The sequence below is a fragment of the Ammospiza caudacuta genome, chromosome 5 (assembly GCF_027887145.1).
Source record: "Ammospiza caudacuta isolate bAmmCau1 chromosome 5, bAmmCau1.pri, whole genome shotgun sequence".
Lineage (NCBI taxonomy): Eukaryota > Metazoa > Chordata > Aves > Passeriformes > Passerellidae > Ammospiza > Ammospiza caudacuta.
The window spans coordinates 36,998,129-37,070,217 of NC_080597.1; the positions used below are offsets into that span (position 1 = coordinate 36,998,129).

At 37.4% G+C, this 72,089-nt stretch overlaps 1 protein-coding gene across 2 annotated transcripts; it reads left to right on the forward strand.

Moving 5' to 3' along the window:
- Positions 1 to 3,802: 3,802 nt before the first annotated feature.
- On the forward strand, positions 3,803 to 30,359 carry RASSF9 (Ras association domain family member 9). Of its 2 annotated transcripts, none has more exons than XM_058805219.1 (2): positions 3,803 to 4,034; positions 26,658 to 30,359. In XM_058805219.1, the coding sequence occupies exons 1-2, from the start codon at positions 3,988 to 3,990 to the stop codon at positions 27,931 to 27,933; spliced, it is 1,323 nt and encodes a 440-aa protein (XP_058661202.1). In that variant the 5' UTR covers positions 3,803 to 3,987; the 3' UTR covers positions 27,934 to 30,359. The 2 variants fall into 2 exon arrangements, with proteins under 2 accessions (XP_058661202.1, XP_058661203.1); XM_058805220.1 differs by lacking the exon at positions 3,803 to 4,034 and adding an exon at positions 8,539 to 8,775.
- The last annotated feature ends 41,730 nt before the right edge of the window (positions 30,360 to 72,089 follow it).

A 72,089-nucleotide genomic window follows, 5' to 3' on the forward strand; every position in this document is an offset into this window, starting at 1 on the left:
GGTACCCAAATCACCCTATGCATGGAGCAAGGAATGGGCAATTGTCCTGTTCCTATGGTACCTTTTGCTGTCTCCACTGCTGCAGCCAGAATGAAGTTACACCATGTGGCTGAGCCAATCCAGCCGCTCGGGGCTGCTCAGACAAGACATCTTCCTCCCACATCTCTCTTCCCACATTCTTGGCCTCATCGTCCTGTTTCTCTCCTCACATACCAGATCTGCCAACTGTCTGATACCTCAAAAAGCCAATTTAACTACCTAGCCCACAAAAAGCTGTTTATTCACTTCCTGTGTCAAGTCCATTTTCCATCCATCTAAAAAGCTGAGCGGTGTGAGCACAAAGCCTGTTGAAAACCCAATTTGGCACAAGGAAAGGGTCAGAAGTCTGTAGCTGGAAAAAGTAGTAACACCTCCTCACTTTTAAAGACAGTGAGCCATTAGATGAGATGAAGTCCTTTCTTGTGAACCCACTCTTAGAACAGGCTAAGCTGCCAAGCTACATTACCACTCGGCCAAAGGAAGTCTTCCTTCTTCCCCCTATTTCCAAGTTCTCCTTCGATTCCTCTCTTTTTTGTCTTAGTATTCCTTCCTTGCATCAGCTCTGGAAATCACACTGCCTGACTGAACTTTTCAGATCCTGAGGTAAGTCAACTCATCTCAGCAATCAGCCAAAGCAAAATAAACAAAATTTATTTGCTGGGTTCCAATTTGCATAGATTGCATCAGCTTACAAGGAGATCAAATGAGATCCTGGAGACTGTTTAAGATAAACACTGGAGCTGAGTGGTGGGTAAGAGAGGTGAGACAGGGCAAGAGGGAGCACTAGGATTCCCATTCCTTGTTGCCTTTAAGAAGTTAATTTGAAACTACACCCATAGACTGGTATGGTTAAAGCTGGGTTCTAAATCTGAATTAAAGGTGGGGTTTAAAGCACTTGTGTACAGCAGTATTTTTGTAGAGAAGAATAAAATACTCAGAGTGACTTGCTTCAGAAGATGGCGGGTAATACACTAGTGCTTACAATTCCCTTTCCTTCTGCTTTAAATACAAGAATGAATTGTTGGCATGTCTTTCTGAAGATCTCAAGATTCATATATATGCATTTTTTTCAAAAAAATGATCCTGCGTAACAGACTGCCTGAAATTCATTAATTACTTCTCCTAGAGGGATGATACTGTGACAGAGAACAATTTGGTGAGCTTGCAGGTAAAAAATGTGTTATTACCAGCTAGTCACCTTTTAGCTCTTTGCATGCAGAAAGTATGATTAGAAGGTGATCATACCCAGAACTTGAGTGGTTGTTGCTTTTTATTCAACATGGCATGCTGGGAAGTGCCAGGGCCCTGGTCTGGAATGTTAGTACAATATTCCTGGAAGATCAGAGCTGCAGTTTAAAGAAACCTAAGGACGTGTACATACAGATACAGATAATTTGAGGCACTTTGGAAAGTTAAGGACAAGCTAACTGAACTGTTGTGTCAACACTGCCTACAAAATTAACCTGTCTTTCTGCAAAGTTTTGCTACTATTTCTACTCTATCCAGAAACTACCTTAGGTGCTGGGGAATGGAAATTCAAGTCCCTTCTTTTAATGAGAGCAATATCCATGCATTTTCATGTGGTTTTGTGTGTTTTTCTATAAACTAAGTAGGTCTTTTTGCCCCCTATGTTACTTCTCTTTGCGTTCTACAGATTAATTGAATATTGGAAGAAAGTGCATGTAGTTACTCTTTCATGGTGTACTAAACATCCTTTGCTCTTGTTTTTCAGGAAAGGGCTATGTTCCTCATTCTTAAGATTCTCTCCTTTATTACTCTGTAATACACTTATCATACACTCATATACTTTTTTCCTGGTTTTGGCTAGCCTAATTTTGAAAGTGCATAGACTGAAAGGCCCCTTTTTCCCTCAGTTGTGGGGAAAATGTCTACTTATTATGCTGGAGTCCTTTCTACAATTCTTTGCATAACTACATGAATGTAACAAACATTTTGATTTACTTGTGTAGAGGGACCCACATTGCATATATTTGGTTGAAATTGATTTTGCATTTGCTAGAGGAAGAGGAACAATTTGCATGGTATTTTAATTTTTGGAATAAATTAAAATTGTGAGATGACTCTTCATAAGTAATAAAACCAGCTACAAATATCTTTGAGTTCCCATTTATTTTCATAATTAAAAGTGAATATTATTTTGTAGATAAAGCTATTTCATTTTAACTTCCCAATAGAAATAATTACTTGAACACTAATTATTCTCTAGAAGTTCTACACTGATTTGTTTTTTATGCCAAATAGGCCTTAAACATCTCTTAGGTACTGAAAAATTTTCCCAGTCCTTTGGATATAGGAAAATTCCCTCTTTGTGCCATATATAACCTGATTCGAAGCAAAAAGAAAGACTTCTATGGACTTAATGTGTGCTTATGTTCATAATACTAAAATCAGACTATTTCAAGCCTACTCTGGCAGCAGTATAAGAAAGCTGAAAGTTATTTTATTTCAGGTTCCCTATTTTTTGTCTTATTTGAATGAATACACAAACAAGGCTTTTAAGAGGCTCGGTCCCTCCCTTTGTAGTTACAGTTCAGAGAATTCAGAGGCGTGGGACTGAACTGAAAATATGTGGGGTATTCCTAGAGCTGCCAGTAATAGGTAAACCATGAAACGGGCCTTTGCTTTGTTTTCTTCAGCAAAATTGAATTCTTGAACAAGGGAGGAAGGGGGAAATTTAGAAAAATACTTTTTTCAGATAAGCCCTTACTCTGGTAGGCTCGTATTTAATCATTGCCTCTGGTTGATAAAACAATTCCCTATTGTGCTGTACCTTTGGGCAGCCACACAAAGAATCTGCCCTGTGAGGGGGAAAAAAAGAAAGGAAAAAGGAATTACTTACATCTAATATGTACCTGTTAAATTACTACAGAAAGGAGAGGGCTGCAGTGTGCTAGGACTGTGCACAGGACTTCCCACCTGCCCTGGGATCTCCAGCCGCTGGCATCAGCCTGTTGGGCACAATGGCTCCTCTTTGCCCTGCTCTGCTCCAAAGCGGTGGGCGGGTGGGAGGGGGAATAAAAGATTTTTCCTTCTGAAGCTCTGCTCCAAATCTCTCATTCCCAGAGGGTTGCTGTGAACAGGAACCATGGTGTGTGCTCACTTCCCTTCTGGCAAAGCCAGTTTAAAATAATAACAAAAAAGGTCGTGGAACGGCTTAGTACGAATCCAGTCTTTCGTGTTGCTGCCTCACTTGTTCTCTGCTAGGCCACATTTTCGAAGGTGCATTTAATCTGTAAAGCCTTCCATGCAAATAGCTCGTTTACTTAAAGGTCCAGGGAGAGCAGAGGGGCCGCAGCGGTCTTTTTCCCTTCATCTTCGCCGTACTCGTTCAACACCTTGTGAAGAAGTACTGAGGTACCGAGAAGGCAGGTTATTATTATGCACTGGGAACTGGTGCGGCAACTGCAGCTTGCCCTTCATTAGCGTGCGTTTGAGCTGAGAGACTTGACCTGAAGTGGCTGGAGCCTCCCGGGGAAAGTTTTCAGTGCATTTGTGTGCGTGTGTGTGTGTGTGTGTGTGTGTGTGTGTGTGTGTGTGTGTGCGCGCCTTTACGGAGTTCCACACGGGAGCAAAGCCCCCTCTTTCCCATTCGCTGCCTGCTGCCCTGAGGGTGACAAGGCTGAAAGTTTAGCAAGTTCTGTGCATAACTCCACATCACAGGAGCAAGTGCGTATTCCTCCCCCCCCCCCTCCCCTTTCTTCTTCCTGCTTCTAAACACCTCCTTCAAGTTCGCAGTTGGGCAGGACTCCAAAGGTGCAGCAGCAGCAACAAGCTGGAGTTCAAAGTTAGCAGTAAATTGCACAACTTCCAGCTCATCGCTACGCTCGGTGACTATTAACAAGCTGGAAGGCGCTCAGGCAAAAAAATAGGGGAGAAGGGAACACCCTCGAATTCTTTGGGGATCGCTGATGTTATGCCGCTGGGATCATGGCTCCTTTTGGAAGGAATTTATTAAAAACCCGGCATAAAAACAGGTAAAGTGCGTGGGTATGTGGAGGACAAGGTAGGGCGCTATGGGATGAATTATTTTGTACACTTTTTTTTGGTTCTGGGGGCAGGATGTGTTATCCGGACCGTGCCGCTGAACTCCGGGGCTCACCTGCGAGCGGCCGGGGGAGCGGAGGGGAGCGGGCCGGCGTGTGCCGAGGGAAGGGGCTTTTCCCCGGCCCCCTTCCCCCGGACCTGCCGTGCCCCTCCTCGGTCTGGCTCTCTTCACTCGTGGGCAGTATTTTCCGTGAGCGGGAGGTCGCTCTTCCGGACGTGGAGCTTGCCCGGCTGCTCCGGGGCGAGCAGCGGCGGTGCCCCGCGCTGGGAAGGTGCGGCCGGCCCGGGCCGGGAGAACCGGCTGCAGCCCCACGGCCGCGGCCCGCGGCAGCCCGGAGCTCTTCCCCCGCCCCGGGACAGAACCCAGAGTTTCTCACGGCAGGGCCGCGCTCCGGGCCGTGGCCCCGCTGCCCTGGCAGGTTGACCGGCAGCCTGCAATCCCTTCGGATCAAGCCCGTGCCTTATCTTGTCCGCTGGCTGTCAGCCTGGGAGGTAGGAGAGCATCGAGCTCTCAGCGTGGGGAGGCGGGGGAGATGACTTTTTGTTTGTTTGTTTGTTTGTTTTTGTTTTTGTTTTGTTTAGCCTTTAGTCCAGGACAGACTTGTACTGTATATATATATATTATATATATATATTTTTTTTTTTTTTTTTTTAATTTTATCTGAGAAAATTCTTCAGAGAGACTGCCGTGGTCCTTTGGTCTGCCACTGCGAAGTTTCTTTATGGGGACTTTGCCCCTTGCGCCGTACATGCTTCCACATGCCCCACACGCGGGCTGCAAAAAGGGGAAGGAAGGTTATGTAATCATGTTAGGTGCTAGGGTGGTACTAGATTTTTAAGGAGTGAATTTGCTTACACCCTTATGGAATATACAGTGGCTGAGCCCATCTAGCTAAAGCTGAACAGAAACAGGTCACTGGAATTTTGCCTTGTAGCAGATTGGAATACAAGCTGCTACATCGCCTCAATGAGAAACTCTAAAATCACTTGTAATCTCATCCCCATTTTGCCTAGTGCTCTTCACCAAGATTTAGTTTGTATTTAAAGGAATGCAAAGGATGAACTTTTCTATGGGGAATATAATTGAACTCTAAATAGTCTTGCAAAAACATCCCATTTCCATGTTTGGCTTTTGGTTTTCACATTTGATATACTGAAAATTATTTGGGGGGGGGCTTGTATTTGCTGGGATTGTGTAAAACTATTAAGTTAGTGTATTGAATATAAATTAGAAAGACTGTAATAGTAAATGTTTAAAAATTGAATGCTATTTTAGAATTATTAATATTGTAGTTTACTGATTAAACGGCATATTTTGGTAATGTGCCTGAAAACAGTAAAACTTTGATATAATTCTCATGTGGCCATTTTTTGTGTAGAAGATCTAGAAAGGTGGACATGAACTTTTCTATGAAATTGCTTTCCCATAGAGCTGGAAATTTATTAGTCTTAAAGTGGAAGTTTTGTTTCTGTAATCACTTACATGAATAAGGATTAAATCACAAGGCACAGTTCCACTGTGTTCAACGGTGGAATTGTTTCTCTTTTGGGTATTTACAATATCTTCACACTAATTGCATCAATCTCATTATGTTTGCTGATGTGACATTTTATTCCTCAAGAAAAGAAAGTCATAATCCAAAGCTTCAAATAGGCAATAAAAATTAAAATACCAAAAGAACCTTTACTGGTTCGTCTAGGACTTTTTATTCATTTTATCCTCACATCCCCAGAAATAAATAAATACCTCTAATGGCTGAGAGGCTTTCTGGCAATAAGAAGGGGCCTGTGTGACCAGAGGAGTGTAGGGGGAGGGGACCAAGAACAAAGCAAACTACATACTTCTTAAGATGTGTCGTTATCTATTCAGATATTTAAATTTCTGCATGTTTAATGTTAGCTTTGATACTTTTGAGAATCAAACTTTGTTTATGCAGTTAGTAAAGTGATTTTGCAGTATGACTGAAGAGCTATGTAATAATTGTTTCTTATTTTAATTGTATCTTGGTGAACTCATTTGAAACCTTGAGAAGGGAGCTTAATATCTTTGACTGTGTTTAGACCAGTAGTTGGAGAGTCAGAACTTCTGGCTCACTACTTTGTCTAACTATCTATAAAGAGGGACCAAAAAGGGACATACACAAATGTATATCTTTATGATGCTGCTGCAGTTTTGTTAAATAGGCCTAGTGCTCATTCACATTTCTGGGAAACTCGGCTTTTTTCTTTTTCTGTGGAAGTTCTTAATGACCATTTGCTGCATGCAAATATAACTCCTGAAAGTTGTAAGATAAGCAAATGAGGAATAAAATCTCTGTTTACATGAGGACATAAAGCTAAGTTGAGGTAACAAAGGTGGGTGGAAGGAGAGCCAGAAGGAAAATGAAGGCGTTACAGTCATTTGCTCAGATAACAAGATGACACCACTGTAATTAGTGCTTGTCTTGCAGCGTTGCCCAGAGGTTCCAGATCAGGTCCCTGTTTAATAGTAGGCTCTTCACATCCAGATTGTAAATTGTCAGTCTCTGCCCCTAAGACCTTAGAGTTTAAACAAAGAGGTTACACTAACTGAGTCTTTGTCTGAGCAAGAGGCGAGGGACGTTGTCCATTATGCCACCAGTCTTTAGAGAAAGAAACTGAGATTAAACCTCAGAAAGACAAGGCCTGTGCTGAACTACTGTTAGCATTTGAAAGATCTTCAGTCAGTATTACTCTCTTGGGCTTCTGAAATGTCACTAATAGAGGGACAGCACAAAGCCCATGTAACCAGTAGATCACTTAAGCCCTTGTTTGATTTCAGGGGAGTGACCTCTAGGATTGCGACTCCAGCGTATGTTTCTTGGCAGGAAAGGCAATAGTGATATTTTGATATCTTTTTCAAGAACTATAAGTAGTTTTTACAGTATTCTTTGTCCTTCTGTGACGACCAGAAGTAATCACAGTCCCCAGAATGTGTATGTGCTTGTCACTATGTCTCCAGGAAAACAAATACTTCCAAGACACCCCACCCACTTACAAACCCAAATGTGCGCAGCAGGGACAGGTTGTACCCTCTAAGGCAACAAAGGAAAAATGAAAGTTTCCTGCAGGACTAAGGCTCTGCAGCATGAATAAACTCAAGGAGATTTATTTTTATGCAGATCTCTTAAAGATGCTTACTTTGAGAGTGAGAGAAATGCTCGGCTCACATCACACTTCAGAAGTGCAGTGAGGGCAGGAACGCGTAGCTGAAGGTGGAGGAAGAGAAAAGGCACTGAGTTCTTTGCTCATAAGGTCTAGAATTGATCTAGCACATTTCTCTGCACAGAGACAAAACAGCTCCCTATCCAATTATGAGAAATACAGAACACAGATACTTGCAGTGTTTAGATACCAAGGTTTCACATTGTATTCGATTTCCTGGTTCCTAAGCAGAACAGGAATTTATACTGCACTGATTTTCAGTAGGATTAAGACTTCTCTGCTCTTGGTGCTAGATTTGATCACTTTTGAAAATGGGTCTTTAGGTTTATTTAAATACTTCAAGGATCTATGCCATAGTGCAAAAACTGACCTCATTGCCATTTCTTTCATCACAACCACTTCCTTGGGTTTTGCACATAAGCCTCAGACAAAATTGTTGAATGTCAGTTGTTTCCTTTGTGTTGTAGCTGGGATCCTGAAAGGGAAAGGGTAAACATGATCCATCTTGATGCTGTAGGGCTGTCCTGTCATGTTCAACACCTTGAGAAATACATTTTGCCAGTGTACTTCATGTTGGTCCTACGTTTACTACAAAAGTTTGTACGCTCTGTTGGCATGCAACAATTCTGAACCTGGAGTAGTGTTTCATGATTAAACAATTGTGTTACAAATCTGTTAATATTTAAATGTGTTTACTGGTTTTGCTTTTCCTTCCTGTATTTTTTTCTACCTTTTATTGTTTACTATTTTCACCGTTTTCCACTTTTACTCGCTGCCACAGAAGTTAGTATTTCTCTGTAGGAGGGAAAGACTTACCTTGCCTACTCTTTAATTCTGCTTTTCTTTAATCAGCTCATCTCTGGTTCAGAGGCAGAAAGAAAGACCATGTATTTCCATCCAATGTTATGGATAGAAGAGGGAGTTCTTCCTGTCCTGACAGTCAGAGGCCCCTCCCCAGTGAGAGACACATTCAATTATTCTCTCAGTTTATATATTACAGTGCAGGGTAGTGAATTAGATTAGAGACTTCATCTATCTGATACTGACTTAGAATTTCCATGATCCCTCCCTTTCTCCCTCCCTCCCTCCCTCCCTCCCTCCCTCCCTCCCTCCCTCCCTCCCTCCCTCCCTCCCTCCCTCCCTCCCTCCCTCCCTCCCTCCCTCCCTCCAGTAGTTTCTCATTGCATCTAGTTAGCCCGGTGATTTGTGTATTGCTCTGAACATCTCTTCTGCTCTACCTACGGTTGAGTACGCCGCTGTACATTTTAAACCTTGATGAAGTAAAACTGAAAATGCTCAGCACTGAGGTTTGGACTGATTAAGCTCTTGGAGATCAGCTGCTTGTCTGAATGAACTGTGTATGACCCACACTGTCAGTCTCATGGGATCATGTGAGATGTCTAATACTTCTCTTGGATGAGCACACCTGGATAAAAGTCCATATGAAGCTATAAAGGTGCTTTTTGATACAAGACTACAAGGCTTTTGGTATGTATGTTGGAGAGGGTAGATAAAAGTTTTGGAATCAGTGGTGCTACCTGTGTTAAATTTTTAGATTGAAAAGATGGTGCTTGTTTTGTAATGGTAGAATGCATTCTCTTTTACCTATTTTTTTAACTTTTCCCTGAGTATGAGATGTATTAGGGAGCTATCAAATAGTTCTAAAAGTTGTTCTTTTTTGAGCCAGATTTCATACATTATAATTTATTTTCTGGTCTTCCTTGGAAGCTTTGTCTCAGGGGTCAAAATGGTTGCACACATTTTCTAATAATCTTTGTACATATTTGTTCACTTCACTTTCAGGAAGAGCTTTTCGTCTAGCAAAACACTAACCTTATTTCTAAAGAGTTAATTATCTACTATTCCAGGAGGGCAGGCAGCAATTTCATCCTGAAGGAGTAAATAAAATGAGTAATAGAAGTGTAATACTACACCATCTAAGAGCATGACTTCAGTTAAGTTGAAGCTAATCTGAAACACTAATATAGTGTAGAATAGGCTGAGAGATACATTTCAGACAAAAATCCCATTTTTTTTAAGTGAAAGATTAAAAATAGGAAAAATCTTGCTGGTCAATGGTCATTTCCTGTTTTACTGTTGAAAAACTATGTGCATGAAGAAAGACACATTGCTAAATATGTAATTAATTCAGTAGACAGAAGCAAATTCTCAGAGTTGGGCATTTTTTAAAATTATATTAATTTTAATGAAAGTCAGTGATAATCACAGAGTAGTACCTCCTGATTTACCTATGCTCAGAAAAAAAGTTTTTTGTTTGTTTTATATGAGTAATAACAACAATTTAAAACTCTGGTCTGAAACACTATTATTTGGAAACATTAACATCTCATATGCTGTACAAGCCTTAATTAGACCATCCAGCTTCTATATTTAGTTAGATGGTAAATCCTTATTAATAGTGGCAGAAAGGATGATGCAATATAAAAATGTTAAGCCCACGCATTAGGTAAAGCCTGGGACTGAATGTTGGACATGCTGGGACCCAGTTGTGTGCATAGGTAACTGGGCTATTACTGTCACTTCTGTTGTTTCCCTTACATGTTATGGTACTCTTGAGATGATGACTTTCAGTCTTCTGTACAGTGTTTCCATGCTAGCAATTCCTCAGGTATCACACAGGACAAAACAGATAAGAGAGTTTCAGGAAGCCTTGTCCAGAAGAATACTTTTTTGAGAGCGTTTTTGGAACTTGATTCCGGGATTAACCACATTGCCTTTTCCCGGTTTGGCCTAGCCAGAAATACACTTACGGTGCAGGTGTTGCAATAGTGATAACGATACCAATTATTTGTGACCTCAAACACCCGATAAGCTTACATAGTTTTCCTTAGCAGTAATTTGGGTGTTAATATTTACATGCCTCAGGAAAATAAGTAGGACATGACTAGACACTGTAAAATGTGTAGAAGTGCAGATGTGAAAGACAGTTAGTGTGAGAAGTAAAAATTAGATCTGTGAGTTCTTTTATTCTAGTCCTTCCGCAGTCCACTAAACATATATGCCATGCAGGAAAGTGAGAATACACTGTGAATTGTTTAGGTTTGATTTTATGTGATTTTTCTGAGGAATTTTTCAATGGTTTAAAATTTTCCATAATGTTAAAAATGTCTTGTAAGGAGGGTTTTAATGTCCCAGAAAGAGAAAGAAAGAAATGAAGAAATGCCATGAGCATCTTAATGTATTTTGAGGTGGTTTTGTGAAGTGAACAAAAGAAAAGAAAATTACCTGCAGAAACAAAAAAAAAAAAAAAAAAAAACAAACAGAAAGGAAGGTTCTTGATGGTAATGATAATAATTTGTCGTGTAATTGTATGTAATAATATGATAATAATATGTCATATAATGTGTTAATGAGCAAAAGACATCAAACTTGAAAGAAAAAATTTTAGTGCATGTTTGGTACATCTCTCATGCACTTTGTTTATACCCTTTATTTGAAGATGTGTTTCTCTTTCACCAGCTTTCTTGTTTCATTCCCACTCCTGTATGCCAGAGTGCATTTTTTCCTATGTCAGTTTGAGACATTTAAATTGTAGTTTAGATGGTTCCTAGACATGCATTTTTGAGCACCAGCATTAGAAGAAGCCAAGCCATGTTGTAATCTTGGAGGTGATGTAAACATCTGTTTTTCTGGGTTGTGGTTGCTTTTTTATGACTTTTTTTCCACATTAATTAGTAAGTTGCAGAATAATCATGGGAGAAAAACGTGTTTATAGAGACAGTGTTTGCTGTGGATATAATACATAATTTCTTTATATCGAGGGTCAAAATCATGAATCTGATTGAGTTGCTTTCTTTATTCTTCACCCCTATTTGCTCTCTTTCATTGATGGAAAGAGTTCTGAGTTACAAATTTTCCATCATAATGATAAATAGAATCATCTCTATTAAAAAGCAGAAGATTTTATTTTTTCCTCCTTTTAATAACACAAAAATATTGAAGCTTAAAATAAATATGCAAAAGCATAATATTCTCATGTTCAAGGACAAAATCAGGTTCATGAAAATTTAATATTCTAATAGAAATTTTTTTTGGTCAGGTACAAATGTGCTTACCTTTCTTTAGCTTGTAAGGGTGTATGACCTCACTGGAATAATGCAGTTGAGTGAAGACTACTAATTTTTAAGAGAGTCTGCCCTTGGGTCTTGAACATGCAATTTGCGTTGTGTTAATAGATTCCATCATCCATGTAGAACATCTTACTTTGCTTTCCCCAACCTCCTTCAATTCAAAGGAATTCTTTCTACAGAGGGTATTTTCCACTGTGAAAGCACTTTAAAGCTACTCTGTTTTTCAGAGCAACAGTTGGGACGCTGTTTTGATGACCTAAAGTATACTTCATCTGCCACAGGAAGTTACCAGATTTTGCTCACTGATCAAAGAGGGGTTTAGTGATATTTATAAATGTGGGATCTTGTGCTGATCTTGTTCAGCTGCTGGTGTTTTGGTTGGTAAACTGATGTTCTGAACTGCAGTTTTGCTTGGACATTAGCTGTTGACAGACTTCCTCTGGACTGATTGCTAAGGCACTGGGTATATTTTTTTAACTTGATTATTGCCTGTATCTCTTGAGGCCACTTTGTTGCTAACATCCTGCTTTACTGAAAAGCTCTGCACAAATTCAGTTTTCTAAGGACCGTCTAGGATTGATATTGACTTTACTGCACTTTCCCAGACTCCTGGTACTTTAAGGATTAGGTAGATAACTAATAGTGTTTGTTTACCCATGGAGGTCCCTACAGGTGTCTGACAAAGGTCTAAGTTATTTTTGGAACTGCAGTTGTGGATGGTCACAGTACTTTTGCTGACACTCACACTGCTCCTGAGATTCAAGTACACAGTGAAACACAAATGTCAAGCTCCATCTCACTCTACTTAAGCCTACTGAAAATTTAGGTATCTTGTCATCTAGGTACTCTTTGTAGTTAATGGATACATCTAAACACTTCTGGAGGGCAATTCATTTAGTCTTAGACAGGCTGTCAGTATGGGATTAGTCACCCTTTTGGAGGTGCCTATTTTATGCCACTGATTACAGAGGAAGGTCAGAAAATTATCTTTGCACATCTACATTTTTAAATAGCTTAAGGTAGATGATATGAGCACCACCCAATTACTTTTCATGGAGCATGCTCAGATTTGTAGAGAGGGTTATTAACCATCTTTTGCACCACTCATTTTAGAAATTAAAAAGGGAAACACGAGCAGAGAGGTGAATTATAGGTAGATATGTATGATTAAGGGAGAACCATCCTAATAGCATGGATGTCTTCCCTGACCCTGCCACAAAATTCCTACCTAGTTTTGGGCAAGACATATAAACCACAGTTTACAAAACTGGTTATTCACTGTGTGCTCATCGTTCGCTAATTCAGTGTCCTGTAAACTCTTTCTCCATAAGGGCTGAGCAAAGGAAGTTTATGGATGTCTTGCTTTGCACGTCTGTGGATATCAATTCAGTTAGAGTGAGAACTTAAATGAGTGGATAGCTTTGGTTTGTAAAAGGGAGTTCTTTCCCTACCAGAGTATGTGGAGATAAATTCTGTAATGTCAGCCTGAAGAGCAATTAAAAACAAGATGATAAAGGACATATATCAAAAGTTTGAATTTCGAAAAGTGTCCTCTAAAAGGGTTGTACCATACCTAGGAGAAAAGATACAAATAAAAAATGTGCACATATTGAAAAAATGCAAGTAATAAGGACTAGTTTTATGAAGGTGCCTAAATGAAATTCCAGTCACCTAAGACAATTTTTAAGAACTTTGGATTTGTTAATTCTGACTGGTAACATTCCTCAGCCCCCTGTTCTTCTATCATGTCTTACACTGGTCTTGAACACCATGGAGATTGTGCTTCCCTCATTATGCCTTATTCAGGAAAGTCCTGTGAAGTTATTCTAAATGGAAATTCTCTCAGTATTTCATCTTGAAACTGCTTCATTTTTCTGCTGGCTTAAGTAAGCCAGCAGAAAGGCACACAAGGACAAGGATTAGTGTTGAAAGCTTCAGGAAGAGAAGGGAATCAGGTTTTGGGTTGCTGTACTAATTAATATTTCTAGTTTTTATGCAGCAAACATTTGGACATGATCTAACAGCATCTAAGTCCTGCCCTTTTGTTCATGTTTCTGACTGCTTTAGGTCAGTTCCTGACGAACTTGCTGGTGTCAGCAAACCCCATTGTTAGGAGTTCAACTCTTTTGTAGTACTTTCTGTGGAAGTCGAGATGTCCAAGTGAGCATTATGAATTTCAGCAGCAAAGGAGATACTTGAAAGTCATAATATTTGGTGTCTGCAATGTCTCAATATCTTCTGTGTCTTGACAAAACTGAGTACTGTCTCTTATATGGATTTAAGTGAGGCAAGTGACCAGTGTAGCAGACAATGAGTCTTTCTGTGGATACACTGAATCAAATTAATTTTTGTTGAACTTAAGTAGCAGTATCTGAAATTTTTCAGTCCTTGGATGCATGCTAAACATATTTCTTTGTGCTAAAGCATTTGTGCCTGGTAGGCATATATTCAGCATAAAAATGAATTTATGACAGCTTGCGTTAGATGTGATCACAGAATGCATATGTATAGCTCATGTACTGTCACATACATACAATAAAATATATTATAAACCCCAAATTATTGTATATATAATCAATACATGTAAAAATAGTCACTTCTGTAGATCTTATATTTATGCATCTACATATTGCAAACCTGAGCACACACCAGCCTGTCAGAAGTGACAAACAGAATGTGCACGTGTCACAAAAGAAAGCTAAAAATATGTATTTCTCCCAACATGACAGAGCTGTTCACATGGCAGAGGGAAGCATGCCTTCATCCACCTGTCACTGTGGTAACCACTCAGCTTATGAAGTACCTTGTTAAAAGGCCTTTTTATCCTCCCTGAGCTGTGAAGCCATCTGAGTTGCTCATATGTTGACAGGATCCCCACCTGCAAAGACATTTGGATATGTGAACTAAAGAAACATAGGATTAATTTGAGTGTTGACTCAGTGTGACTTTCTGTGAACTAAAGACAACAAGTAGTTTGCAGTGTCTTTCAGATGTCACAGCCTGCTTGGATAATCACTATGCTGCCACAGATGTGTCTCACAAGACTGGCACCATTATTTCTCGGGCCTGCCTTGGTCTTTGGTCAGTCATGGAGCTGTGCTTAGCTTCACTGTGCCCACTGCAGATTTTGGGCCTGCATCTGCTCTCTCTGGTCATCACAGTTCTCTCGACAGAAGCTAGCACCTTTTCAGCTGCCTTAAATTTTTGAAGTTTCTTCCTAAAATGTTCACTCACATTTGGATGGCTATCTTAGATGGTTTAACAAAGCTTTTATCTTTATGGCTTAATTCATCATGACTCATTGGAGATCAGACAAGAAGCTCAGCTCCAGTGGGAGGGTTGTGATGGACAACTGACATGGCTATGAGCCTCTTCATATGGACCCAGGTGGAAACACATTATCTGAACCCATTATGTCTGTCATAGAACAGGTTTTAGGCTTAAGTCACAATTGTTCAAATATTTTAGGATTCACATAGCTTTTTATCTGAATCACATGGAATGTCTTTCCTCTGCAGTCATCTTCCTTCATCTTCTTACAGCTAAAAATTGGGACGGGGTGGAGGGGCTACTAGACACCATTCTCTGTAAGTCTCTCTTGTCTACACCTTTCTTCTTTGCATTAATTTAATATTTTTTTCATTACTCTTGGTAATCATTATGATCCAGCTTTAAACTTGCTTCCAGATAGCAATTCATCCCTTTTTGCCTTTCCTACCTGTATTGCTCAGCTGGCTAGAGCTAGTTTTGCAATCGCCTATGCCCTCTTTTTGCATATCCATTGCTTGGGAAGAGCACAGTTGGTGAGGTTAACAATTTATTTCATTTGTTCAGTAGCTTCTTTAGAAACGATGTGGTTATATTTCAGAGACCCTATCAGCCTGTGCCTGACTAACTACATATTGAAGCATTCATTGATAGGCAATTTTAGAAAATTACTTGAAAGCATGAGCTTCACAAATCTCTCAGTCTGACAATGGACAGCAAAAATGCTTCAGGTTTCTTTTATAAAAAATTATGTCCACTCTTCTTGTTAGCATAATTATTTATCTAGTACTCAATTTAGCTCTTTAGAATGAACATTTATATAAGAGTCCACTTCATTATCTCATCTTTTCTTCCTTTCAGCTCTTCAAATACTGTAAGAAATGGAACACATTTGTCACTGAATTGTTTTTCAGAAAGTTTGAGGCAGAAATTTAAAAGAAGAAAGAAAAGAAAGAATTTATTGTAAATTAAGTCTTGATAGAACATCCTTTGAAGTGATGTTTTTCAAAATTTTTTATTGAAAGCAAATGAAATGAGAAAGATCATGCAATGTAGTTTCAGAGTGGGGTGGTTCACTCTGTAAAACTGATTGTGGTACATATAGGAGAATATTAAAGTCCATCCCGTCTTTCTTCCTCCTAGCAAACTGTAGAGAGATACTTTACTGGTTCTTGTGATATACAAAAAAGCTGTGTTGACAAATCATTAGATTTTAAGAAGTTAGGAAAGGGTAATGATTGATGAAGTTGTTGAAGAGCTCTAAAGGCTTGCTGTAGCACAAAGAGCAATCCTAAGCCCCCTTTCCAGGCTCCTGGCTGTTCTCTGCCATTCCCTTTGCATTGCTGCTATTCTTGCTTGACACCATAGGGCCCAAATGAGTATTTTTCTTACTTTGTTGCCCAAACCTGAGTTTAACCTTAGGATTGGCAAAAATAAACCAAGGACATTGCATTCATTATGAATGAGAAGAGCACTTGTCTCACCATGTGAGACAAGTGCTCTTCTCAATAATAATGAATGCCACCAGAAGCAGAGAAGAGGTGCAAAACATACACATAAGGATTCGTAAGAAGGTAACCATCCCAGCCTGCTTCAGATCAGGGAGTATTGAAAAAATAGCATGAAGTCTTATTATTTCCTTGTCTCTATCTCATTCCATTATTCAACTTGCCTTTTTATCATCTGTCTACATTAGTATGCTTTGTTCATGTTTTGGCAGCTCAGCCCCAACCTCTGAATATTTTGTGTTTGTTTCTTCACTGAGAAAAATGTCAACAAAGGCAGGGGAGGGAAGCAGTACAGTTTTGCCTTTCAACAAAACCTGAACTGAATTTCATGGAACCACAAAAAAAAAAAAAAAAAAATCAAACCCAACCAAAAACCAAACCAAACAAAAAACCCCTTCATACTCTCAATGCTTGGAATTCCCCTCACTTCTTTGATCTCAAAAGCTCATAAACAACCAGGGTGCTTCTAAAAGGCTGTTATACAAAATCTAATGGGAGAAGTTAGATAACACAAATTTCTATTAACTTAACAGCAACTCTATCGTTTAGAAACCTGTGTTCCAAATGAGCTGTAAATTATTCTGTTTCCTCTATACTACTGAAATTGATGGAGTTTTAAACACATTCTGTACATTATTAATAGGAGCTCCATTAAGTTTATATAGTGTAGCCAGTGCTTAAATATGCATAGGCGCTTAAATTAAATACAGGAGCAATTTAAAAGAATGTGTTTTAGCAAAGTTCTTGTGGTAGATGAAAAGTACCAGTGGCATTTTCATGTGTTCACTAGTGAGAACTACTCACTGCTCAAAATTAAAATGTAGTATTTACAGTATTGATATTTCTAAACTTCTCATGTTGCTCATTAACACTGAGGAATTTGAAAATGTCCGTCTTCCCATCCCCCTCATCATGATCTAAAGAATTACTATCACTAAATATGTCAGTGTTTTTTTTGGCTCTGGAGTTTTTCCTGGATCTTCCATTCCTGTATAACAGCTGTTTCCTCAGTAGCAGTTGAACCAGACACATCAAAGCATGTTTTCCCAGTAAAGTAAATTGTTGATGTTACTGTTACTCATCTTGGAAAATATTTTGGTGGACGGCTAGTTCTCTTCTTCTTTTCTCAAGCCACCCCCTCCACTATGTTATGCTACTCCAAATACAGGCCTGGTATGATAAACGTGTTACCTGTCATGACATTTTGTGCACACACCACGCTTGTTGGAATTCCAAACATTTTTTTAACTAATATCCACTCACCAGCCTTATGACTTTGACTATACAATGGAGAAATGATGATTAGTCTGACAGGAAGGCAGATTTAAAGCAGGTGTGATTTATAGAGAATGTGCACCCTTAGGGGCAGAGGAAAATTTCAGAGGTAAGACAGGAGGAAAGGGCAAGGGCAAATGCAGTCTCCACTGCAGCATTTGCACTTGCCTGTGATTGGAAGTGTAGACATGGTATGGGGCAGAGCTAATAAGTGAAGGGGAGGACCTAGTAAAATTTTGGTCAGCTTTGCTGAACACCTGCACTCAGTCCTTGCAAATGAGGTTTTGCAAACTAATATTGGCCATTGTAGCAAAGACACAGAGTCCTGTCATTATTCAAAAGAGCTGCAGGGGAGTGTTCAGGTTAATCCATCATAACTACTGCTCTTATCTAGTGACGAGGTGTATAATTCTTCTTACAGTGTCTCTTACTTCTGTCTTCTGTTAGTGCAGTATCCTGAGTTAGTACAATTTCTTGGCTTATTTTCTATGTAGTACAAACTCTGCTATCCATCCACTTAGCAGATGATAGAATTACTGCTGTCAGCCCTTGCTGGTCCTTCTTCTTGGCTGCTTATTTTCCTTTTTATCTGTTTAAAGTACTGTCAGGGCTTTTTTCCTTTTTTTATTTTTGTTAACAGGTGGTCCTTGTTCAGACAGACACCTATTTCCAAGCAGTACAGTTATTAGAATGAAGCACATGATTTCCCATGGGATTTTTACCAAAGTCTGACATCTCAAGTCAGCAGCAGTCTGGTGTGAATGAGTTATTTGCAGTAAAATAATTATCAGAATTATTTTCTTTAAACTGTCATACCTTTCATGTTTTCATTCTATTAAAGTAAGCAATGCTATCCCATTGCAATTCAAAGTTATTACACTGAAATTTGACATAGACCATCAACGTAGTATAAAGTGTTTAGGTGAACAGGAGTTTCAACCACAGATCATTGCTGAATTGTAATGTTATGCAATTTTGTACAGTAGCTAAGGTGGTGGCATTTCTCTGCAGAAGAGATGAAGGATCTACTTGTAGTTTTAAGTACATTTGACGTAAGTTTATATGAATAAATTTTAATTCATATTGGACATAATTTGCAACAGCTGTTGCTAATTAAAATGCTTCATAGAACCTTCCAGACAGTATGTGTATTTTGCTGAATTAAAAATTTATGCTTTTAAAAAAGAACAGAAAAATGAACATTAAATTTATACGAGGAAAAAAAGTGTTATAACAAGCTAGTTATAAAAATAGTCTTTCTTTAATTTTTTTTCTTTTTTCAAATATCTGAAATATTTCAATTAGAGCATCCAAACTACCATGTATATGTGTATGTTTGAAAAATATCACTGGCTCAGAAGATGCCTAATTTTCTGTTATTTTTAGTAAATGCCTATGTACATTTCTGTAAAGGAGGAAGATTTATCATAGAGCAAGATTAAATGGATACAGAAGCAGATGGCAGAGAGAAGTTTATTTCTCTCTATAAATAATAATTACTTTGTTTTCAGAAGTTCTGTGGTGATCTTTCCAAGTCTTCCTGCAGCGTTGGGACTACACTGATTATCTGTATTGAGAGCTTTATTCTCACAGTTAAAGTACCAGTTCTGTCTTGCCATGATACCCTTCAGGTGACCTTTTCCCTGACTTTCATATGATGCAAAAGGGAAGAAGCAGCAAGTTTCTGACACGTCATGTATGGAATTTCTGTGTCCTAAATGACATGGATATTAACACTGCCTCCATTAATATTGTTTTTAGGGACCTTTGAAGGGGAATGGTGATGCAGTTGGTTAATAGGCTCATATGAATCCCTAAGGCTTTGGAGTAATTCCAGCTTCAGTGGGTAGTGAGAGAGTAGCTACTTCCTCATTGCTGCCCTTAGGAAACTCAGAAGTGTGTAATGTACTTAGGCAGGAGGCATACCCAGCATAAGATTTGGCCTTTATTGCCTTTTGAATAACTTTACAGAAGGGGACAGAAAGTTAAGAGAAAAGGTGGTTTAAATGTAGATAGTCTGAATAAACATAATATGGACTTCCAACATGAGCCATTTATTCCTGAAAGGTTGACGTACTTCTGACCCTAGCTTTCATATGGACTGTGTATTCTCTATACCTTTAATGTTTAAACTCACCTCTAAAAATCTCTTTGGATCAAATTAAGTTAGTTTCTTCCACACAAGAGCTGCAACACAGCGCCAACAGCTTTACACTTTTGCAAATTTCACAGATAAAAATCACAAAAAGCCAAAATATGTTTTGATATTTTCTCTCATAATGCTCATCTATTATCTCATATTCTCATATATATACACACGCATCTATGTGGTAACATGCTGAGATTTTAAAAAAGAAACAATAGAAGGAATGTGATAAAAGCAATAAAAACAATAAAAGCAGTGTTATCTAAATGGTATGTGATAATGTATGTAATTTCTATGCTTTGACTTCATATTTGGTATTAACTTCATATTAGGTCAGAGGTTTGGTAGAAAGAGCATTACCACACCATTTCCACAAAATCATCAGACATTAGGAAAAGTTTCTTCACTGAGGGTGGGGTTGGGTACGAAAACAATCTCTCCAAGGATTTGTTCATGGCACCAAGCCTGTCAGAGCTCAAGGAGCTTCTGGATGATGCTCTTAGTTACATGGTTTAATCTGAGGTAGTTCTGTGAGGAGCACGGTGTTGGAGTCGATGATCCCTTTGATCTCTTTCAATCTGAGATATTCTGTGATTCTGTGGCTGAAGTTTGCCCTTATATACCCTGACATGTAGGAGTCACTGGTATCAGAAGCTCTCAAATTACATGTAGCATGTGCCCTGTGCTACAAATATAGGCCGTTTGTGTCAAGTAGGTAATATTGGAATATTGGCTTATTATTTCCAGCAAGTAGAAATATAATTAAGAACCATCACATTTTTGATTGATGCCTTATCTTTGATGATAGTTATAGCTCAGATCTAAGAGATAACAGAGATTAATAATCTTGGCACGGAGATAACAAGGTTTTTAGAAATTTCAGGAAAACAAGGCAAGTTTTCTCTGAGCCCTTCCCATGGAAGAAGCGTCTGTGGGTGATGAGGAGAGACCATACATAGCACAGACACATACTTCCCAATAGGCGTATGTATGTGCCCCAGCAGCATGCTCCTTGAAAACACTAGGTTATTAAATACCTAGTGTGTATTGTTCTCCCAGGATGAGACGTGCCATTGTGTCACAACATTCTCAAAGGAGAGCAGGTGGCTCTGGCCCTGAGCAGGCCTGGCTGGGACGTTGTTCCCCCTGTGCAGCATGGCAGGTGGGAGATGCAGCACTGAACCTCTTGCTGGGGAGCTGGGAGCGTGCGGCTCAGCGAAGAACAGAGGGGCTGCTGAACAACACGGGGAGCCCTGCAGAGCCCTGCTTGGGTCTCCCTGAAAGTGCTGCATTTCTTAGTGGACTCCAGGAAAGCACCTAGATGGCAGATCCTGAATATATTGGCAAGGGCTCCACTGCAAGGACGCAGTAGGAAGCAGCAAGATTGTCTCTTAGAGCCTTTTTGTCTTCTCCATTGAAGAAAGTGAATTGTTCTTGGTGGAATCTTGGCATAATGTAGGGTTTGCTTAAGGTTTAGAAGCATTTTGATCTTACTCTGGGAAGGTCAGGGCAGCAGCATACCTACATACTCTGAGGACCCCACCACAGCAGTCTGTCAGTTATAAAACACAATTATCATCTGATTTGTTGCAGATTAGACTGTATGTGCTGTTTGAGAGGGCTTAGGCTGTCATACAATAAAACACTATTTTCCCAAAACATCAGCGAAAAAATGACTAAGATATTTTACACAAATTACTTTCTAGCATGAGCTCTTTGATGGAAAATTTATAAATTATTAGGAATTCTATGCATTTTCAAGGAAAAGGTTAATATATTGCTTGGTGAGTGATGTATTTTCACCAACTGACATTTATTCCATTTAAATTATTTCAATGACTGGGAAGAGACAACTAGTAAAATTTTTAGTCATCAGCATAATCTCATGTTTGAATTAATTTCCAAAGTATTTTTACATCAGTTAATCAGTTTGATCTATTTTCACAGAAGGTGTGTCAAGAAATAAGGTAATATTGAAAAAGGAATTTTTTTTTTTTTGAGCAGGAAAGTCTAAAAATAATTTATTGCAGTGAAGGGAGTCAAGGTTATCTATGCTTTTTTTTCAGCAAAGGGAAAGTATTCTTTTAGTGTCCATTATATTTCAGAAACACTGCATTAAGTTGCTAACCATATGATATGGAAGTGATCTAGTTCCAATAGAATGTTTGCAGAAATTTGACTAGAGAAAGAAGCATCTTGTACACATGAAGGTAAAATTATAAAAAGTAGGGGGATCCCTTTATTTGATTGGTATGATGAGTTGTAAAACTGATACATTACATATTTAGGGAGACTGTTTCAGGAAGGCGAACAATTATGTTTGATATGTATATTTTTGGGCCAGATATACCTTAAAGTAGTGAATATCAAAAGTGCCCCTTCCAGCATTGAAGCTATCTCATATTTTGACTTTGTGTGACATAAGTAAATGTTTTTGTTTTTTCTATACGTTGCTGGAATGTATTACCTTCCCCTAGGCCTGAAGAATAAATTAACAAATTATATATCTGACACACAACACTCAGGTTGTGCTGGTGTAATTAAGACTGTGTGAGGTCTAGAGCATGATTTGGGATGGGGTTTTGGGTCATCTTGAAGAGAAACAGTGAGCAGAAGGCATGACAATAGTAATCAAATCAAGCAAACAAAAACATGGGAAATGTAGTTTTTTCCATTATTAAGTTTAAATTCCCATCTGGTCCTCAGTAATTAGTGGCTTTGTAAAAAAAAAGTATAGACTTGCATCTTGTTGTTATCATCAAGACTTTATAATCTTAGATGTATAAGCAGAACGCTTCAGTGATCAATTCAAAGAAACAGACTTCAAAACAGAGCTGAAAGCTACAAAGCCTGTTTACTGCAGCATTATATTTTTGAAAAAATATAAGTTGCCTAGCTAGTTTTGAAGAAATTGTTATTGTGGTCGTCAGGAAACCCAAACATTTAAATTGGAAAAACACTTTGGCTGTTACATTCCTATTAACCGCTAGGTTATTAAAAATGTTAGTTCTTTTGTGTCCTTTACAAACTGCAGGACAGGAAATTCAAGGAACCTGTAAATATGAGAAGGTCGCCTCTCTGTTTAAATGACTGTTTAAAAGCAGATCTTGTTTCTGAAACTTTTAGTTTCAGAATCTCAGTATTAAAACGTTTAGTATTGAATCTCAGAAAAAAAAAAAAGAATTCCTGTCAATGACCAAAATTTATTCAAGATCTCTTTCTTATTATTGAAGTGAATTAATGGATTTCCTGATATATTACTGGCTAAATTGAACAGTGAAGGTCTAAACTAAGTTGTGAAATTATGATGTGTAGGTTCCACATTTAGTAGTCTGTACTAAATCAACTGCTGCTGTAACCATTTTTGTTACATTTCTCTCAGATAAACCAGAATCTTAATTAATCTCACCTGAATGAATCTGACTGGGTTAATCTCACCTGATTTCAGCTACCTGAAAGTGAGCTATTTGATTGAAGGTGGCCACATAAGTCTCTTGTAGTTGATGAAAGAGAGAAATAACTTCCTCTGACGATCATCCCCAGTGATCAAAGATGGGCTAGGCAGTAGGGATTCTTCTTGGAAGTCTTCTCTTAATGAAGAGGAATTTTGATGTTGAATTTATACTGAAATATTAACTTTCAGATGAATTCCACTTCATAAATGCAGAATCTGCTCTTCACTTTCTATGAGGAATGTGCAGTTTAACAAAAGATATTTCCTAGTACTGGCATCTTCTTGCATCCTGAAAGCAAGTTTTTAGTGATTGGTATTCTGTGACTGACACATTTCATTTTTGTTTGGAACTACCTGAATTAACTATGAAGAAAAAAATTATACAATACTTTTGACTTGAAAGGTCCATGGTAATGTTCCAGTTTACCATTTTTAGTGGAAGATAATAAAGAACCACTTTTGATTTTTTAGAATATATTAGAATTCCATGGCAATGTAAGATTATAAATGTCTGGCTAATTATTTTTGCTTAGAAGTAAAGATCAAAAATTGAGTGACTGAATAAAAATTAAGATAATATCTATTGAGACAAACACATAGAAGAATTAAGGAAATAATTTTTACTTTACCATGTTGCTTTGATCCAAGAATTACAGAAATGTTCAGAAATTCTTTTAATTTCTTCTCTCATTTTCTGTAAAATATGACCATATAATTAAAAGATGTAGGTATGTATATTATATACTTATATATTTGTAAGTACTTATTTTCATGTATAAGCTGCTGGGTTTCTTTGTGTACCTGCATGTGCATACATTATCCAATTGTGCAACTAAGTTACATTTTATGGGCAGAATAAAGAACAATCCTTCTCCAAGAAAGCTGAATGCAAACTCTGGGCATGCAAACTGAAAAAATTACAGGGGGTGATAAACAGCTAGAAAAGTGTTGAAAACAGTAATTTAAAGATCTTATTTCTACAACCATATTGTTTTCAGGGATCCTGTAGAGATTGCTTTACAAAATGCAGTGTTTCCATCAGAAGTTTGTTTAACTCCTGCTGACCTCTGTGGGAATTCCATATAAGAAAGTATAGTGGAAGAATTTATCAGTACAGTAATGATGGGATGTCTAGGGGGTCTGCAGCTTTATCTGAATATTTGCTAATAGCACAGAGAGAAACTGGCTTCATAAGGAAACTTTAAAGGAGCCAGAAGAGACAGTAGGCTTCTGCTTAAGCCACATAATCAGTTACATACTGAAAATACTGAGTAGGAGAAAACATGCCAATCAAATAAAAACAAGAAAAAAGAAATAGGAATACTTTTGATTTGAAAACAAATTGCATAAGAGACTCAGAAGAATGCTAGAAGAGAAAAAATTCATTTCCTGAAATGTATTTCCTATTTGCAAAAGAAATCAGGAAAAATACAGACTGAATTTACTGCCTCAGAGTCCCCAGTATGGTATTTTTTTATATTTTTATGCCTCTTTTTATTTTCAGTACTTTTATAAATTTAAATTCAATGACTGGTAATACAGTTGAATTTGTAAATCAATTATTTAGGCATCAGTAGTGAACATGGTTTGAGGCACTGTAGTTTTCATGATTCATTTTGCATAATTTTATGCATAATAAATTATTTGTTGCTTTTTTCCTTTTCATATCTGTAGTGTAAAGCAAATAATGAGTTATTTTTAGTCACAGCTGACTTACGTTGCAACTGGCTATTTACCTGAATTTTGCTTAACTGCCAATCTGTTAACAGAAAAAAACATAGCATCCTGCAGATTGTAAATCTCAGAGGACTTACAGATATTGATTTTTTAGTGTGTGACATACTTCACCGTAATGCCATTTAATCTAATATCATTCTCCATTCCTTCCCCCCCTCTTAAACTTGAATATTACTCTTTCTTAGTGCCACTTTGCCATTTTCTGTGTCTGTGATATGTACTTTCTTATCTTGAGAAGTAGTTTATGAAAACATTATCAACTTTTTGAGCACCAGTTTCAAAAAATAATTATTGTAAAATGCTGGTCTGTGAAGGGGAGCTATTGGAGAGGGAAAATGATGCTATTACTCAGAGTCATCTACCAAAACACACATTTTCAGAGAATGTTCCAAGACCTGAAGCAATGTACTTGGACAGAGCTCTCCTGTGCAATAATACTAATAAACTTACACTTGTCAGTTTTATTAGTATTCATTTGTAGTTTCCTTTCTTTTAAGGATTTTTGCCTCCTGGTCAGAGTGGCACCTAGAGCTGAGTTCAATTTATTGGATTGCAGTGTGTCTGTCATGTTGTGTAATAATTAGGAAAAACGAACAAGCTGGATTGCTTTACTAATCATAGGGTGTAGCTGTAATTAAGCCAAATAAAACTCCATGCTTACTGCAACTCAGAAGACTAAAAGAAGTTCTGTGATAAGTAGTCCTAGATGGAAACATGCTCTATTGCACCCTTTGGATATGGTCTGAATAGTTATTTTCCTTTTCAGGCTTTCTCTGTCAGACTAGGTGAAACCTCATTCATTCAAATTAACTGCAAGGCATTCTAGAAAATCCAAAGACATGTTTTCCTCAGGGAATTTACTGTTTTATCATTTTGTGCAAGAGGTGAAATCATCAGGTCTGGGCAAGAGGAAAACTATTCAAGTGGAGTCTTGAGGTCAGGAATATCCAGGCAACTCTGCCAACACAGGCCCACAGCAGTCCAGGACCAGATGGGGGCAAACCAAAGAATTAGCTGTGGAGTGAACTTCAGCCTTTGGTCGACTGAATTGCTGTCTAGGCAATGGAGCTACAGAAACCATAATGGGATCTCAGACACCTGGAGTTGGATATCTCAATGTATAAGGAAGTACCAGGTTAATAGCACATTCATTGTAATTCATAAACAAACAAGTAAATAAACAACTGAATAAAATAACTTTTTTCCTTTTCTTACATTTCTGTATAATTTCTAATAACAAAATAAAATGCAGACCCATGTATGTATTCTTTTGCAGCTGATATTCTCTCACAACTCACTGGAATTCAGACTATTTGGTACTTCAGGAAGAGCAACAAATTTCTTGACACTTATTAGTGAAAAAAAAGAAAAACAATTGTTTTTATGCTTGTGTAGGTGCAAGTGTGGCAGAGGAGCTATAGATTTATCCTGTTGTCAGATTCATTGGTGGTATTCAGTCATCTTCCCTCAGTCCATCTATGTTCAATGCATTCTTCCCTTCAGAAGCCATTTCTAGTAGCTTAGAAATGTCTGGGCAGTCTTTGTAATGAGAACAAATATGAAGATCCGAAAGCTCTGCTCTCCTAGGTCAGTCTGAAAGTGTAATGCAGATTGCCAAACTTTAATGCACTCTTACTAGGTATACAAAACCAATATTTGATAAAGGACATTTTGCGAGATTCAGCTGGACTAGTAATAATACTAAAGCAGTAGTCAATTAAAGCTGTTACTTAATCCAAAGACATTTCTTCATGCAATTTAAGCAAGTATGTTGCCTTGTACAACAATACAGGAGTTTTTCCATGTGTTAGTCATATCAAAATTATAGTAGTTATTCATACTGTCTCTGCCATTGATATGTAATTTATACTTGGTCTCTTCTTGCTTTCCAGATCTCCCAGCAAGGACATGGAATCAAATGAGAGAGAGATTGTGGTTTGGGTTTGCCAGGAGGAGAAAATTGTATGTGGCCTGACAAAGCGCACAACTTGCTCAGAGGTGATTCAAGCACTGCTTGAGGAGCATCAGACAACATTTGGAGAGAAAAAGGTCCTTTTTGGAAAACCTAGTGATTACTGCATTGTAGAAAAATGGAGAGGCTCGGAGCGAGTACTGCCTCCCTTGACAAAGATTCTGAGACTTTGGAAGGCCTGGGGGGAAGAGCAGGCTAATTTGCATTTTGTATTGGTAAAGTCAGATGCTTTCCTCTCATTTCCATTGTGGAAGACAGCTGAAGCCAAGGTAGTACAAAATGTAGAAAAGCAGTGGGACCTCAGTCCAGCAAACTACATGAAGATGTTGCCAATAGACAAGCAAAAGAAAATTGTGAGGAAGACTTTCCGGAAACTGGCCAAGCTTAAGCAGGACAGTGTTCAGCAAGAGAGAGATAATATGGAGACACTGATTCATCTGATCATTTCTCAAGATCATACCATTCATCAGCAAGTCCTTAGAATGAAGGAACTAGACATGGAAATTGAAAAATGTGAAGCAAAATTCCATCTAGATCGTGTGGCAAATGATGGAGAAAATTATGTGCAGGACTCGTATTTAATGATCAATACAAGTGAGACTGAGCAACAGGGGAGTAGGCCAGATGATCAAAAAGAGATGCATGACTATTTGAGCAAAAGTGAGGGAATTTTACAGGTTGAAGAGAGACTGAAACACCACAAACAATTAATAGAGAACCTGTGTGCTGAAATTGAAAGAGAAGTACATGGTATATGCATGGAAAAAAACGGAGAGTCTGTTCGCACAGAAGGAGCAGCTTATGCTGAACTGGAAAGCTCAGATTTGGAAAGTGTAAAATACGAGCTGGAAAAAAGTATGAAAGATGGTCTGAGAATCAACTCATACCTGAGCTGCATTCAGAAAGAACTTACATACAGGGACTCACTGCTTCAAAAGAAGGAAAAAGAATACGAACTTCTTACAGAAGAATTTAATTTACTACATGTTAAGGACAACATTGAAACTAGGCTTCAATCAAATGAAGAGCCATCCAAGGGTAGTGGTGTCTCCAGTAACAGCATTGCTGTTCCTGACTTTGTTCATAGACTGACTAATCTGGACATAAATGATACAGACTCTGACACTGGAATCAGCTCTACACACAGTCAGGACTCTGAAATAACTGCAGGGGACATGGTACTGTTGTCAACATAGTTGAAAACAGTTACGCATTTTTTAGAATTTTATTTTGGAGGATATTTATAAGAATTAGTAAACCTGTTGTCTTGAAAGTTAAGCTCTTCAAGGTATTAAAGCTGTGGCACTGCTTTAGCAAAGTAAAGGTGTCTATTTATGTCCTTAATAGTGTACTTGTGCTAGAATGCTATGTGCTAGAATGGGTTAACTGGTAAAAGGTGCAAAGTTGTTGACTTTGCTGCATCAAGACAGACTGTTTAGACTTTGTAATGTTGATACTTGGTGAAATGGGAGCATTCTGACTTTCTTGGACCAAAAGTTTGGAGATTTTGTATCCTTTGGTCTTTGGGTCTGTTCCTGCATCTCCCTAACTTTTTAGGAACGTGAAGTAGAGACTAGAGAAAACTAGACCAAGAGCTTGATTTTCTGCTCTGTTACGTTAGCTTTATACAGATGGAGTTCCTTGCTATGAAGTTGCTGTAAAAGATTTTATAATTGAGCGTTTAATCTGTTAAAAAATAGTTTTTATGATAATGTAGAGCAGAAGAAATATAATTGCATTTATGCTGTATTTTTAAATGTAGTTCATATATAATATCAGGATGATATTTTTAAAAACTCCTAAGTCCCATTTTAAAAATTACCTTCCACATATGGGTTTTTAATTTTGATTCTCTTTCAGCAGCTTTTATCTGCTTTTAAGAGTCTTAAACCCCCTACTTATCTGTTGTTACCCTGTAGTTGCCCCAGTGATGTTTAAGTCCACAGAGTTCCTGCCAGCAGGCATGTCAGGACTGCTTATGTCCTGCTTATGCGAGACGCTGAAATCCCAGGCTCACACCTAACCCTAGGGGCATTTTCAGCAAGGCTTTCTCCTGCCTATCTCACCGGTTGGATCCAGTGTCTTAAGCCTCCTGAAATCATGACTACCAAAAAAAGCGTAGCAGAAGCAGCAGGTAGGAACCAGATATTTTAGTCTCCGGCTAGACATTGTTTCCCAATAGCTAGCTAGCAACTATTTTCATATAGCAAGTTGGTTTTCAAATCCCATCTTGTTCTGTTTTGGTGCAGGAGCCTGTAAATCCTGCTTCCTCAGTGGGGACTTTGGGATACAACTAAAACTGATCCCCTTTATATAGTTAATAAAATATTTGGCTCCAGGTAAAATAAAACAAAAAAGGAATGCAAAACATGAGAATTTTAAATCTATGTGGTTAAATCAATTTTTGTCCTTTAAGATATAGTAGTTTATCTCAAACCCTTCTCCAGCATATTGCTGTAAGTCCAAAACAAAGCTGTAGAATTTTATTGTCTCAGTTACCAAATAAGATTTCTAACTCTCTGCTAGAGGCTATGCTAATGGAGACCACGTGCATAATTTCTGGGTTGTCATGTTCATATTTTGCAGATCAATCTGTTTAATACTTTTGCTTAAAAGAATTGAATGGAGAAATAATTACAATATTTCTGAATAAAGTTCAGTTCTGCAAAATTCAAAGCAATCATGGAATTGACAGCCTGCAAAGTAAGAAAATGGACATTACCTAGAAGGTGTAAATGTAAAATTCTTTTTCTTTAATTTTCTTCTCCTGTCTGTCAACCATGTGTTTTCTAAAATGGCCAAAGTGCTAGGACTGCTGATTAGCACATATTTAATGCAGAGAAAAAAAAAAAAAAGGAGAGAAAAAGACTTTTCTGAAAAGAAAATTTTTGTGGTTTATTTGTTGTGGTTTTTTTTCCTAATCCTGGCTATTATAAATAGTTTCTCTTTCAGCAAAGCATGCTAGTTGCCTTAATATATTTTGTATTGTATTTTTTTCAAGCAATGTTATTTGAATGCTTCAATAATAATTTGTAATATTTAGACTCATCAGCTCCTGATGAAAACATGATGTATGAAATATATTATCTTATCTTTGTAATAATTTATTAACGCAACTCTGCATCTGTTGACCTCTGTGGTATCACTCTTAATAGTAGTTAAGCCCAGAGCTCTGAATGCTGAGAGTAGACTAATGTATTCTATGAGTTCTTATGAGTTTAGTTACCAATAGCTACAATTTCTATTGAGTAATTTTTTTTATATATATAATTACTTAGAGGATAGAGAATTGAAACAGAGTAATATACACAGCTGTGCAGGCTAGTACAAGACCCATGGGGCAAAAAATTAATTTCCACTCATACTCTACCGGATTTATTTTGCTCATAGGAACTTGTGCAGATTCTCTCAACTGATCTTTATCCACACTCGGTGGTTGATTGTACCTTCCCTGCAACTTCTAGGCCTTAAGAGTATCACTGTGTTTTAAGAAGAAAATAGTTAAAATAGGTTGAGAGAGTATTTCTTAAAAAAATAAAACAATATTAAAAATCCAATGTTTTGAAGCATTTATTTGAAGTTTGTACTTTGATATCTCAAATAAACTTTTTTTCTTTCAGAATTTAGAATGTTCAAGATGATTAAAGACTGTGTGCACTCTTTGCTGTTTATCTGCTTCTACACTTTCCATATATTTATTTGACTTGGTTTTAGGATGCTAAAAGTATTCTTTATGAACCTTTATGCTCCTTACTTCCTCCTTTGTCACAGCTAATATTTTATTTAAGTTTAAAAATCCCACAATTTAAAATACACAATAAAAATATTTGGATCATTTTCCTGGCATTCCATTAAGCCAGTTGGCATATCCATCTTCAAATTTGGTTTTATTTTATAAAATTTTATATGGACTGTGTAATACTTACTGACAAAATGCAGATCAAGTAAATCCTGCATAAGAGGAGGGACAAATTCTACCCAGGAAGCTGAAATGTGAAATTTCAAAGTAAAATGAAACAAAAATCAGAAGGGCGGTTATTTCATAGAATCATAGTATTGTTTGGGTTGGAAGGGACATTAAAGATCATCTTGTTTAACCCTCTGCCATGAGTAGGGCTGCCTTTCATTGCACCAGGTAGCACAAAGATTGCATCCAGCTTGGCCTTGAACATTTCCAGGGATGGGGTTTCCACAGATTCTCTGGGCAACCTACTCTAGTGTCTCACCACTATCACAGTAAAGAACTTCTTCCTAATATCTAATGGAAACCTACCTTCTTACAGTTTGAATGCATACCTCCTTATCCTGTCATTCCATGTCCTGGTAAAAAGTGCCTCTGCAGTTCTCTGCAGGCTCCCATAAGGTTCTGGAAGGTGCTATAGGGTCTCCCCAGAGCCCTCTCTTCCCCAGGATGAGCAGCCCCAGCTCACCCTGTCTTCAGCCCTGAGCTGGATGCAGCACACTAAGTGGGATCTCACAAGAGCAAAGGAGAAAAATCCTTTAGCTGCTGTCACCTCTTTGTGATGCAGCCCAGAATGTGGTCGGCTTTCTGGGCTGTGATTGCACATTGCCAGGTCAATTTGAGCTTCTCATCCACCACTCCCACCAAGTCCTTCTTTCCATGGCTAGTCTTGATCCATTCTTTGCCCAGCCTGTATTTGTGCATGGGATTGACCCAGCTTGGATGCAGGACCATGCACACTTGGCCTTGTTCAGCTTGATGAGATTCACATGGGCCCAGCTCTCCAGTCTGTCACGGCTCCTCTGGATGTCATTCCTTCCCTCCAGCATGTGCACTGCATCAGAGCTTGGTGTCTCTTGGTCAGCTTCTCATCTGTCCGAGGGCAAACAGAGCTCCATGAATTCCAGCTGGTCACTGACATAGAGCACAACATCTCCTCCTTGTTTCCCTTGCCAGACCTTCCTAAAGAGCCTGTATCATTCCATTCCAATGGTACAGCCATAAGAGCCATCCCATCACATCTTTGTGATGCCAATAAGGTCATAGCACACATCTCTAGCTACTCTTATTTCCCACACTACATGCACTTGCATACGGGCGTATAAGTTGAGCTCTAGATGAAGACTATTTTCTGACTGAAGAGGCAGAAATTCCTTTGTGCTGCTCTCCTGCCCAACTTGTGATCCTTTTCCAAGCTCTAGGCATCTCTTGCTGGCACTGGCATCAAACTGGTGTGGATGGGGTGGGTTGAGGTTCCTCTCCTGCCACAACTTTAGTTTAAGGCCCTCTTCACCAGCTTGGCAAGCCTACGACCAAAGGTGATCTTCCACTTCTCTGACAAATGTTCCCATCAGCCCTCAGCAGCCCAGTTTTCTCAAAGCTGGTGCCGTGGTATAAGTGGCTGAGCCCTGTCTACGGCACCAGTCCTCTGGCACTGTTGGTTCACCACATTTGACTGTCCCTTTCACATGCTTGGGAGAATGGAGGAGAAAAGTGCCTGCACTCCAGACTACTTTACCACCATTCCCAGAGCTCTGTAATCCTTCATTGATACCCAGAGCACTCCAGGCTGTATCACTGGTGAAAGCACAGTCCCCCAGCCTGGGCACAGCTTTTGCAGGCAGGTCTGCTGCCAGTCCCCAGCCCAGCAGAAGGGTCTTCTTCCTGGAGTCTGAGAACTGCAAAGCAGCCTCTCCTTTCAGCAGCTCCGTTTGAGGGCAGGCCACCACCAGGTAGGCGGTGCAGGCCTTCCAGCCAGAGCAGAGCCTTAAGGAACAGGCAGTGCCCTTGGCCTGTGCAGATGCTTACAGAAGGGGTCCCATTTGCTGGGTTATGTGGACTTCAAGTCTCTCCACGCAGTCAGTGGAATGCTTCTTCTTCAAAGAAATGTCCTTCCACACACACACACCACTGTGCTATGCCTCGTTTGTCTGCCCTGGTCACAGCATTCCTGCTTTTCCAGCATTAGAGGAATATTGTGGTGAAAGGTGCCGGACTCTGCTTGTAGTATGACTGGTTTGGGGTGGCATAGGCTAGTTCATCATATAAACCTAGGCAGAGAACTTCAACGACTGTCATCTGGGCTAACATTGCTGAAATGAATGGACTTGACTAACACAAAGTTCTCTGGATTCCGCATACATGAATTGTCTCACATATATTTATAAACAATATAATTTCAGCAATTTCCAGGGAACAGTGTATACCCCAAATTCATGTTTCTGACTGACTTTATTATGTATTTTTACAAATTTGATGAAAGCAGATGATTTAATTTTATTTAATTTATTTAATTTAATTACCTGCTTCAGTTCCTTGATGACTATTTCAAATATAAAACATAATTATCATTTGGTCATGTAGAAATTTTCAGTATTTATTATCCATTTATGTTCATAAAAATTACTGTATAATTAGAAAATTATTGTCTTTCTTTTCCTGCAGAAGTGAGGGCTCCCTAAGAGCTTTTATCACTTCAAACTTTTAGACTATATATTTGTCTTCAGATTGTGCATTCAGCAGTTGTTCTACTGACTGACGTGTGTTCTATACATACATACACACATATATACATACATACATACATATTACTAACACAGATTCAATCATATGATACATTGAAATTCACAGTTTAGAGCTTCAACTTGCAACTTTAGACTGCTAAGATAGGTTTTACATTCATCTGCATGTTCAGAATCATTATTTTCTGCGTATTTCCAACTGTTTAAGGATATAAGTAAATGAAATTTAACAAATCAGTATTTCAATGTCATGTAATTTCTATTTCTGATTGCCTGATCTTTACTTTGGAGAAAGATTCAGAACCATGCACTTAATCCAGCAAAGTACTGCTATATCTAGTGTTAAGCAAATAGTAATTTGAATAATTTTGTGTGATTGCATTAAGTTTGCTTTGCAAAACTTTGGCAGTGATGGGAGTATAAGGGTGGCTTCAGTGACAAACTGCAAGAAGCTTCTACCATGTTCAACAAAGCCTATTCCAACTGTTTCCAGGATTGCTACAAGGCGTGGCTCCCAAGGCATAACGGGGGATAACATTTAAGAAGGGGGAAAAAAACTGCTAGGCAACAGCAGCTGGAGAGAGGAATGAGAATATCTGAGAGAAACAGCCCTGCAGATACCAAGGTCAGGGGAGAAAGGGGGAGAAGGTGCTCTCCATGTGCTGGAGCACAGATTCCCGGTGGCAGGGTCCACAGTGGAGCAGATCCTCCCCTGCAGCCCATGCAGGACCTCACTAGAGAGTAAGGGGATGCATCCAAAGAAGGCAGTGTCTCCCTGGGGTGTGTGGATCAGGCACCTGGCAGGACCTGTGGCCCTGTGCTGGTGGCACTTGGGACCCATGGGGGACCCATGCTGCAGCAGGCTGTTTCTGAGTGACTGCAGCCTGTGGAAGGTTGTGACCAAACTGGAGAAGTCTCCCATGTGGAGGAGTCTTCCCAAGGGAGAGACCCCATGCTGAAGCAGGGGAAGAATTAGAGAAGGAAGGACAAGCAGAAACAACGTGTGATGAACTGCCTGCAAGCCCCATTCTCTGACCCCTTGCACTGCTGGGGCAGGAGGCAGAGCCAAATCAGGAGTGAGGTTGGGCCTGGGAACAAGGGAGGGTGGGAGGCAGGTCTTTTAAGGTTTAGGTTTTACTTCTCATTACCCTACTAGGATGTGATTAATATTGTAATTAATAAATTAAATTAATTTCCATGAGTTGACTCTGTTTGGTCCACAACAGAAAACTCTTCTTGTCCTTCTTCCAAGCCAAGAGCCTTTGGCTGTGTTTTCTCTCCCCAGCTCAGCTGAGGAGAGAAGGGATAGAGAAACTTTGGGCAGCTAGTGTCTAACCAAGATCAGTGCAACACAGTGTGGTATATATTTTCTTTAATCGTATCCGAGCATTCCTTGTTAAATTTTTAGTATTATTGAGACTGTTCATTCTGCTAAAAACAAACAAACAAACAAACAAACAAACAAACAAAAACAAACAAAAACCCCCAAAATTTATTAATTTCAATTTTCATCCCATGAAACTCTGGTTTTGTAAAAAAAAAAAAAATCTTTGGTAATGATACGCATTTTCATTTACAGTGCGAGTCAAACATGCATTTTAGAACAGAAATCTCTAATCCAAGGACTTTTTCTCTAAACTTACCTTAGACTATCTCTTCCTGTCTCACCAGTTTAATTACCTTGAACATAAATGACTGTATTTTTCCAACAGTGGCATGCTCAAAATTATTACACACAGAGTATTTTTCTTTTCCTACAGTTGTGCTGTTTATCCTTCTGGGTATTTTACTATGTCATTTAAAAGACATCTACACTATTTTGCCCTTTATAACTTCCAAAAATAAATTGCTACTTGATGTCTTTCTCAGGGCTCTATCTGACAACATAAACACAGTTCAAAACAAATACTACTAAATTTTCAATGTCTATAATAGAATGATCTTTCCATATATTAAATCCATCAATTTTTCCTGAAAGGATTTGAAATGAGTATAAGGGTTAGATTATACTGCCTTTGTGATATAGTATTTTGTAAAATGTAGTAGTCTCATTCTGAAGTTTGCTATTGATGTTTGTTTGTTTTTCTTTTAAATTTAATAAGCAATGCAGAATATATTATGCTATGTCAAAATCTCAAACAAAACTGTCCATGACTGAAGTTGTTATCTTCCAAAGAGAGGACTGCCAGTGTTTAAAGTACAAACATCAAGATTTTCTTCCTAATACTTAACAGATTCTAATATATAGTTAATATACCTTACATCAAATATAGCTTTCAGACAGATGATTACAGACTGATTTTCTGACATTAGATTTGTAGCTGCCTTGCATTGCTGGCAGATCGAGTCCAACTGGAATCCAGTCACTAATTTTAATGGGAGCTGTGCATATGTTTTACAAACCTCCAGATTTAGTTCAAGAAACCTTCACAAGAACCTCTAGCTACTTATGTCTGGATAGTGTATTGCTTTTTTGAATTATGAATTATATGCTTACATTTTTTTTTGCTGCATATATTTTTCAGGTGAAAAAAAATCCAACTAGTATTCCAGTCAGTTTTCTATGATTCATCTGGAATTTAAGGGGATTTGCATCAAATTTTTTGTTAAAAACAAAGCATATAATTAAATTTTCAAAAATATTTACAGCAAGAATTTGGAATTTGCTGTTCTTGTCAGCTGAATCCACATAAGAGTGGGAAAATGTAATCTTTGTGCATGCAAATGTAGGGTTTTACTTATGCAATGACTATATCCATGTTTTTCTCTACTAGCTTGTTGGTTGAAATTTTAAAATATTTGAAAACTCATGATGTTCAATTCATTCCCCAACACCCATTTTCCAGGAGATATTAATTCTGGGTACAGGGAAATTATTTTGTTAAGAACAACACAGTGATTGTCTTGCTAGGATGCACTTAAAATAAAATAAAGTGGTATTAGCTGGTACAAGAAGTTCAGTTTAATCTATAAATACAGTGTAATCCCAAGTATTGAGGCTGGATAAATCATATATTAACTATGGAAAAAGTCATGCAGTCACTTGCTATGGTTGTTCCACAATGTAAAGCTGTTCCACAATGCAAAAAGTTGGAGTATACAGGATCCAAAAGTAACTGAGCCCTTCACCAGTGCATTCCTAGGAATAATACCTGCCAGCAACTCTGTCACAGATTATAGGGGGAGAGAGTTATTTAGGAAGTTGTTTACTATAAGGAAGTAGTTGTTAATACCTTTCTCTCTGTATTCAGAAGTTTTGCTGGACACAGAGAGGGACCTTCTGATTTAGAGAGCTTTTGTCATTCATGACCTAGAAGTAATGGGGACTCCTTTTGTATTAGACCAAAGTGCCAGAAAAATATACATGGTAATTTTAATTCTTTTGCAAATTGCCACTGATTGCATGAACGCAAATCTTATTTGCCCATTTTTCCCATTCTGATTTGATTTTTCTCCATAAATTATGTTAAATAATTGCCTATCTTATGTATTTTCAGCTCCACATGTTTCATTATGTTCATATGTGCAATTTTTTGAGTTATTCAGTGGTCAGATCAGATTTTATTAATAATGTCTTCCAGTATCAAATATCATGCTTTTTTATGTTATGTCAATTCTTATTTTGCTTCAGAATAGCTATATTTCAAATTCTTGATTCGGAGTTCATGCATTTTTTTAAACTGTAGATTAAATAGCTTCATATTTTATTTTGCTCAAATGGTCACACAATAGATGTACATACTATCTTGAAGCAGGAGGTTGCTACTTAAATCTCAGTTCACCAAGGTGATTAACCTCTTAATAGTTTGTATATAGTAAATTACCCTAACTTTTTCTCTTCTTTATGTATGAAAAAAGTAATGTGAATCAGAAGATGATTTTATGTAACATAGGAATGTCTGCATTAAAATATTTCCAACATTATCTATATTTATGTAATAATGAATTCTGAAAGCAGAGGAGTTCTATGAAAAAAAATAAACTGCTATTTCTTTTCTGGTATTTTCATGTCAAACAGGGCCAGGTCAATCATAAACCCAGGACTGTATTGCAGTCACACATTTCTAGAATAATAGATTAGCAATGCAGTTTGGCCAAAGTTCACGAAACTGTTTTGGTGTCCTCACAGCTGAGAGCTTGTAAGAGTTGTTATGAAACTGTTACTGATGATGACCTCAAGAAACATAGCCTGCATCTTTTACTATTTTCAGGGTGGGTTGTTTTTGCCATCTGGATCATTATTTTACTATGCAAAAAATTCGGTTTCCCCTTTCTTTGGGAAGGACTTAGCATTAGCAAGCAGACCTTGAGTTGTTTTTCATTTCTCTTTTTCTGAAAAAGCAAAATTATAGAAATGAATTTTAGCTCAAGTGTTCTTTAAAAATACTATTATTCCTTTCTGTACAGAGTAGTCACTTATGTACTATTGCTGCCTTCAGTATTCTTTTCCAAGGCATATTTCATATATTTGGTTTTGATGTCTAAAATTACAGGCTGAGGGTGTTTATAGTTAAGTCAATATTTGAGCTATGAAACATAGGCATTTAGAGAAAGGCCAAGTCCTGTGCTTGAGTAACTGTTTCATTGCTGTAAATTCCTCAGTAAGTGTTGCACTCCTTCATATATTGAAAGAGTGATGCAGTAATTCACATTTGTGCTATAAGCAAACTCAGTGGACTAAAAGAAGGAAAGAATATTTTCACCTGTTTTTTAAGAGTATATTAATATCTAGATATTTCTCCATAGAAGCACAACAGTTAATTGTGATTCCCTGTTCATTTTCCACAACTTAATAGCATTAGCTAATTTACTTCAATTTTCTTTTTTAAACATATATTGACCAATTTTTTTTATGTTGTTAAGTAACAATCTTATCACTTTTTCAAGATTTGATTTGTTAATTAACATTTGGTTTTTCTTCTGTTTAGACTTTGAGTCTCCCAAAATACTATTTTGACTCTCATCAGTACACACAGATTTAGACACGTTGATTTGTTAATTCAGCTGCTACACTGTTGAGATAGACTTTGTAGCTATACTTTCAAACATCTATTTCTGAGGCAAGTACATGACTTTGACAATTACAGATAGATTAACGATGAAAATGGAAAATCGCCAACTCATAAAGAGAATAAAACAACCCTATCTGTAGGATTTCATTGCATGGTAGGAGAGGTTAGGGGATTTGTTCCTTTCCTTAAGAATCAAGAGTGTGGAAACAGACACATTGGGAATGGACTTGCTGCGACTGTTGCAATTGGATGTATCTTTTTCAATTTGAAGTTTCACTGTGGCAACACTAATATTTCTGGAATCCACCGTGTTGGGACAGTGCTGCTCTTTGATCCCCTGATTCAGTCAGCAGGCTCAGAAATGACCATTTGTGCCTGGAAGTTGGAGTCCCAGTGTACTTTATGCAGAAGTCAGTAAGTTTATGTTTGGCAGATGCTTGGCTCAGGAGCAGATAGCTGCCTTGTGCTACCATGGTTTTTCTCCTAACACATCATCTTCTATGAGTAAAAAGGACCATCATCACACAGTGCACTCTCTGTTACATCCCATAACATACCAGATAATTCCTGCCTTCTCTTTTCTGTGATCTGGGACCCCTTTTTATGGGGCCTGAGAAAGGAATAAATTTAAGTGTGGTTTAGCATTAAACAGGGTAAAAGTAAAGTAAGGGTTGAACTGGAGCCAACCACAGCATAAAATCCATATAACATAATTACAAAAGGCCAGCAGACAAAGGACATATGCAGAGATAGAAAGCAGAATATTCTGTTCCTCATTGTGGGTGTGACAAACTCTCAGGCCATACTCACCAGTATCATATGGCAGCCCTGTATTTGGTTCTGGTTCAGAACAATAATTAGAAACAAATGGTTTGCAGTGACAGTAATCATGCATTGCCAAGGAAGAAGGAAATTCATCATCTCCAGAATTCCTTAAATTGAGACAGGATGTTTTTATGCTCTAGTAAACCACAAGTTATTGGTCTTGACAGTATTCACTTACAATTTAAGGGAAGATTATATGTTCCACTACAGGAATTATTGGTGAAATTTTATGGCCTATGTTAGGCAAAGATCAAACCAAATGATCCTTATGTCTTAAAATCTTAAGTCCTTAAAATCTTATGTCCTTAAAATTTACAGCTGCTCAAAAAACCCCTTGTAAGCAAAACAATGAAGAGATAGAGGAGGACTGAGACACCAATCTGAAATGTTTTCCTTATAATAAAGCACCATTGTTTCCAGGAACATAGGGCATTTCTGTCTGTTTGGAGCTTTTACGTCCCCAGACTTGTTCATAGACAGGGCCTAACTGAAAGTTTCATCAACACAAAAGAAGCAATCTGTGAATTCTCTACTACTTTCTCTTCTGGCAGTTGAAAGAAATATTGCCTACACCTCCGCAGTGCATCGCTCATGTCAAGCCATGTAGAGATTTACCTGCCTGTGCAATGACTGTCTGTGCAGACAAAGAAATAGTGTCTTCTCACATACAAGAAACTACTTTCAGGATGATTGAGTCACTCAAAGCTGTGAAGTTTCTGGCAGAGCCAGGGAATAAATAGAGCTAGGCATGAATCTATCATGCTACTAGTGTTAAGGCATTCTCTCCTATGCAGTTTTTGTCATTCTGTCTCACAGAAATGCCCATCATGGAGCATTTTAAGAGACAAAGAGAAGAAAAAAGGTCCTAGGGAACTAGAAAGTCAAAGTCCTGGCACACAGTAAATCTTTTCTGCTTCCTCTTACTGGAACTGTGATACTACCCAGGGCTCAGAGAGTGGGAGTATTCACTTTAAAATGGACAAAGAGAAGATGGGGAAATGGACAAATGCAAAGGGAAAATAATTTACCATATTAAATAAGAGAAGGGAAGCAATTTCTGCCTCTTTTCTGAACCAGTGCAAAAGATAGAGAAAGCAAATACCAAAGCCAAAAGCTATTAATTCTATCTTCTGCTTTAGCTTTTAGCTGTACACCTCATCCTTTTCACAATGAATTGTGAATTTTCAAACTAGTGCAACTTTAATTTTTAATTCTCCATTCACTATTTCTGTTTAGCTTTGGGACAGCTCTGCTGCTTGGTTTTATTTTATTAGAGTTAAAATCTGATTCAATCTATTTAAACTTTCTTTCATGTAATCATGGTGAAGTTGCTTTAACTTATTTCTGTAAAACTGTAGCTGCAAAGAGGAGTTTGCATTTTTTCCTTTATGCATTCACTTTAAGTAATGAAGCACACAAACAGAAATGGTGCAATGATGTTTGACTTGAGCTTCCAGTTACACAGCTTAGTAAATCCTCAGAAGTTTTTTGTAAGGTTATGGAATAAGAGGTACATTACATGTACTTGGAACAAATGTCAAAAGCATGGGAACATGTTGTCACAGTATTGACACCTACCTTTTTATACCCTTTTATATCACAAAGTATTGATCTGCTCTCTTGCGTTTGCACAGAAAAAAGAAACCTTTTGTCAGCAAGGGAAAATGATTTCTTCATCTTTTTCATAATGTTTCAGGAAGTTTATTTACAGTGGATCCTTCAGATGACCCCACCCCAGAAAACTGTAGGAAAAACATCTTTCTGTCCCTTCTTCCTTTCAGCTCTCTCTACATCACACACTTGGCTGGAAAAGACCTAAGGTATTTCTCAGAACAGTAGCATGTGAAAACTTATCCCTGAATAAGAAAGTGATAGATCAGAAAATGTAAAAGATATATCTGGCCTAATACCTGGGTATGGTAAAATATTTGGAAAAGTAATATAGGATGAGAAATCTGGGGTATTTGATTATCTTTAGTCACAAAAGCATGAAATTTTAGCAACCCCAAAATCATGCTTTAAGATGCTTGATGGGACTGTGGACAATGCACATTAGCCAGGACAAGGAAAAGATTAAGGATTGATCTCTCAATTTATTTTAATAGAAATATTCCCTCCTTCATGGTATTCCTCACTCATGGTTTGCAAAGCATTTTGTGAGAATTATTTCACCAGCAGTTACTTAACTGCAACTCATTTAGCATCAATATCTGATCTCACTTTCTTTGTCTTATCTACTGATACTTCTAATATCTGCATTGGAAGAAAGGAGCATTTAGTTTAAAGAGTCAAAGTGAAGCACAAGCAAACAAAAGCTTTTCCATAAAAGTATAACTTTTTTGACCTCAAAAAACAGGTGTTAACCAGAGCCTATCCATCTTTAAATTTTCTACAGAGCTTCATTGGGATGGCAGGTTCAGGTGCACTGAACTGCAATTCATTATGGATTGTTCAGGTTTTAACACATGAAGGACTCAATACAATGACAGTTCAGTCTCAGACAGTTCAGTATAATTGTGTTTACTCTGATTGACAAAAGTAGGATGAAGGATCTCATTTAAGGTGTGAGGTCGCAATAAGTAAGAATGCTCCTGTGCATTTTTCTGCTTTAGTTTCAGCAAAGATAACAGCTAATAAAATTCATATCATCCCATATGACACATCCTCTAATTGCTGCACTCCATCAGTTGTAATGGAAATTGGATAATTTACTATACAACAAAATTGTTAGATTATTGGTACAAGTGTGCTTTTTTGATAGCACCCTCTGGAAAGTAATTTTTCAAATAGCCTTTTATTAAATAAACTCTATTGAAAACAGCCCGCTTTCCAGCAGAACTGTGGATCTCTGAATATACACACCCATGCTGAGAAGCAAATTACATGAGAAAGCAGAAGAACATCTGCAATTTAAGCTCAATTTATTACTTACAGAATAGCTATCTTATATAGATTTTTATGACTTTTCTCACTATTTAAATACACTTTTCCTTACCCAACTTGGCAAATGATAAAATATTCTTAGGAAAAGAGAAGTAAAGACCAAAAGAAGAACTGGGATTGCTGCTTTGATAGTCTACCAAAGCCTAGATGTACTTAGAAACTGTACCATGAAGCCTGCAAAGCCATGAGATATTGAAAAAAAATGAAAGGTTTGCTGAGGGGTTGTCAGTGTGGAAACATGATTTAACTTCATGTAACTGGCAGGGAACTTGGTACACTTAGTTCTAAAATAGGCAGGACTGACATTTCAGCAAAGATTATATTGAATCTTCAAGAAATTTCAAGTCTGATGCAGCAAATATGGTAATGATGAAATGCTATATGATGTTACAAACACCAAGAAGCAATTTCTCTGCTGTTCTGTGTGAAAGTATCATGTGTTTATACAGGATGCAGCATAATGCTCTCCCAGTTTAAGATGCAAGTAGTCCAGAGCAAGTAATTTATGAAATTGTGTAATTTGCAGGCCTATGCTATGGACTTTTTACTAAAAATGGAAAATTCTGGTAGCTTCCCCCAAACACCTTTTTTTTTTTTTTTAATAATGAGCTCCTTCTCTTTGCATAAGCTGCTAGGTTTTTTTATTTTTAATAAATCACAGAAAATTTGCATGTGACTTAGAAGTGTAAAATTTTGCAGGAACATTGACAGTGAAGTAATTTGTAGCAAACTATTTCTGTCAGGGGAAAGAATTAAGGAGCATAAGGTATTTTATAAATACATCAAAGGATGAAAGTGCTAGAGAGAAAACTGATCTGGGAATAACTATCCAAAACTAGTTATGGCAATGCAGATTTCTAAGAAAACCACATTTTACAAGGGTGAGGAGAAAAAATGGTACGATACTGAAAAATACTCAGTCTTAAAATCTGCCTAATCTCCTCAGCTGCTACTCACTTTAGATATATCAATCTCAACTCACAGAAGGAAATTTTTTAATAAGAAAGTACTGTGCAAAGTTTTACATTGCAAAATCTGTTGCAATCCAGGCATCCAACAGAGCAGGTCTCCTTTGAACTCTTTGAGAATGGATTTTGTACCACAAAGAAATGAGTGGAAATAAAGGTGCACCAGTACTGAAATTCCCTCCATACTCTCATGCTGTCACTAGGATTGGGAGAGGAAGGGAGAAAAGGGCTCTCTCAGCTCACAGGAGGGTGAAAAACTCTGTAATGTGCCTGGCAGTGCCAAGGAGGAATATCACTCTCTGGTCTGGTTTCCTTTCAGAGCTCAAGTTGGCATTTCTCCATCTGTGGAGACTTGTACTTGCTCCGTGGCTGACCAGGGACCCCAGGTAAGCTGAGCCCTGAATATTGATTACATGTGGAATAAGACATCGCTCAGATTTACAGCCGGGTGTTGCTCCCTCATGCAGAAGTCTCTGCTGCACAAAAATTCTCAGTGTTTACCAACTGTTGTTTTTCAAACACAATAGCAGAGGTTTTGCCAAGAGCACAGAGGTTATGCAACAGCCTCTCCACTACATTTGTAGTTCTCTTTAGTTCTAAACTGAAAAGGAGCTGTGAGTACTGAGGTAGGAAGAGTGAGTAGGATTTACTTTAAATTTTCTGCCTTATGATGCATTATCTGGGGCATGGTCAGGAGTTTCCTGCTGTGGCAACGAATGACATAGAATCTGCCATTGCTTTCAAGTATAATAGGGGCTCATGGCATTTGTTATCAACATAGGATCACATCTTGAAACATTTTCAAATCCAAAGCAAGAGAGAAAAAAGGTACTCACGTCAGAGCCATTGACACTTGTGACCATGACTTGGGTCTATTAAGCAGCGACTAGGGATATGTTCTGAAAACTTCCCTTCTCATATGCTAGCTGAACAGAAAATCCATGTTCAAGTGCCTGCTGAGAGGCCTGAGATCTTTTGCAGGTACACACTGGGACCCATATTGGACCCACAGGAACGTGGGATAGATTCATAAGCATGGTTTTGGACACACAAAAATAACGTGTGGGTGTGTACTGGGGAGGATGAATAAGAAAAAAAAGAGTAAAAATGTGAATGTCTGAATTTCATAACATGCAGCAGCATTTTAATTACATCTGACCATTTCAGTGACAGCTTTTAGGAAAGCATAGCTCTTCTAATGGCTTTCATCTTGAGACCTTACAATACTGTATGAAACATGTTAGTATGACTATTTCCTAGGTAAAGATAGGCAGAAGAAGAAAATGGAGTTGGCTGGGGTCATTTAGTCATTCAGTCAGTGAGAGAATTGGAATTTTTAAAGGGAACATGTAGTTCTAGAGGAGTCTTCATTATTCTCTGCCCATTCCTATTAAGTTGAATGAAAAGATCCTCAGCAATAGTTATTGCTGGGACCAGCTGTTTTTAACTCTGCCTTCTTTCAGGAAGATTTTCATTCATCTAATCCAGACAACACAGTAAATGGCAAATAGAGCAACACCTTTTGAAGATTTCTGGGATTGTATAAAGTAGCAAACAATTACTTGTACAGAAACCCATCATTTCAAAGCTAAAACTTCCTTTTTTTAATAGTAAAATTACTTTTTCCACTTTTAGCATCAAACCTATGTTAAATGATAATTTATAACATTTATATGGAAAAAAAATACAGTGCTGTCTTTCCATTTTATCAGTATGCAGATAATGTATATGAAAGAAAATTTATGAATTTTCAAGTAAGATAAAAAATATTTCTTCAATTATTAACATTTGGTAAATTAAAAGAGTTTCCTATTTTTTCATATTTTTGTTATATCTGCATGGGGATTATGGAGGCATAATTTTTATTTTAAAATAAACTATTCAAGAAAAGCCCTTCAAACTATGTAATTTTACTAAAAAATTAAGCATGCCAGGGTTAGTTTCCTATCGCAAAATGAATTCAGTTTCTTTGACTTCTTCCATTATAATATGCAGGCATCAATCACATTAACATAATATTTTTCAGCAGGACCTTCCTTTATGGTAAAGTTCTTACCATATAATGTACCCCTGTTTTTGCTATTATTCTCTAGTCTTCCCTCTCTAGCTGCCTGCTCTATGCATTGCACACTATGCAGAAATTACAAAACTTATTCATTCCCCTTCCTTTCATTGTGGGAAGCATCCATGGAATCAAAGACACCTAAGATTCACAAAAAATTACAAATTTCTTCTTTAAGTCACTCTTGGAAGAGGGGAAGCTGAAGCAGAAGGAGTTTAAGGTCAAATATTTTTATTACTATGGCATGTTAAACATGAGTTCAGCATTGACTCATAACAGTAATGTACAGCCCTCAGTGATACAAAGTCAGTGATACAAGGTACATGTTCAAAATCCCGACCTCCCGTCATTTAATTTGCATTTCAGTGAGTCTCAGACATTAGGTTGTCAGGAGCAAAAATGGTCCATCTGAGGGGGAGGGAAGGAATGCAGCTTCAGCACTGCAACCACATGTGATGCACAGCACAGGGATTACCATGGGATGGTCCAGTTTGTCAGAACGACAGATGTCAAGCTTCCACCTACAGAATCTCCTAATGTCTGTCTAGGAGTCAAGGAATGCAAGGTCACTAATTTCCCCTGAAACATCTATTTTACCATCATGTCAGAACCCCAGATTTTCTTATCTTTCAGCCAGTGGCTTAGATCATTTGCTTATAGTGAAAAACCCAAAGTTTTGAAAGTGAAAAAAAAAGAAATCTAACCAAATCAAATCTATCAAAGCAGCACTATCAAACCTGTAGCTAATTTTGGCCTAGGCATTACAATGTGGTTAAAAAGAATTAGAAAAATAATAGCAACAAAAAAAGGCACACTTACTTGTCCACTGTGTCCCTAAAGACAGGTCCCTCTGGCTGTCTGCCAGTCAGTCATGCAGTAAATGACCTCTCCCTGCTGGTCCCGAGGTATTTTCTCTTTCCATTATCTTAGTGACATCCATTCTCTGATCTTTAATAGTGGTTTATGGTCCCAGCTCCTTGCTGGTTTTCCTCTTTCTTATTCTGCTTTTCTCTGAGGTCACCCTCCCTCACCCTCTCTGATAGGGAATAAGGCATGCAATTTGAGAGCAAATAAATAATACACAATTTCTTCAGTCTTGTCAGAACTTCTAAGACTAATCTGGGCTGCTCTCTGAAATTTCAGTTCTCTGTAATTTTCCTGAGTTTTCCTGCTTGGTTTGCAAAAAGTCTCTTGTATTGTTTTTTACTGTTTGTCTCTGATTAGTATAAAATTCCTATTGCTCACCAGAAAAAGTTTAGGTGGCCGCAGGAATTGCATGGTCAAAAGGGAACAGTTTCCAATATCTGTCACTGAATCTGATATTTCACAGGCAAAATAATGTTCTTTTTATCAAAGGAGTCAGGAGGACAGTGAAAAGTTTTTGAAGAAAAAATTGAGGGAAATGAGTTTTGTGATGTATGGGTCACTCAAGTTGAAATATTTAAATCCTTTGTTTTAACCAATGGAATAAAAAACAGGTCTTAAGCTTACCAAAGCTAATGAAATATCTTCATGGGCAAATCATAGAGGGGAATGAGAAATTTTGCTAGTGTCTTTTGTGGCCATTTGCCCACAAGAGAAATGAACTATGAGTTTATGGAGCTCAGGGCTCTGCTCCAAGCTCCAGAGAAGGTGGTGCTGTAAAAGCACAGGCTGTTCCAGCATTATAGTCCATCCTTAAGTCCCAGCTTCTCTCTTTCCCAGTTCTGCTTCTTTTCCACTCGTGGTTTCTTGTACCAGTCATATTGTCCTGTCCGTAATATTTTATCTCCAGATCCTCAGGCTTGTCCTTTTTTAAGGACATCAATTTCTTGATTCTCTCTCTCAGCTTTTCTTTGTGGTTCAAGATTACTTTGGCCACTGCCAGTCTGAGTTTTCACTTCCATACATTCCCAGTCTCACTCACATTCTCTGGCTTACCTGTCCCAGTCTTCTTGCCAAGTCAGTCCTCACTCTTGAAAAGAGCTAAATAGTTTTGTTTGGATTTTTCCAGAAGAATTCAGCCTGAAGCAGCTATGAAGCATATGGAATTTCAGCCTAAATGGTTAAAATCTGGCAAACTTTTATGCAACATGAAAGAAGGGTTTTAATAACAAGCAGCACCACTAGCCAAATCTGTATAAATCCTAATCTGTTCCCCTTTGAAGTCAATGTTAAAAAACCCCAATGAGACCATTAATTTTAAAACTTTAATACAGTAATCAAGTAAGCACATGCTGAAAATGCTTTTGTGGATTGAACATCAATTAAAAATGAGAATGTACTTCAAGTTACTATGAACATGAATACATTATTTGCATTTACTACTTTCACTTCCGTTTTATGAATGTATCCAATGAAATCTGTAAACTTTCTCCTTGAAATTATTTGTTGAATAATGTGGTCACAGGGGTTAGACTTCGAAGCTCATGGAAAATGGAGAAAATTGATAAACTGATGTTTCTGCATCACTTCTGTCAGTGTTCCTCTACAGCTCTTTGTTGTGGCTGCTTTGGGTAGCAGTATTTCATTTTGTAAGCATTTTGAGCATGTGTTCAAAGTAGCATGGGAGAGAAGAGCATGATCTTTTCCTTTGTTTTCGTTTATTATTCCAAAGAACATGAAGGACTCTTTCATGTTCTCCTATGGAGTACAATGCTTTGAAATTCTTATGCAGGGCATGTTACAGTCTAGTAGCCTTTGGCAATATGGCCAGGATAAAAGATCTCACAGAAAAAAAAAAAAAAACAAATGTGAAGAAAATAACTGATGAGGCTGGGGGAAAATAAAAAAGGCATTGGCAACACGTCATAAAGTTGTGACATCCAGACTTTTTCAGAGTTCAAAACAATGAAGGCAGAGCTATGTGTGTCTCATGTATTATGAAGCTGCAGTCTCCTTTTGATGATAAATCACTCAAAACCCTACAATCCCCTCTACACATCATATTTCCCAAACTAACTCACAGGCCATGTATAGTAACAGTGAAAATTTCCCTCTTTTTAATAGAGTTATGAGATCTCTTGCTGTGCTATCTATGGAGTTTGGCTATATTACCTAGAAAATCATCCTGAGCCACTTCAGGCTGTTTAGGAACTTTCCAATTAAAAAAAAAAAAAAAAAAGAGTAAAAAAACCACCATCTTAATTTTGATTCTATCACATTTACATCAGATATAATTATATTATTTATGAAAGTTAACATGTCATAATCAAGGTAACCATGAGAAATATATTATGTGAGCATGGAAACACTGCAAGTAGTATCTACTCCTTTTTTTAATTTTTCCTTGCTAGGAAATTCAGTTTCTCTGCTGCCCTTTGGAAATAATGAACTGTCTTCATTCGTTATTATAAATTCCATAGTGATTCTTCTAAGTAGTATAGTTTGTAAGTGTAAGTAATTTTCTTTACTGTTCACTGTTGACTTCTTACAGGTAAATCTTGAAGGTTGGATTACTTGTTTGTGATGTGACTTTCTTTCTGGAAAATGCATTAGAAAGATTAGTCTTATTCATATTGGTGTAATTAAAATCATAACTAGATCCAAAGCCTTTGCTACTTGTTGAGTGTCTCAGTTTCTTATTAATCAGAACCCAATTCTCTCCAGAGCTCTCAATAAAATATTGGTTCATTCTTTTCTACCAAAAGAAATTGTTTCCAGGTTAAGTTGACCTAACTGTAATGGACAAATTGTAAAATCATTTTCGTATTCTGGTTTCTCAAGTATCAGGGTACAAATTGGATTACTACCTACATTCTCTAAACAGACCAGCAGATTTCTGATATTTGCACATATTTTATTAATATATGTAAATTTCCTTCTTGCTTTTTTAAAGGACTGTTTTCTCTTTTCTGTTCTGAGGGTTTTTTAATTATTGCCAGTACTTTCATATTGCCACAAACAATTGATCTCTTGTTCTGTAATAGGCTTCAAATTGTTTTCCTAGCCATGTAGTAGCTCCCTTCAAAAGGTATCTGGTCCAAAGTTGCACAACGTTCTTTTCTTCTTTGGAAAGGCCCTGTTGGGATTCAAAAGTGCTCACTTTCAGCATTGATCCCAACGGTGTTTAGACAGCCATAGATTTTTGGCAAAACTTTTCAGTCATCATTTGCCTCTATGGTAGAACTAAATGAAGTAGTTTTAAAAAACCCAAACCAAAACCAAGCTCAGTTCTTTGCTCCCTCCTCTCTCCACCCATTTTTCTTTTGCCCTGAAGCTTTTTCCCAGGCATTATGATCTTCTCATGTTATTGTGATTCTGCATATATCTTATCTTGAATAGGAAGAGGCCTGCCTTCCTAACATTTTTATCTTGCAGGGATAATGCTGCCTTCTGATTAAATGATTCATCACGGAAACAGCATATGGAGGAAACAGGAGTGCTTCTTACACCTTTTAAGGAAAGTTTGTCTAAGCAACAGATAAAAAACAATCAATTCATTCTCATGGCAATTTTAAATGAAAAACTTTACTCATATTATATTATACAATATTATACAATAACTCAATAAGGAAATATAAATATGAAAATGTAGCAACAAAAATTCAGGAAAAATATATAGACATTTATTTCATATGGAGTGTCCCATTAATTTGCAGGACATTTATTGTAGTGCCAATAGGCAGAGAATACATGCTTTGGGATAGATATTGTGGAGGCACCTTCCCTTTGGCCTGCTGTACGTGCACATTAGTTCTAGCATCTAATGAAGCCAGCCAGGGTTTTAAATTCACTTCTCTAGAAGCAAAAGGCCAACATGGCACACATAGATCACCCAAAAGCTGTATTTATTATTAGAATTTTAGAAAGGTAGAAAATAATCTAAATCCTCTAGTAAGTTACTCTATTAAAAGTATTTATTGCTTGGAAGGACAGAAAACTTGATCTCACAGTAGTACGCAACTGAGATTCTTATGAAAGTAAGGAAGCAAAACAAATTTGAAGTCTTCAAAGCCCAGATCCTGAATGATATTTTGAGAGTTAAGCTGATGAAGGTTAGGCCCTGAAATACTGTTTAGGCCAGCTACTATGTGCTTACACACCCAGCTGCCTCCAGTTTCAATACATAAACCTCTAAGAAGCAAGGACCATGAATTTGTATGACACACATCCTACATTTCCCAGCAGTTTGCAGCCATCTATAAATTATCAGGTACATGCTGACTCACCAGACAGGCACAGCTAGGAAGCACAGGCTGAGAGAGAGCATATCCCTTAAGAAGCTCCCAGTTCTAGCAGGATAGAGCTGCAAAGATGAGTGCTGAAAAGATCAAAGTAATGTCATTCAGGTGAAAACAGAAACACCTGCATAATTTTTCTTTTTCTCTCAATGGGAAGTTGAAATACATTCCGATTTTAATATGTGTTTGAGCATGTTCCTTATTAGAGATATTTTCCTGTGAGGAAAAAGAAAATACCCCAGGAAAACCAAACACGGAAAGAAACAACAACAACAGCAAAACCATATTTCTTCTAATAGCTTTCTAAAGCTTTAAAAATATTTTTTAGCTTTAAATTAGTAAATGAAGAAGACCCTTAATGATATAATGAAAATTTACTATATAGAGAGGATACAAATTTGAGTCTGGACCTTATTTGGTTATATCTCAGGAATAAAAACAAATACAGACTTAAAAATAAATATATAACTAATCTAGAATCGTTGTATGAGGTACCATGGGCAAAAAACCAAGGCAAGAAAAACAGAGGAAAGTTTAAAATTCTTTAGTAAGAAAAGATGATGGGTTTATATGTGTATTGTCTCCTCAGAGACTGAACCCTTTTCTACCTATGGAGCCCCCACACTTCTGTCAATTGCAGCCTCTGTTCAGCTCATTTACCTGGCAAGTCTGAGTTTTTTACATGTTCTACAAGCCAGTCATAGGAATGTTGTTTAAAAAATACACACACACACACACACACATATATATGTTTATTAGTCTCTTTTTAAATAAAAAAAAAAAAGTTGACGATAAATCTCTTAATTTTGTGTCAATAAACACAGTATATCACCAGTCCTTCGAGTTGTATTCTGCTGTTTTACTGCGTTGTCTGAAGTTGAAACAGTTGAAAGGGAGAGGAATATATTAAATGAAAGTGTCACGAATGTGAATATATTAAGAGAAAAGAGAAAACTGCAAAAAAGAAGAGAAAGCTGAAGAAATGAGAAATCTATATCTCAAGAAAAATGGGCTTCCAAATGAAATTAATTTTAGCAAGTTATTTAGAATAAAACAGGAATTGGCAATATGCATTTAAATGGTTCAGTAATGATTTCAATTGTTGGCCAAGTGAATTCATAGTCTGACAGTTATTTTTCTTGATATATACCTAAAAATCACCCATACAGTTCACTATTTCACAATAAAGTTTAAGTGACGTTAAATATCATACTAACTTTACTGTTTGATATGAATATTTATACTGTTTGCATAGAGTATTTCTTATATATGAAAGTAAGTGTTCTGTGGTACTGGTATGCAGTCTCAAGAACAGCATCATGTGATTCTACTTTTCTTGAGTTATCATTTTAACGTTATAAATGTAAGTTCTGGCTGCAGTAACTAAAACAAAAAGAATAAAATCCTGGTTTAGAATTGTGTTTTCAGCACTGTTACAGCTGAAGAATTCCTGGAAAGTCAGTAGATTAAATTCAGACCACTCTGGCATTGTTTTGCCCTTCCTGTGACATTCATGTATAGAAGAGTGAGAAGTAGCCCATGCAATTTCCTGATGTTGGGTTACAAGATACTTATTGTCTGTACAAATATGGAGAAAAACAGTCAATACTTCCTCTTCTAGAAAAGTTAGTGTAAATATATATATTAATATACAATACATAGAATGTATAATATGTATTGTATATGTGCATTTCTTAATATATTCATAAATTGTTGTTGTTGTTATGATGAATTGTTAATATTGATGAGGTGTTAGTGTATGTGGCCTTTTCCATGGGACAAAGCAGCCTGGGTGCAGCCCCCTTGGTGCTTTCTGGCTTTCCTGTATGAGCTGTAAGCTGATGGGCTCAGGGGAGCTGCTCAGAGCTGGGGACCTGCAGCACTCTGAGTGAGCTGGGAGCTCTCCAGCTGCTCAGAGCTGGGGACCTGCAGCACTCTGAGTGAGCTGGGAGCTCTCCAGCTGCTCAGAGCTGGGGACCTGCAGCACTCTGAGTGAGCTGGGAGCTCTCCAGCCTTTGCAAACTCTCCTCCTTGAAGATTAATATTTTTCAGGAGCCCTTGAGGAAATCTAACAAAAATTACTGTCCTTAAAACTCTGTCCAACCTTAGTAACTCTCTGGAATATTTCAATCAGATCTCAATCCAGATATCAGGGAAAGGAGCTTCCTTTGATTAACAATGGTTGGAATTTACATAAGCTACAGCAGGAAACTCCATCCTTTATTTCAATGCACAAATAAACAGAGCAGCAGCTGCTGTTATCAGCAGCTCATGGGGCTAACTTCTCAACATTGTTTTAACCCAAAATTTTCCAAACAAATCTTCAGTCACACAGCAATATTAAGGAAAATAGTACTGTGATAAAAAGTTTAGTGCCACCAAAAGGAAAATCAATACAATTACTGGTTTCTGCTCTGTTTTAAAATTTTTTCAAACCCTACAACATGGATGGTTAGAAGTTATATGCTGTGGACTAGTTTGTGTTCATTAATTGCATTTTGAGAAGTATGTGTGGTTTAGAATGTTTTCTGATTACAAATTCTAGCTCTTCTAAACAACCTGATTCTTGGATAAAGTTCTTCAAACCATAGAGCTCTAACATCCTGCAATGAGTTGCATTTCACCAATAAGCTTTATTGTCCTTACAAATTCTTTTTCAAGTTTCAGTGCAATAATTGTCTTCTCTTAGTTCTACACTATTAGTAGTAGAATCACCTACAACAGCACTTAAACCATGAGTAGCCCTATTAAAGTTGATAGAATTACTCGTGTGCTTAAAATTAAACACGTGCTTAAGTGCTTTGATGGATTAGAGCCAAAGTTGTCAGCACCTTGCTTTGTTGTGTGCTGTGTTACACCTGCCTCTTCATGCCCTGGCCTGGGTCGTCAAGGGACACATTTTCAGCTTTGCTCATTCCAATACTTAGCTGTTCTATGTCCTAAAATTGCAGTTTATGTGCACAGCCATAATAAATTCATACAAACACAAGCAAACGCTTTTAGTAACTGTTCTTTCAAGAGATATTTTATTAGTAATGTGCTGTATCAAAATTATTTCTAAGTGAAATAACCAAGTTAAAGGATGAGAATACTTAGTGTGTTTGTACATTTAACTATTGCAAAGCCCATTTAGTTGTAGGTCATGCAATATTTATTTTTAATAGTTAATACTGAAGCACTTCAAAGTTCCACACTAGTGTTAAATGGCACTCAGGAGCTGCCAACAAGGTCAAAGATGAAAATCAGTAGGAACTAGACATGCTAAGGCCAGTTGAAATAGAATGCCAGTTGAAATGGAAGCCAGTCAAAATGTGTGTTAGAGAGGAGGTGTTTGGAGTCACTGGACAAGAAAACCTACGTGTAACACTGCACAATAACTCTCAGGTAAAGAGGAATGGAGGGTGTAACTTATCATTTTCTACACTTAGTAAGCAAAATGTACAAGTTTTATTCTGCAATCTTTTGATTTCCAGAAAAACAAAGAGAGTTAAAAGGAGGAGTATGGCTGTCCACCTCTAATTTCAAGATTTAATAGAAGCTGGTTATAGATGGAAAGATTCAAATCACAGAGCACTGGAGAACAACCACAGGAAAAGTGCCTGCCATTAGCAAAAAGGTTTCAGTTTAGGTTCCAGCTGCAAACTGTTTTCATGGAAAAATGTCCACATACATTTTAAAAAGCAGCCATGCAGAAACTTAAAAGCCTTTGTAGGTCCTCCTAATTATTACTAATTATTTTAAAGGGAAAGGCCTTGCTAATTCTCTAACAGAAACACCCAAAAGCTACCTTAATGTCCAAGAATAGAGAAATTCTTCAGTTAGTGCTGAGGAGAATGGGATTAATGAGACTAATGGTCCATGCAGGGATGCTAATTTCTTGCAGCCAGAAGCCAAACTGATTTCAGCTGTAGCATTCCTTCACTGGGGGATCCTGGCCCAAAGCCCAGCAAGCAGCCAGGGACCAGCTCCTCTGGCCTCACACACCAACAAGAGCCTTCAGATCAAATCTCTCTGCTATGGCCCAGGGGTGTGCTAGAGAAAGCCAGGAGCTGTTAATACTCTCCAGCCTGGCCTTAGTGAGGTGGGGAAGGTAAATGGGTTACGGACATTCAGTCAGTTTCACTTCAGACCTGACAGTGAAGACACAGTGACTTCATCCTACTCCCCGTCACTCCTGAATAGCTTTCATGTGTGAACTCACAGTTCAGGTGCAGGAATGAAATATCACAAGAGCCCTGAGGCTCTTCTGTGAAACTTTTCCAGGAGTGAATTTGTTCTGGTATCTCAGAATTTGTTCCTGTCACAGAGGAGAGGCTGATTTAGGATTTAAATGAAGCCAGCGAGATGTCAGCAGCGGCTTTGCCCTTTGGCTTCTCTGTTCAAGAAAAAATTCACAGGATGTACAAAGTCTGGCACAATGCTGAAATTTTTCTGCCTGTTGTTGCTTTCCATTTCATTTTCATTTTCGAAAAATAGCTTCCTATACAGAAAGAAAAAAAAGCAGAAAGAATATTTTAAAATCTCATTCATAATTGTGTGTTAAAAAGAATACAATAGATGTTGCATCACATAAATTCGCAATGATTGCTTTTTTTACAATGGATTATGAGAAAAATTAATCTTAATATCTATATTTTCATTTTTCTCTATTTATCATAGTTCAGAGATAGCAGACATTGTTTTATCAAGGCATAATATTCTAAATTACCTACAAATTAGTGACTACTTTTATTCTAGTAAATCTCTGGGTATATGGTTTTGGGGCATTTTTTGACCCTACCTGTCCAGCCCCCTTTGGATGATGAGTTGCTCACCTGTCAGTTTTGCTGAAGACAGGACATGCTCAACCTGTTATTATACAGCATTAATGATCTGTCTGTCCATTCCAGGCAGAATGGAAAGTAATGCAGTTTTCTTCTGAGATGCCAATCTACATTCTGTGTGACAGCAAAATAGTAATGGAAGAAGAGAAAAAAACATCAATCTTCTTGGGGATTAACTAGGAGAATGCAGGTTTGGGTTTTTTTTTTAAATCACGTCTTTTATTGGGTCTCCCAAGAGTTGTAGCACTATTCATCTCTGAGGCTAATGAAGTTCCCTTGTGAATCATGCTGTTTGAACTATGTGGGGCATATCTTGATTAGCATATGTTTCTTCTAAAAATACATTTTGAAACCCCTGGAACTTGCCATTTGTTTCAAAGTCGTACTAGACTTTCAACCTTGCATCACTGATTATAGGACAAAAACTTTACTTTTAATCTTTATGGAAGGACATCTGGCTTTGTCTACAATTCCTCTCCCCAGTGAAAATGTAGCCCAATAATTCCCTCCAGAGCACAGTAAAAAAATCCCAAGCTTTCTCAAGTGAAAGTGAAATAGAAAATTTTGAGCTAATACTTTCTTTAATATAGTCTAATTCAGAAATTCCCAGGGAGCTGAAATTTTAACTAGAATTCTCAGTTTATGTTTTTGGTTTTATCTTTTTATATTATTCAATCTCTGTCTTAGGGTGTCTATGGTCCTGTCTTTAAGGACATAGGGGTTACAATGTCAGCCCTGGGATAAAAAGAGCATCATCAGGGAACACTGTCAAACCTTGTTCTTACAGATTTACTGTGTGTGCTGTCTATACCCCATCCCCATTTGAACCCCAGACTCAAATGGACAGCTAGGCATGTGTTGTGCCTACACTGCATTCTCACTTTATGATTTCAATGTATAAAGAACAGTCCTGATTTATGAGCTCCATTCCTAATTATCATTAAATCTGTAGAGCCAGTGAAAGTGTGGCTACCTGTACTTCATCCCAGAAAGATCTTCAGGGTGATTTCCACTGGTTCAGAGCAACCACGTTGCGGTCACTGGCCATCCCTGGCAGAGGGGCCCTTCCCAGGACAGCACACTGTGGTTACCCTGGAGGTGGCTCAGAGAGGGCAGCTCCCAGGGCTGCTGCCAGTGAAAGATGTGAATGTCACAACTGAACATGTTCTATCTCCCTTCAGCAACCTGACCTGCCTTTATTCATCAGCCAAGGTGAGGGAAGAACGTAGACTCAGAAGGCATTGTCTCTTGACATGACTCATCTTCCTTTTGTCCTGATCTAAACAGCTTTTCACCCTACCTGATGCATCTTTTCCATGCCGTGAAAAAGGAAAAATTTCCTTTTCTTACACTGCACGTAGAATAGCACTTTGGGAACTTGACTAAAATGATACTGCAACAATGTCTAAGAATATTTGAAGATGGTTTTGTTGCAACTATATTTTTGAAAAGTTTATATACATATATATAAATAAAATATGTTGTGAAACACAATTCTCTTTGACCTGTATATACTAACAAATTTGAATGTAAAACAATACACAGGAGAGCACTATACAAGATAAGCAATATATTAAATCATGGCCTTAATCTTGCAGCAAAACAAGACATGAGTCTTCTTTTTCCTTAATGAGATATAAAGCATATACTGCAGTTTCATCATCTCTGTCTTTCAAAGAGGTGAACTGTAATGGAAGATGAAAGTCTAGCTTGCTAATACTGTTTCTAACAATTATTTAATTATCACCCTTCAGAGATTTGGTTAATGTATGAAGCTTCTCATATATTCTATTGTTTCTTTTACTCAAAAATTCTCCCCCCCCCCTTTTTTTTTTTTTTTAATTAAATCACCTTCCAAGGTAATCATAGTTACCAAAAATCCCTCTCCTCTCCACAATGTCTGATTTTCTTCCAGCATTTTCTGATTATATGGGCTAGGGTTGCAGTCAGCAGTTTCTTGATACCAGTCATTGTGAAAGGGCCATATTTAGCTGTCTAGGACATGTTATGTTATGTTTATACACCTCACTTTCCTTCAAAGCATCTAGTTTTCCTTCACATGTGTAAAGCACATCAGCACTCTCTTATGACTGTTCATGCCTGCCAGATGCTTCAGGATCATGGTTTGTTTTCCTGTGCTGAGGCATGAGGGAGATTATTCATGTCTCAAAACTGCATCTATAATTACATTGCAGCATTTTCTTGCTGAACAGTTACAAAAAGATACTTTTTGTCAGACGAATTTGACATAATCCTCTGTAAAATTTTTTTCTAATTTGCAAAATAGGTATTCCATGTAAAGCACTTGCAAAAATTAAAAATTGAAACTAACATAGAATTATGTGTGCAAACAGAGGATCACTGCTAGCTGTTGTGCTGCTGGCAACCCTCCTTCAGGCTGGAAAACCTCTTCTCCATGAGCTGACTTTTGTTTCAAAGGTAGTTACTCCTATCTCCTGCTGGTAAATTTTATTTGGCATTGCTGAATAAATCTCCTGTTCAAAGTTACATTTCTGTGTTCTGCCTGTCGGTGTTCCTCTAACTCTTAGTTTTCATGGAGATTAACCTTTAATCAATTAACATACTAATTCCAAATACAAATCAGACTCAAAGAGCTATTTCCCAGAGGATGCAAGCTTTTTATCTACATATTCAGAGCTGGGAGTGCCTGGGATATAAGCAGCAATGATCCAAATCCATTTATTCGTCTGGGAAGAACAGACTTGCTATCACTCAATGCCTTTGTGCACCAGCTCATGAGTACTTTGTTTAGTGAGGCATTAAAATTTTTGAGAGATTCTCCCAGAAGACTAAGTGTCAAATCCAGGAAGTCTTGTACACCACAGTGGACTAATATGTCTGTGGTAAGGGACAAATACTGCGTTGCAATATTGCAAATGGAAGTGACTAGATAACCTAAGGCTCTTATATCCTGCACAAGATAAGTGCAGTAGTAAATGTGCACCCTGAAAACCCCATGGTTTCCTTCTGCAAAGAAGAGAAAGAGTGGAAACTTTCAGCTGACTGAAATAATTTTCTACCATCACACAAAGAACACCACAAGGCCTCTTGAAGAAAAGATGTGGTGGTGTTTCTAAGTAACCATCCTTCTAACTCTCCTTATGAATCCTTTCTTCTTCCGTGTCATAATACATGAATATAAGTGTAAATACATGTGTTTCAAAAAATGCTTTCAGAAATGAAATGTAACTTGATACAAAGAATGTTAACTGATGCCAGTATGTCACACAAAAAGTCACAAAAATAATGGTGGCATCCTTTCATGCTGATGGTTTTTGCTAGAACTTTGCACCTTGCTTAGTTGTAGCACACGGACATAATAGATGTAGATTTTACTGTTTGTGGGAAACTTTAACTAGAAAAAAAAGCTGTGTTCAAGGCAGTGGAAGTTCCATGCGCTAAGTTTGTCTCTCTTGCTGAGCCTTTTGCCTTCTGGATGACTGAAGTAGCTTGGGTAGTGTTAAAAGCAATCTGATCTAAAGTTTTAGTGATCTGTGTTTGTAGTATTCATAAAATAGATTGTTTTCAAAATCAGTATTCTGACCATTTCCTAGTTAGGGTTAGGGTTTCCTCTGAGAAATATTACATTCTATACTTGTAGTTAAAATTGCAGAAGAAATCAAACATTAGCAAAGAAAATCCAGCAAAGAAATATACTTTAAAAAAAACTTTTGAAAGATTTTATGTTTCTTGAATAATTAATTTCCATTTTCTTTTGCAATCAAACAGAACACTTTTCATTATCAGTACATTATTCCTAAAACAAAGATGATATAATAATCTTAATTCTTATATATTTTTGTTAGTTTCAGTTAAAATAAAGGTGACTTTTGTCTAAAAGTCTGATTTTCAGTCTTAGTTAATTAGTTTAATAGGAGTTAAATTGTGACTCTGGGATGTGATAAAAATAATTTCAAATTTGAATTTAATTTACCTAAAGCAGATCACTGAAGCACTTCAGATAATAAACTTTTCTTAGAAGGTGTGATAGAACTTCCTGGAACTGTTTATATGCATGATGGATTATAAGAATTATTAAAAAGAGGACTTTATCTAAGTGCCAATTATTATGAGAAATTAATGTATCTGAAATTAATATCCAAAATACCAAAAAATATGATTTTACATATTGTATATGATGCTACTTTGCATCATATTCTTCTAAAACTCTCAAGAGGCCTCATTTTCAGACTTCAGTTATGCAAATGCAACCACTTGTCTAGGCAAGAGAGGATTCCTGTGGCATTATATACAAGCGAAAAAATAATGGATTATTGTATTGCAGCTGATGAAGTGAAACATATAATCTGAAAAATGTTTTTCAAAATTAATTGCTTAACTTTATCCAATGCTGTGTCGCCCATCAAGATAAATGACACCAACTAGGTCTACGAAGGTATGGAAATGACCAACGTTTGGAATCTTGTGAGTAGCAATATTATAACACATGGGGTATGAAAATGGGTTTTATTCTCCATATAGCAACAACCAAAAAATTTTAATTTGTGCAGTGGTCCTGAAGATGATGTGGATCAATACTGCAGTAAGTGATTCTCTTCTTACCTTGCTCAAGGAAGTCATCTTAACCTCTCCAACCCAACCAAGCCCCAGACAACCTCACCTTTTACTGGAACAGCTATGAAGTCCCCAGTCTCATTTTCAGAAGTATTTCTTTCATAATTCCTCTTAGTTTTACTGTTCCTACCTATCATGAAGAGAAAGAAATTGTAGATACAGATAGATGACCTTGGGAGCAGAGGGTTCCATATTTCCAAACAGGCTACGCTAGGAGAGAAAAGAGCGTTTTGCTACTTGAAGAGCTTCACACCACTGGGTCAGAACTTTGGTGAGCAGACTGCAACTGCCAGATAAAATGGGACCTGAGGAAATCTGAGTTTGCAATAAAGGCCCCCTGTCTGAAGGCTGTGAGCCAGCCAGTTCACTCAGTGTGTTGACACAAGGTTTAGATGAATCAGTGTTTCTGACAGAGTACCATGATCTAGATATTCTGTTAGTACTGTTAGCACTAAATATGTACCTGTTAATATCATGTAAACGTGTGCTTTTATTCTAACACAGGAATCCTGGCAGGAAATGGTAAAAATTATGATTCTTCTTTCACATGGCTTTCTGAAGCTGAGATCGATAAAATACTCGACAGACTATCCTCCAATGCTTCTTCCTGGCCACAGCTTCCAGCAAATCCTGGTGTGTGTCACCCAACGGGAGCTTTGGTGAGCGTCTAGTGACAGTGGTGACATTTTCATCACCAAAGGACAGACTTTCAGGATGAGACAAGGGCTGTGCATTAAGAAAAAGGCTCTGTGAGCCTTTGGCACCCCCTGCTCTGGCAGATGTCCAGCCCTGCTTCTCTCTGCCAGTGCTATCTGCAGTCAGCATGAGGAAAAGGCTCTTTACTTGGCAGGTCTCCAAGGTTATTCCCTGAAAGCTCAGCTCCAGCCAGGCAACTCTCCCACACAGCCGCAACAACGTCACTGCTTGACTTCCTTCCAACCGAGGCCAGTAGTCACAGTCATGGTGCACTTTTTCTGCAGCCATCCTCGCTGCCAAGGAAAACTGGGTCTAGCAAACCCCTGCCATTATTCCTGCAGAAAAAGATCACATGTAAAAGTAGGAATTTAAATGCTCAACCCGAAGTTTCTTCCTCATGTTCAGATCAGCTACAATTTGAAGGAATGCTATTTATCTGCCATTATGTTGGTTAAAAACAAATAAATCCAACTCCCCTTCTGCATGTCTCACATATCACAGCATTTATATTTACATGCTAAACCAAGTCACTTCTCCTCACCAAGTCAGGAGGAACAGCAGAATAACAGCAGCTCTCACACATCTCATTTACAAAAGCACTATAAATGCAGCAACATCCTTAATTACCTTTTCAAGGTGGTTACGAAGACCGAGAAATGATGACTCTGTCTTTTGCCTCTTTATCCTTACTTGCCAAACAGCTTCTGCTAAATCTCAAGGGCTGATTTTTGTAAAGTTACAGGTAAAATCCCATCTTTTCTTGAAGGTTTAGATAGACTTCCAGGTTACAGATGGGATGATTTATCCAAAATAATTTTACAAGAAATCCTGCTTTGATATCCTCCACAAAGGAGTTCTTTTAGACTAGAGATGCTGTTTTGCAGTGGAAAATGTAGGTGCACATCATCTAAGATGTTCAGGCAGGAGGAGTAACGAGGAAAGAGGAAAAGATGACATTCACAGGTTTCACTCCATTAGATGCTTCTGGTCCAAACCTATCAATCCAAACCAAGGAGAATAATTTCAAGGGGTTGGTTATGAAAAAGATGATAGTTATATACTGAAGTTTTACTGCTATGTATATATATACTGATCGTTATACTGAAGTTTTTACTTCATATGTTCTTATTTCATAGATTTTATATATTTCTTACAGCAGTATGTAATGCAGTCTTTTTACTATCACGTTGAGGTTGTACTGCAAAACTAATTGCTCCTCTATTTCTCTTCTGTGACACTCATTTTCAGATACTACTTCACCACGGCCTCTATGCAGGAGACAATTTACTTTCTCTCCCATCTTCCTTCAGCCTTTCTCTAGGCAACTGTTCTGAATTTTTTCCTATCTTTTTATTCTTTCAGTTAATTACAATATGCCATATATGTACATTCAAAACTTTTAAATGAGGGGCTGTGATTGGGTGTGTGTGATGAGGGTGTTTTCTAACACATCTCTTAGTCTATAAAAATTTCAAGGAAGCTACTGTATTCCTCTGATTTACAAATTGATTTAGCCATTTCTGAGCTAAATCACAAATTTGTGATAATGTACTAACACGGAGATCCACGACTCATTTTCCATTTCTACCTGTCAGTATTACATGTTTTATCTAGCTGTTAAGCTTGCTGCTGACTCATTAATGTATGCAGCTCATATCATGTTTAACTAGATCCCTGCCAAGCTTTTCCCACCCTGATGCTATCTTCGTGGTCTCTTAGATTAACTGGAATTTTGGATTAAGTGAAAGCCTGAGGCATTTGACTAAGAAAATGAGATTAACATAGATTAAGTGTGTTACAGAGGACTGCTAAACTAAAACCTCAGGTGTGTAGATTACTCATTATTTTCTTAGCATATAGATTTGCTGACTATTTAAAAATAATTAGCTTTACCTGCTACTATATCTGGCAAAACTTCATCACTCCCTGATCCCTTTTGCTGCTGGATATCTCATTTTTACATGCTGCTTCCTCATAGGTTCTCACTGTCTTCCATAAATTATATGTTTGTTCCACTAATTATGTGTTCTCTTTTCTGTCTCATCTAATCAAAAACTGTTTCAAAGCATTCTTGTAGAACTAAAACTTGCATTCAAAGCAGACACAGACTAAACATCTTTCTTGGTTCTTTTCCAAATAGTTGCAATATTCACTGTAAAGTGGAACCCCCATCCAGAAGTCCCTATTGCTTAATTTATACAATCTCTTCAGCAATCTGTGGTGGGCATAACTCCACTTCTCACCTTAAATTATAACTCTGATACAAATATTTAATTACTTGATGTTCCAGACTGAAAAAAAAATTAAATTTGTTGCACAATGATCATATATGTTGCACAATATTAAAGCTTGCTCTTTGATTGTGGACACAAAAAAGAGAACAATTATCCAATAAAGATTACTGGCAGATGCAAATATATTTTCAGTCTTCACATGGATTTTTCAGGTTTAGGTTAGTGAACATAATGGCTGCTGTAGAATTTGGAGGAACAAGTTGCAATTCTGTTTTAGCTCTGTCATCCATGTCTTCTCTTTAAACCAGAAAAACCAATGTACTGGCAAATAATGTGGACAAGAAAGATTAATGTAAAGAAAGATTGCTATAAACTCAGCCTCTTGAGACAAATAAAGTGGAATGTACTGCATGCTCTCAAAATCTTATTTCATCCTGAAGTAGCAGTTGACATTTACCATAAATTATCTCTGAAGATCACTGCACACAGAATGAGTTTGGGATTCATTCATGTACACCCTGTCTCAGAGCAGTACACTGGCTAGGTATCTGATTATTTCAAATATGGATTTTAGACCAAACAAAAGGCACAATTCAATATTTAGATTAGCAGATTACAGTACTGAGTTATGGTGAGTATCCACATTAGGAATGAGGACACCAATCTGATTTATGTGTGATTTTCCCATCAAAATATGATACCAGAATAGCTGTACTATATTGGGGTTTTGTAATTAGGCTTTTGGGGTTTTTTTGAAACATTGCTAATTGCAAGGAAATATGTCATAGATCAAATGAGAGGAAGGCACCAGCTTTTATAGTTTAATAGTATAGCATTTTCTAAGGTGCCTTATCCAAAGGCTTTCATATTCCTATTGCATATGTATGCACCTAACTCTAACTTTGCAGAGCCAAGGTAGTTAGGAGTGGCATACTCCAGAAAGGGACCTGGGGGTTTCTTCATCTGCAGAGGGCCTTTATTATCCATTTGGCACTGTAACAACCTTAAAACCCCAAGTTCTTACTTCAACAAATGTCTTATGTCAGTGTGTTTTCCCTGCACATATCTCAGGATTTGGATATTTATGATCTCAATCCTTTATATGTCTGTCAAACTTTTAGATGTTGTGGAACCCAGTATCATAGTACCACACACCTTTGGGCATAAACACAGGTCTTTATCTGAGCCTGTAGCTATTACTTAAAAGAACAGAGATGGAAAAGCATAGTTAAAAATAATACTCTTAATATCCATGTTGTTCCTCAGCCTTGCCAAAAAGTAGTGTGATAGAAGCCTGAATTCCAGAATCCTATAAGCATATCCCAAGGCAAATCATATAGAAGAGTACAATTTTGCTTTCATAATTTTCATTTACAAGTATATTTTACTTTGTAGTTGTTGATGATATGTATCTTGCTCTACAAAAATATTTTTTGTGGGCAAGTCATATTTCTGAGGAAATTAAAAAGACAAAGACTATGGCAAGCACCATATAAAAATCTCAGGCCCTGCTTAAAATGCCATGTAAGCCCATGCTTAATTTTCAGATCTGCCTGTGTTGAAGTGTATTTGAAGCAGTTTTCCTTTGAATTTAACCATGTTATCATCTCCAGAATAAAATTTCCTCATCAATGTCTAGAACATATATGTTTTACTAGCTAAAGCAGTAAGATAATGCTATATAATAACTACACATATTTCTTCACCTTAGAGACATTTGTACTCCTACTGATGGTTAAAATCATTTTAACCAAACTTTAAAAACAAAATGTGGAACTTTATCAAAACACGTTTTGTACTCTTTTAGCTTCTCATTAAAAAAAATTAAATATTTGGAAAGAAAAATACAGTGAAGAAGGAATTATTAGTTTCTACCATTTTCCCCAGGGAAAAATATTTTTTCAGCCTCATCCTAATATAAATTTGAAATTTGTAAATCTTTACTGAAACATTACAAATCCAAAAGCTGTGTTTTCTGCCCTAGCTGTAGTAATAATTAAAAGAAGCTTAATTCAGGGTTCCTCCAGTAATATTTTGGTTACTTTTGGTAAAACTGTGCACTTGTATTCATAAAAAACTGTAAGAAATACACTTTTGCCTATAGATTTTAGCCTTAACACTCATGACTGGATATTATCATACAAGTCATAGTTAAGCCTGAAAGTTTAAGAAATTTAGATAGAAATGTATATACAAGTTTTTTTTTTCTTAAGCAGTTTTCTATTCAAAGCAATAAAAACCACAAATTTCAGAATAGGAACAATAATTCATGGTATAAATGAGTGATTCTGCAGAATCATATTCAAAGTTTTTGAACAGTAAGGATTATAATAGCTATTTGAGAAATATTATCTTACAATTTCATTAATAAATTGAAATAAAATAAATTACCAAATTACTAAAAGGAAGAAGACAGTTATAATAACTGTGATTCACGATAAATTATTGGCTTTTTTGGCCAATACTCAGATTCTTATTTCTTGGAACAAAACAAAATTTGTAAATTCTACAAACATTTTTTTTAAAGGAAGCTGGGGGAAGGCGAAAGAATAAGCAGGAATTTTTCAGGGTGCTATGAGGGAAAGCATTTCTCAACCATTCTAAGGCTGCTGGATAATTTAAAATAGCTCACAAGACCAAATTGAAGTCAGGTTTAGACTTTAGGTTATGGTAAATAATGCAGAAGGTCGCTGCACTCTGTCCTATGCGGCTTCTCAGATATCTAAAGCATCCTCAGAGAACATATTTTAAGATATTACAAATTTTCAGCCAAGTGTACATGTTCATGTGCTGACACAAATTCGACAGCCTATGCTCTAACTTTAAGAACCAACAGGCTCCTTGTATCTCAGAATCTCTTATTTCCAGACTGTTTTATGGAGTTGTTTGTAAGAAATGATTGATTGTATAGAATGAGAAGCAGAGGTGAGTATTAGCCTTTCTGTATTCACACTGAACTCTTAATTTTCAAACTTGGGCCACAATCTCAGACTAATTTCTTTAGTTTAATTTTCTTCATGTGTTGCATTTTATTCCTTGCATCCTAGCCCTCATCAGAGACAAGAGATCTTAATCTCGGGATGTATCTAAACCACAATTCTTAAAAAAATTGTTATTTTGATTTTGAAGCCTTCTCAGTATCCATTTAAAACTTTTCTCTATATTAATAATCTCTTCCCCATTTTCTCTACATGCATTTCTATGGTTATGCGTGTTTGTGGGTGGTCTTTGCAAGTCCTTTAAATGTGGCTGAGTGGCTGTGGCACTGTGATCCCCTGGATAAAAGATTCAGCTTATAATGTTTCTGCAGCTGGGTACGTGTTTCTAATGCTTGCTACGCTCTGCTTTAAATAAAACAGCATATCAAATAAGTAGCTTGAACTCCTGCAGATGTTGGGATGTACACTAATTATTCTTAGGTTGTAGCTGAAGGTCTTGTCAGAATTCTTCCATTCACTTCTTGGTATGGCTTCTTCTGTACAGAAAATCAGTAAAAACTTTTTCAGTTGTCTCTGCCTCACAATGAAAGCAGAGGTTTGACCTTGCCTGGGTGTGTAGTGTGCAGGGCTGTTCCCAGCCGTGCTCATTGCAGTCTCACTGTGCCTCGGTGGAGCTCAGCTGTGCTTCAGAGAGGACACGGCACAGCACTGCAGCTGCCCCTTGCTGCACACGTTCAGACCTGACAAGGAATGCTAGTCCAGTGCTGGTGTATGAACACATACACGCTGGGATAAATGCAGTCACATGCTCTCACCAGAAACCTGGTTTCAGGGACAAATGAAGTATTTGTTTAGCACAAGACATAAAAGGATTATTTGATCTAAGCCAGCAATCATATGTACTATGAAAATATTTATTGAAGATATATAATCTAGGGGTGATTTATCAAGAAAAATATTGTGTGTGGGGGAAAGACTTATTGTGGTTATCTTGTAAACACCCATAGCTAAAGATTCTTGAATTGTATCTTGAAAATTCTGTATATTTTGGTCAAAACGATTATTCCTCAATGCTCTTCCAGTTGCATTGAGAATTCTCTGATGCTCTTTTGATTTTGTTTGATTTACTCCTTATCAAATTCCTGTTTATGTTCCAGAACTATCCTTTCACATTAGTTTAAATTTTTGGAGGTTTTACAGCTTAACTCCCTACTTACTCAAATTTAAATATATTTCTTTAGGTGTTACCTTACATTAAAATGAGATATGTAACTTCTAAGTATGCAGCCATCTTTTATAACGTCAAATTTTTCTAGGTATTAAAATGAAATATGGAGCTAAAACATAGAATCATAGAATCATGAAGCTTGAAAAAGACCTCTAAGATCACTGAGGTGTCCAGTCATTGACCCAGCACCACCATGCTCACTGCTAAACCATATTCCCAAGTGCCACATCCACACGCCTTTTGAACACTTACAGGGGTGATGATTCCCCTATTTCCCAGGGCGGCTTATTTCAATGTCTGACCACTGTTTCAGTGAAAAGGTGCTACTTAATATCCAATTTAAGCTTTCCCTTGCACACCTTGAGCCAGTTTGTCCTGTCACTGGTGACCTGGGAGCAGAGACCAACCCCACTCGGTTGCAGCCCCCTGTCAGACGGCTGTAGAGAGCAATGAGGTCTCCCCTCAGCCTCCTTTTCTCCAGACTGAGCAGCCCCACCCCTTCAGCTGCTCTTCATGGGACTTGTGCTCCAGACCATTCACCTGCATCACTGCCCTTCTTTGGACATGCTACATGGAACTTTTGCAAGGATACGTGGGGTTAAAATACAAAAAGTGGTGTCAAGAAAGGAGTTAAAACGTGGCACACAGTTTTCCCCTGTTGTTTTAGTCAGTGAAATATTTGAGCTGAACAAATTTTTTTGACAGTATATGCATATGCAAGCAGGAATGCCACACCTTGGTTTAGGGGTTTTTTTGTTACACCCATTGTTAGACCTTAAATTGGGGCAGAAGGAGGGACTCTACATCAAGTTAAGCTAAGACCAGGTAAGACCAAACTGAGGATATAGAAGATGGAAACCATTATAATGTTCCAAACTACTGCAACTCTGTATATCATTGCATTGGAAGTTACTTTTTCTGTGGCATTTTTGAAAGAAGAAAATTTCCTTAAGGTGTCCATGATCTTCTTTGTCCTTATTTTCAGCTATCCTACTGTTTGTACAGATGCTCCTGAAACCAATTTCGTTCTTGTCTATAAGCCTTTACCTTGTGCTAAACTGAAATGCATTGAGTCCTATTCCTTTTGGACTTTCATTGCAATCCTCCAGTCTTTTCAATTTTCTTTTTTTTGTAGATCCTATTTAATGATAACTCACAAGTGAAGAGTTCTATTCATAGAGGTAGCATACATCCTGTCCTAGAGAAAAAATTTCTTGAGTAAAAAAGTAATCCAGGAACAAGTCAGTTTGATCCTCTCTAAATACTATGTATGATGTGGCAAATTGTTCACCTGGAACAAGTGGACTAAGAAAATTAAATTTATTAATTTATTTCAATTTTAATATTGTAATGATTTCTTTGTTTGTAATTAGAAATAGAGATCTGGAGGTGAAAAGTCTGCTAAAATTATCTAATATATTCACCTCTTTTACTTGAAGTTTTCCCTTTAAATGCTGTTTTGAGACAGAAAACAATGCATTTTCATTTCTAACATTATACAAACTATTTTTTTAATATTCATTTTCTTTAGTGAGTGTCACAGGGCTCTGCCCCTGCCATAATATAAAAAAGGGATTTTCTTGTTATACTCTAAATTATCCTGTATTTTTCTTGTTTACACTAATCCTCTGATGAAATCATATTTTAGGTTCCTACTTCAGTTGCTTCCTTTGCTGATGCCTTTACAAAGATATTCTTCTGACATTTATCTTTTGCTTCATTGTTGCCATGTCTATTTCACCACATCTTCAGGCTTTGTGGAAAATAACCCCTCCAAAATCTCTGAAGTATTTAATTAATTTTATAGTTAATATATAATTAAGGACTAGTCTCTGGTCTTTCCACTGAAGCCATTAAATTTATGAAGTTATTCAATTTATTCTTTAGCTTATGTTTGTTTTTCCAAAAAAACCTGATGGGAAGTGACTTCACTGGAGAGAGAGTGAGATTATGATTGATGTAAAACGTATTCCTATTTCCTGTTAAAATTCTCATTAAATAAATCAGTAACCCATTGATGGTTTATTCAGTTCCAGACCCACTGTTCCATGTAGGCTGTTCACAGGGGTACAGGTGCCTACAGACAGCATTGCACAAGTGTGGGTACAACACTTTGATGACTGATTGGGCTCTGAAGAAATATAGATGCTGCCATGTGGGTCTCTAGCTAACAAGTCTACACAAGCCAGCTCAGGCCTTTTTCCATAGTGTTTCAGTCACTGTGGCCCTGGAAGAACAGCACGGAGACAACTGAATCCCTCTCCATGTACCCATCTCTGGTGTGACACAGCTGGACACGAGCCCCAGCCAGCAAGGCCAGAGGACCCAGGCTGACTCTCCCCAGCCATGCAAGGGCTCTGCTGCAGTTTCAGTGGCAAAGGACTTCCCCCAGCTGAAGATTCTTTAGGCACTGAGAACACATCCTACCGTATTCTGTTGAATTTTCCACTGGGTTCGCTGACAGGGATTTTTAGTCTGAAATACAGCACTTTGTATCCAACAGTTACACTTTATCAAAATGGTGCACGCTGTGTTTAGTGCACATGCGTGATTATGAGCCATACTTGAGTGAGGCTGATTTTTAATTACTTAATACATCATGTGCTGCAATATTAAAATTTGTCAAGAATTCTCAGTAGCATACAGGCAGACATTCTGAACTAATATTTTACAGCTGGCACAAAAGAAACATATGTTCTGTGATCTTCCAGGAGATTTCACTTTCATCTCTCCCTTGTCTAAAACTATAATTTTAGATTGAGAAGATGTGGTTACACAGAAAAACATCTTTTTAGAAAACAGTTTTCATTTATTTGAGATAAGTAAGGAAAAAAATATAGGCTTTTTATTTATTTATAAAGATCCAGGATGTATTGAAAAAAAAAAAAAAACAAGCACAAAATTCTAACAATGATACCATTCTAAGGATGTCTTAGTCTATATAATTTCTGATGGCAGAAGGAGTGACAACATCTGTAGTCTGACTAAAATAAAACTGAACAATTAGAAAGTGAATTCTGATGTGGTAAATGAGGCTTCAGCTATTGCAGACACACATTCCCTTATTTTCTTTATCAGCAGATGCTGATGTTACAAAACCATAACTAGCAATTGAGCACAGATGGTTATCTCTGTTCATCACAAAAGCTCAGAAGGGAATAAGCACTTAAATAGAGAGACCTCAGTCACCCCTCTCAGTAAGTTTCCTGCTCTGACTTTCAAACAATATGTCTCTTAGCAGTTTCCCAATCACATGCAATCTGCACATCCAGAGGGGTAACCTCAATTGCACCCAGCGCAGAGCAGGCAGCAAATGAAAGCTGACCTCACCTGGCTGAAGCACAGATTTATGTTCTCCCATGACTGGATGTGCCTTGGGCTTGAGTTTTAATGGTCCCTAGCCCTCTGAGCACAGCTTGCTCCCTCCTGTCTAAAAATCAGACCACAGACAGACAACTACAGTAGATGTTTGATCACAGCAATATTTTATTTTTTTTCATACTGTCCTCAACAATTTCCCATGTACATACTGCAGTTCAGGCTGGCTGAAATAAAGAAATATTTCTAATGAAGATTAAAATTCCTCAGCTTGAGATAAATTAAAAATATTTTTTGTTCTGTGTTTGAATTTGCTGAACATGAAGCAAGGTGCACAATGGCAGTGTGGTGGCTGGGTAAAGGTATCTTTCTGGTATTCCAGGAAAGACAATGAGATGAAGAGTAAATGTTGCTCAAATTAAACATGGATTACCTCCATATACATTTAATTATACCACTAAACAGGTTTCCTCTGATGCTCTCCTTTAATGATAAAATTAAAATAGTTGGAGCTAAAGAAGAAAGTTCAAAGAAGTTGTAAGATTCCCAGAAAACTTTTGTGACCCTATGACTTCTCTTTGCAGAGCCATGTGCTGTAACTTTAGTGTTCATGAGTAGCTGGAATCAGAGCATGGCCAATCCCTTGTCCTGTTGTGCAGAGCAACTCGTCTGTCATACAAATCTCTCCACGTCATAGCACAACTCCTGCTCCAAAGAAGGGTGTCTATAACTGGTGAATGCAATTTCTCTGTCATGGTGCTTAATTGCAGAGAATGTGCTCTGATGAGCTTCATGAAGGCTGAGTGCTTATTCAGTTTATAAAAAAAAAGTATCTAAATATATTATACATATATATTTATATAATCTAAATATGTTTTGGTATATTATGTGTCATGTGACATATATCATTAAAATTACATGGAAAAAAATCAGTTTATCCTAAATTAGGTGGAATGGAATATATTGGTTTATGGTACAGAACTTGAGGGCTCTTAAAATTGGTACAGTCAGCAACTGCACAACTGTGTGAACATGAAAAGTGTCTACACCTTTTTTTGAATAAATATTTGAATAGCTCTGAACAGAAGTAATTTGGTCTCAGTACATTTGGTTAATGGTATTTTTTCCAGCTTGTTTGGTTTTTTTTTACTGCCAGTAATTTTTCTTACGTTATCTCTTTGAAATTCTTGGTTACAATGACTTAAGAAGAATCCCTGTATGTGAACAGATTGGTGAGTGTAAAGTACATATTATGCAAAAAGGTAGTGGGCGTGTTGTTGGTGTGGCTGTCTCTCTCTCTCTGCTCGCTTGAGAGCATTAGTCATGCAGAAAAACTGGTACAGCTCTATATGATTGCTATGCATGAAGTCAAACTAATACCAGAAACTGGAACAGGCTGATATGCTGTGGAAGTTATTCAAATTGAGAACTAAAGAGGAATTTTCTCCAAAATAATAATTTCTAGTGTCCATGAGACTGTTGGCAGAATTATCTAAGTATGAAAGAAGACCATATGCTAATGTTGCTTGATTGACACTTAAATCAGAAAGAGTTGCTTGTTTCTGGAACAAGATGCTTGTAAACTAGTCATGAGGTAGGTAGTGCTGGGTGGTGGCATCTATTAATGAAAGGCCTTTGTAGTATCTTTTATGATTAGCATGTTAAATACACTATTGCCCTAATGTTTTCCCCTTATTTAAATAGGTCATTGTTTGGTGAAAACTAGAACAGAGAACTATGCAAATTAAAAGGAGCTTTGTGATCCGTCTGTGTCCAATTACTGGTCCCAAGCTGCTTGCATCTTACCTAATCACAGATTCTGTTAGGCCTTATACAGTATGTTTTACACTGCATAAGGGGAAAAAAATGGCCTAGATTATCCACATTAGCCAGAGGACATTATGTTTTATGTAATGACATTGGAGCATCTGTAGAGGACTGGAGGATAAAGGCTAGTGCTGAAGGTATCCACCAGCTACATTCAACATATTCCTCAGGCTGAGGTATTTTAAATATCTCTACCTTTTTCAAGAAGTTTTCCCATCAGACCCTATGTTTTTTCT

What these genes read in the sequence shown, in the direction of transcription:
- RASSF9 (XM_058805219.1), top strand. Translation starts at nt 3,988, where the DNA reads ATGGCTCCTTTTGGAAGGAATTTATTAAAAACCCGGCATAAAAACAG. An exon ending in AAAACCCGGCATAAAAACAG is followed by an intron (nt 4,035 to 26,657) that starts GTAAAGTGCGTG and finishes CTTGCTTTCCAG; the next exon opens with ATCTCCCAGCAAGGACATGG.